The sequence below is a fragment of the Lutra lutra genome, chromosome 2 (assembly GCF_902655055.1).
Source record: "Lutra lutra chromosome 2, mLutLut1.2, whole genome shotgun sequence".
NCBI lineage: Eukaryota > Metazoa > Chordata > Mammalia > Carnivora > Mustelidae > Lutra > Lutra lutra.
Window position 1 is genome coordinate 59,166,050 of NC_062279.1, and position 72,089 is coordinate 59,238,138.

A 72,089-nucleotide genomic window follows, 5' to 3' on the forward strand; every position below is an offset into this window, starting at 1 on the left:
TAATATTGGACTTTGTCAACCTTTGGAAGATGTGTATTAATGAGTGAACTGGTATTTTCCAAAAGACCACTGCCTGAAGTTACAAAAACATGTGCCAGTGAATTGGAAATGTGAGAGACTTTAATGGATTTTAAAACATATAAACAAGTTCACTGACAAAATTTCAGATCTTAACTTTGCTTTGAGAAACTACACTTGTTGAATTTTTTTTGTCATGTTAACAAGAATATCCACAACTATCTGAAAAGACTATTAAAATATCCCTTTCGTTTCCAATGAAATATCTGTTTGAGGTCAGAATATTTTTCATATAGTTTAACTAAAACAACATATTGCAACAGATTGAATGCAGAAACAAATATGAAAATTCAGCTGTCTTCCAGCCAGACTTACACAGATTTGTAAACATGGAAATAACAGTGCCACTGTTCTCACAAATTGTATTTGTTGTAGAAGCTATAATCATATTTCATAAAATTGTAATAATCAGTTTATTCTTTTTAAATGAATTAATGAATATTTTAAAATTTTCTCAATCTCAATTCCTGGTAAGGTAACTATAACTCACATAAACAACAACAAAAAAAATTGGAGCCATGAATCAATTTGAAGACTATGAAGAGGCTCTGAGACCAGAAAGTTTGAGAACCAGTTGGTCTAGGCTGTGTAAATTTGATGAATCTGGTTTGCCACAGTTGGGAGAAGATCCGAGAGTTTTGATTCAAAGTTCTAACTAGTAATAGGGTATTTCTTTGCTTATAATTTTCCTAAATGTGTAAACTTGTATCTGTAGATGCCAATTTGGGGGCACCAAAGTATATCATGACCTTTCAGGATCTTGACTCAAGAGACATAGGTCTTACTTTCAGAAGCACTTGTTGGTTACTGGGTAAATCAGACCCCGTTACAACTGTGTAGTAATTTAGCCGGTGCTCAGTCATTTGCTCGTTTCATAACCAGGGATTTTGTTAATTTCCCTCGTGGGCTTCTGAACCAAAGGACCTGAAATGAAATACATTTGCAGGCTGAAGATGGTTCCTTCTGATGAGCTAGAATCGGAGCCGAATTTGTTATGTAAAATTGGATTGAAACATTTAATCCCTGTCTCTAATTGTTTTACCAGAAGGGAAATCCTTGTTGCTATGCAAGTGTTTTTAAAAATCAGATGGCGATTTCTGAATTTAGATCTGACCCCCTATCTTGGTTTGACGATCTGTCAAGTTTTCATGAAATCTACTCACTCCAAATCCAGAGGCATTAAGAAATTTCCGAAACACAACATCCCTAGGCGCCTACTGACGTGCTTTTCTGTAGCGTTTCACTTGCGGAGTGCAGTTTGCAAAGAAGTATTTTCAGATTTTTCTGTCACTTGATAGCCCCCAAAGGGAAGCATAATGTACCTTCAGAGGGCTGGAAAAAAGCGGTCATCCTTGCCCTGCTATGCAGCGGTAGCCAAGGCGACTGATGGAACGTAGGAGGGTGGATTCCTCACTGGAAACAGCAAATAGAAGGACTTCTGACTGTGGAGCTCTCAGGGGCTCCTTAAGGGCGGGGCTGTTTTGACTTTAAGTCTCCTGCTTGCTTCATAGTTTCCCTTTCTTTTTTTTTTTTTTTTTAATTTTTTAAAAAAATTTTATTTATTTATTTGACAGAGAGAGATCACAAGTAGGCAGAGAGGGGGGGGGAAGCAGGCACCCTGCTGAGCAGAGAGCCCGATGCAGGACGCGATCCCAGGACCCTGAGATCATGACCTGAGCCGAAGGCAGAGGCTTAACCCACTGAGCCACCCAGGCGCCCTAGTTTCCCTTTCTTAATTGCATTAGTTCTATTCTTGGAGCTGCTGAAGCTTTCCTGAAAGTGTGGGTGATGGGGTTCACTGGGCTTACCCTGAGTCCAGAGAGGCACCTGTGTTCTCAAACTCACATCTCCAGCAGAAGTAGACTATAGAATCCTCCTGTTTTTCAGGTTCCCAAGTGACAGATAGGCCATTCCTGGAGGTTTTGAACTGATGAATGGGGAACAAGGGTGTGTGTGTGTGTGTGTGTGTGTGTGTGTGTGTGTGTGACTTACCCATGCTATTCTTTCAGATTGTACGTTCTGTCCCCTCACTTTGTGCCATAGCAACAGTGCCTCTGTGTTGAAGGTTGAATCATCCGGATCTTGCCCTAGGTCATGATGTGTTAGGGAAAGTATTACAGTAGTAGTTAGGTTCTACTCCCATTTTAGCCCTAATGGCTGTGTCTTTGGGCAGCTCATACAACCTCCCTGAGTATACTGTCCTCATCTATAAATGAGCGAATTGACTTATATTACTAAAATCTCTTCTGGATTGAGTATTCACAAGACCATCTCCCATTTACAGTCAGGCAGGTCCTCAAGAGAACAAATAAGCACAAACAATTACTTTCATGATTTCCTCCAACAACCTTAGTCCTGGTATGTTTTCCTATGAGGAAGGAAAAGCAATCACCCCCATAAGCTCTGACACTAGCATCTAAGTAGACAAAATATTGGAGTAAATGTGGAGAGCTGCAGGTAGCAGATTTGCCAGGGTAGAATAATAGTAGTATGTGGAGGGCTTTCTGTGAACCACAAACTTTTCTAAGTGCTTTACATGACTAACTCACTTAAGTCTTTGAGGTAGATACTATCTCTCATCCTCCTTTTACAGAGAAGAAAAAAGGGGCACAGAGAGGTTAAGTAATTTGTCAAGATCACAAAGTGAGCAAGAAACAGAGCTAAGATCAAAAGCAAGCAATCTAACTTCAGGATCTGACCCTTAACCACTACCACCCCAATCTCTTGTTTCTTATCTATCTTTCCAAGTCACTGTTGCTTTGGCTTCATTTTCAGGATCTCTTTCTATGCCTTGCCCTTGTACATGAGTACTCTGTTTGAATATCTGCCCAAGATTATTTCTCTGCTCTCCCCACACCACAGCCCATGGGTGATGAGTATTGTTCTGCTCACACATGCAACTGACATCTCATGTAATGTTCAGACCTTTTGTGATTTGGGATGGAGAATGAGCCATTGACCTTCTGGTAGGGAAATGGAAGAGAGGATCTTTAAGATTATCCATGCAGAAGAGAACAAGGAGTAAAGAATGGAAAAGAGTGAAGAAGTCCTATGTAAACTATGTGATTCTATCAGAAGAAACAAACATAATTATTGGTATCCCAGAAGAGGGAGGGGGAAGAGAGCAGAAGCTTATTTAAAGAAATAATGGCCGTGAACTTCCCAAGACTGGGGAGAGATTTGGAAAGTCAAGTTCATAAAGCTCATAGTCCTCAAACATATTTTCTCAAAGCAATCTTCTCCAAGGTGCATAACACTAAAACTTTCTAAATAAAAAATGAAAAAGCAACAAGAAGAAAGAAGCTTGTCACAACTCTACCACCACACTAGCTGCACATTCTTTGTTGGATGGAATGGGGCTATATATGATATAAAGTGATTTTTTTTGTATTTGTTTTGTTTTGTTTGGTGATGAAAAAATATGACTCCAAATCTTAACAAAAGAATTAACTGTCATTCCAAGAAGCTAATAAATTAATACTTTCACACTCAAGTAGCTTCTGGTTCTTACTATCTCATCAAATAATTCACTGGTTTAACTTCTTTTTTATTCAAGATGCCTTTTTAAGAAAATGTTAATTCCAGGGGCGCCTGGGTGGCTCAGTGGGTTAAGCCTCTGCCTTCGGCTCAGGTCATGATCTCAGGGGTCCTGGGATCGAGCCCCGCATCGGGCTCTCTGCTCAGCGGGGAGCCTGTTTCCTCCTCTCTCTTTGCCTGCCTCTCTGCCTACTTGTGATCTCTGTCTGTCAAATAAATAAATAAAATCTTTAAAAAAAAAAAAAAGAAAATGTTAATTCCAGTATAGTTAACATACCGTGTTATATTCATTTCAGGTGTACAATATAGTGATTCAGCATTTTCCTACAACGCCCGGGGCTCATCACAAGTGCACTCCTTAGTCCCATTACCTATTTCACCAATCCTCCACCCACCTCCCCTCTGGTAACCATAACTTTGCTCTCTAGAGTTAAGAGTCTGTTTCTTGGTTTGCCTTTCTCACTCCCTCCCCCCACCCCCACCCCCAATTTGCTCATTTGTTTTGTTTCTTAAGTTCCACATATAAGTGAAATCATATGGTATTTGTCTTTCTCTGGATGACTTATTTCACTTAGCATTATTCTTGTAACTCAAACCATGTCATGTGAATGGTAAAATAGCATTCTTTTTTATGGATGAATAATATGTGTCTACACACACACACACACACACACACATACACACACACAACATACACACATGTTCTCTATGCATTCATCAGTTGATGGACACTTAGGCTGCTTCCATAATTTGGCTATTGTAAATCATGCTGCTATAAACATAAGGGGTGCACATATCCCTTTGAATTAGTGTTTCTGTATTTTTTTGATAAATGGACAGTACTTTGATTACTGGATTATATGGTAGTTCTAAATTTTTGAGGACCTTCCATATATTTTTCCACAGTGGCTGCACCAGTTTGCATTCCCACCAACAGTGCATGAGGGTTCCTCTTTCTCTGCATCCTCACCAACATTTGTTTCTTATGTTGTTGATTTTAGCCATTCTGAGGTGTGAGGTGATGGTTCATTGTAGTTTTGACTTGCAATTCTCTGATGATGAGTGATATCGAGCATCTTTTCATGTGTCTATTTTTTTTTAAGATTTTATTTATTTGAGAGAGAGAGAGAGCACTCACATGAGAAAGAGCATGAGACGGGTGAGGGACAGAGGGAGAAGCAAACTCCCTGCTGAGTAGAGAGCCTGATGTGGGGCTCGATACCACAACCCTGGGATCATGACCTGAGCCTAAGGCAGAGGCTTTAACCCACTGAGCCACCCAGGCGCCCTAGACCTTATTCTGTTTTGAGTTTATTTTTGTGTATGGTATTAGAAAGTGACCCAGTTTCATTTTTTTTTCTTTCTTTCTCTCTTTCTTTTCTTTTTTTTGTGCATGTAGCTGACCAGTTTTCTCAACACCTTTTGTTGAAGAGACTGTCTTTTTCCCATTGGAATTCTTTCCTGCTTTGTCAAAGATTAATTAACCATTAAATGTGGGTTTATTTCTGGGTTTTCTTTTCTGTTCCATTGAATTATATGTCTGTTTTTGTTCTAGTACCATACTGTTTAGATTATTACAGCTTTGTCATATAACTTGAAGTCTGGAATTGTGATACTTCCAGTTTTGTTTTTGTTTTTAAAGATTTTTTATTTATTTATTTGACAGAGAGAGATCACAAGTAGGCAGAGAGGCAGGCAGAGAGAGAGAGAGGGAAGCAGGCTCCCTGCTGAGCAGAGAGCCCGACGTGGGACTCGATCCCAGGACCCTGAGATCATGACCTGAGCCGAAGGCAGTGGCTTAACCCACTGAGCCACCCAGGCGCCCCCAGTTTTGTTTTTGTTTTACAAGATTGCTTTGGCTACTTGAGGTCTTTTTTGGTTCCATACAAAATTTAGGATAGTTTCTTCTAGTTCTGTGAAAAATGCTGTTGGAATTTTGATAAGGATTGCATTAAATGTGTAGATCATTTTGGAAAGTATAGACATTCTAATAATATTTGTTTTTTCTACCCATGAGCATGGAACGTCTTTCCATCTCATTGTCTTTAATTTATTTCACCATTGTTTTTTAGTTTTCAGAATACAGGTTTTTCACCTCTTTAGTTAGGTTTATTCTTAGAAATCTTATTATTTTGGGTGCAATTGTAAATGGAATTGATTTCTTAATTTCTCTTTGCTGCTTCATCATTAGAATATAGAAATGCAACAGATTTCTGCACATTGATTTTGTATCCTGAGATTTTATTGAATTCATTTATCAGTTGTAGTCATTTTTTGTGGTCTTTTGTGTTTTCTATATATAATATCATGTCATCTGAAAATAGTGAAAATTTTACTTCTTTCTAAGGCTTTCAACATGACTTTTAATTATGTAAATACTGATGGTGTTGAGCTGAAATCCTTCCTTCTGATCTTACATGATTATTCTTGCCTCTAGGCTTAGAGTTGTCAGTCCATCTTCTCTTAGACTAGTCTTTACTGAAGAACGGTGCAAGTGCTATATCACAGACATTCTTATAAGTTGTAAAAAATAATTTCCTATCCAGATTATGTGTTTGAAAACACCCCATTTTAAAGATTAAAATAATTGGCTATTTGTCAACGAAAGCAGCTTCAGCAAAATTACATTTGAGATTGTTTGCAATGACACAATGCCAATGCATTTTGAGAGAAACAAGTAGGATGATTTATGGTTCCTTTGGAAAGAGAAGTTTCTTTTTTTTAAAGATTTGCTTATTTTAGAGAGAACAAGGGAAAGAGAGAATTTCTAACAGACTCCCCTCTGAGTGAAGAGCCCAACATGGGGCTCAATTCCAAGACCCTGTGTTCATGACCTGAGCTGAAATCACACTTAACCAAATGAGCCACCCAGGCATCCCAAGAAGTGTCTTTTATTTTCCTGATTTTCAACTCTTGTAGATTAGAGAAAAGACAGCAGAGAAGACTTGAGAATTAGGCTGCAGGAGTACCTGTGGGCAAGAGCATTGGAAATCTTCAACATGCTTCTTTAGGCACATCCTTCTGCATCATTCTTTTCCAGTGGTTCTCAATGGGGTGGGAGAAGCAGTATGTTTCTTTCTTCTCATGAGGAGGGAATTTAGATATTTCTCTGGGCTTTGCAGTTTGTCACAATGACGGAAGATGTGCTACAAGCTCTTAGAGCTGGGGTGGGTGGTTGAGAAGGCAGTTCAGTAATGCCCCAAGAAATCTTTTTCTCTTTTAAGCTTTATTGTCATAGAATCCACAAACCATACAATTTACCCATTTAAGGTATACAAATTCAGCAACATGGCAGGATACAAAAATCAATGCACAGAAATCAGTTGCATTTCTATGTACTAACAATGTGACTGAAGAAAGAGAAATTAAGGAATCAGTCCCATTTACAATTGCACCAAAACCCATAAGATACCTAGGAATAAACCTAACCAAAGAGGTAAAAAGATCTATACTCAAGAAACTACAGAACACTGATGAAAGAAATTGAGGAAGAGACAAAGAGATGGAAAAACATTCCATGCTCATGGATTGGAAGTATAAACATTGTTTTTTTTTTTATTTTTTTTTTTTAATTTTTTTTTTTAAGATTTTATTTATTTATTTGACAGAGAGAGATCACAAGTAGACGGAGAGGCAGGCAGAGAGAGAGAGAGGGAAGCAGGCTCCCCGCTGAGCAGAGAGCCCGATGCGGGCCTCGATCCCAGGACCCTGAGATCATGACCCGAGCCGAAGGCAGCGGCTTAACCCACTGAGCCACCCAGGCGCCCGTGGAAGTATAAACATTGTTAAAAATGTTTATGCCACCTAGAGCAATCTACACATTCAATGCAATCCCTGTCAAAAGACCACTGACAATTTTCACAGAGCTGGAACAAATAATCCTAAAATTTGTATGTAACCAGAAAAGACCCCAAATCGCCAGGGGAATGTTGAAAAAGAAAACCAGGGGCGCCTGGGTGGCTCAGTGGGTTAAAGCCTCTGCCTTCGGCTCGGGTCATGGTCCCAGGGTCCTGGGATCGAGCCCCACGTCGGGGCTCTCTGCTCAGCAGGGAGCCTGCTTCCTCCTCTCTCTCTCTGCCTGCCTCTCTGCCTACTTGTGATCTGCTCAGCGGGGAGCCTGCTTCCTCTTCTCTCTGCCTGCTTCTCTGCCTACTTGTGATCTCTGTCAAAAAAGTAAATAAAATCTTAAAAAAAAAAAGGAAAAAGAAAACCAAATCTAGGGGCATCACAAAGCCTGATTTAAGCTATATTACAAAGCTGTGATCGTCAGGACAGCATGGTACTGACATAAAAACAGACCTATAGACCGAAGGAACAAAATAGAGAGCCCAGAAATGGACTCTCAACTCTATGGTCAATTAATCTTCACAAAGCAGGTAGGAATGTCCAATGGAAAAAAGACAGTTTCTTCAATAAATGGTCCTAGGAAAGTTGGATAGCCACATACAGAAGCATGAAACTGGACCATTCTTTTATATCACACACAAAGATAAACTCAAAGTGGATGAAAGATCTAAATATGAGACAGAAACCCATCAAAATCCTAGAGGGGAAGACAGACCAGTAACCTCTTTGACCTTGGTCATAGAACCTCTTGTAAGACACGTCTCTAAAGGCAAGGGAAACGAAAGCAAAAATGAACTACTGGGACTTCATCAAGATAAAAAGCTTCTGCACAGCAAAGAAAACAGTCAATAAAACTGAAAGGCAACCTACAGTTAGAACAGCTAAAATTAACAAGACAGGAAACAACAAATATTGGTGAGGATGTGGAGAAATGGGAACCCTCTTACACTGTTGGTGGGAATGCAAGCTAGTACAGTCCCTCTGGAAAAGAGTATGGAGGTTACACAAGAAGTTAAAAATAGAGCTACCCTATGACCCAGCAATTGCACTACTAGGTATTTACTGCAAAGATACAGATGTAGTGAAAGGAAAGGGTATATGCACCCCAATGTTCATAGCAGCAATGTCCATAATAGTCAAACTGTGGAAGGAGCTGAGATGTCCTTCAACAGATGAGTGGATAAAGATGTGGTTCGTATATACAATGGAATATTACTCAGCCATCAGAAAGGATGGATACCTACAATTTATGTCAATGTGGATGGAACTGGAGGGGATTATACTAGGTGAAATAAGTCTGCCAGAGAAAGACAATTATCATATGGTTTCACTCATCTGTGGAATATAAGAAATAGCACAGAGGATCATAGAGGAAGGGAGGCAAAACTGAATGGGAAGAAATCAAAGAGGGAGACAAACCATGAGAGACTCTTGACTCCGGAAAACAAACTGAGGGTTGTGAAAGGGGAGGTGAGTGGGGGGATGGGCATTAAGGAGGATACGTTATGTGATGTTACATGCAATGATGAATCACTGAGCACTACACCTGAAACTAATGATATAGTATATGTTGGCCAATTGAATTTAAGTAAAAAATATTTTTATATGTAATATACAAATTCACAGAACTGTGTGACCATTACCACAGTCAATTTTAGAGTATTTTTGTCAGCACAGAAAGAATCTCTATACTCATTATTGTTCAATTCCCATCCCGCTCCCAGCTCTAGGAAACCACAAATCTACTTTCTGTCTCTACAGATTTGCTTTTTATGTATATTTCATATAAACGGAGTCATACAATATATAGTCCTTTGTGCTTCGCTTCTTTCCCTTAGCATTATGTGTTCAAAATTCATCCATGTTGTAGGCTGTCTCAGAATGTCATTTCTTTTTATTGCAGGGTAACATTTCATTCTAGTATATACTGCATTTTTTTTAATGCATTCTTCGGCTAATGGACTTTTGTGTAATTTCTACTTTTTAGCTATCATGAGATTATGTCTGCTATGAACATTTGTGTACAAGTGTTTGTGTGGACACATAGTTTTGTTTCTCTAGAGCAAATACCTAGGGGTAGAATTGCTGGGTCATATTGTAACTCTATATTTGATTTTTTGAGGGACTGCCCAAGTGTTTTCTAAAGTGTGTCGACCATTTTACATGTCTTCTAGCAGTGCATGAGGGTTCTGATTTCTCCACACACTAGTCAAAGCTTGTTATCATCTGTCTTTTTAATTACAGCCATACTAGAAGACATAAAGTTGTATCTCATTGTGGTTTTGATTTGCATTTCCCTGATGGCTAATGATGGCATCTTATCGTTTTAGCCATTTGTATGTATTCTTTGGAGGAAGGTTTATTTAGGCCCATTGCTCATTTTCATTTTTTAAAAATTTTTTAAAAGATTTCATTTATCTGACAGACAGAAAGCACAACCAGGGGGAGCAGAAGAGGGAGAAGAAGACTCCCTGCTGAGCAGGGAGCCTGACACAGGATTCCATCCCTGGACCCTGAACTGAAGGTAGATGCTTAGTGGACTGAGCCACTGAGGAGCCCCTGCATTGCTCATTTTTAATTGGCTTATTTATCTTTTAATTCTTGAATTTAAGGCATCTTTATGTATTCAAGATACATGCCCCTTGTTAGATATGACTTACAAAATCTTTCTTCCATTCTGTGGTTGTTTTTTCACTTTCTAGAGTATCCTTTAAAGCACACATGTTTTTAATTTTGGTGATGTGAAGGCTGTCTTTGCACAATAAATTCCCCCACAATCATGCCAATAGCATGAACACTGACAAAGGTCGCAGTAAAAAGCTTTTGGTTTATGTTGACCAAACCAACAATCTTTTTTTTTTTTTTAAAGATTTTATTTATTTATTTGACAGAGAGAAATCACAAGTAAGCAGAGAGGCAGGCAGAGAGAGAGGAGGAAGCAGGCTCCCCGCTGAGCAGAAAGCCCGAAGTGGGGCTCGAACCCAGGACCTGGGATCATGACCTGAGCTGAAGGCAGCGGCTTAACCCACTGAGCCACCCAGGCGCCCCCCAAACCAACAATCTTGATGCTTACTGGAATCTTTAAACTCACAAAAGCCTATTTTGCTCTTTCCTCTTCTAAAATCTCACTAATACCCTGTATAAGATTTTTCTACTTAAAGATTTTTATATTCCTCAGCAGTGAATAGATTTAAGTGAACTTCTTTTCCCCTTGTCATATTTCATTTCTTACTAAACCTCAAACTTGGGATCAATCAGATTGATGTTTAGTTGGTAAGTCCCACATAGTGATCATATTGTAACATTTTCAGAACATGTGGTATGCTTGGCTTAAAGTCCATAGACATGGGCGCCTGGGTGGCTCAGTGGGTTAAGCCGCTGCCTTTGGCTCAGGTCATGATCTCAGGGTCCTGGGATCGAGTCCCACATCGGGCTCTCTGCTCAGCAAGAAGCCTGCTTCCCTCTCTCTCTCTCTCTCTGCCTTCCTCTCCGTCTACTTGTGATCTCTCTCTGTCAAATAAATAAATAAAATCTTAAAAAAAAAAAGTCCATAGACATAACAAAACATGGTATTTTATGTGAATTGAATAACAAGACATGCAACATTGCTATGCATTGCCCCTGTTACTACCTGGAGCGGGTATTAAAACTGAGGTCTGAGCAGGGGAGGAGGAAAGACAGTGGGAGGAGAAAATAGAAAGTAAAAGAGAAGAGGTGGATGAAGGTGGAGAAGAAAAGGCAAGAGATGGAAGGAAGAAGAAATGGTAGAACTGGAAGAAACAGAGAAAGAGGCAAGAGAGAAAGATCTCTCAGGCATGGTTGCCTTTTTAGTCTTTGCCCACTCCCTCCCTTCCCACTATTGCGGAAGGCTCAGCAGCATCCTGTGTAGCTCTTTCCCAGCACTTACCACCCAGCGTGATAGAGCGAGGAGACCCGTCTTCTCCTTTCAGTGGGTATCAGAAGGCATAAAGCATTGGGTTTCACATTGTCTGCAATCCTAATACGTCCGGTGTGTGAGTGCAGAAGACCTGAGTTAGTTGGCGACTCCAAGCATTACTTGGAGCTGTGCTCAGGGAGGAATCAGAATCCTATGTGAGGTGATGCTGTTCCAAGAGGAAGCTGACCTGACCCCCAGAACCCCTCCTCATCCCAGTGTGCATTTGTTTTTCCCCTGTGATATATGCACTTAAAGTCGGAAGGATTACAGTGGACTTTTAAAAAGTTGTAAGTTTATGTGTCTGTTTAAAGGGAAAGTAGGAGATACGAAGGTGGGTGAAATAGATTACCATTTACAATTTTCTTGTATGTAATGCAATCATAGTATGATTGAGTGCATTTGTGCCATAAGTTAATGCTCTCTGGTCAGCACCATAAACAAATGAAAAATTAAAAAGGAAGGAATGAGAGGAGCATGTTGCTCCTTAATACCTTTACCTTACCTATGTCATGAGTTCTGAATTCAGTAGTTTAACAATCATTTGTTAAATTTGACAATATTGAGTGAGTACCACTAACCCAGGCTACTTGACACTGTGCGCGGGTTTGTAATTATCCCGTGAGGCTTTCAAAAGCCTTTCTTTAGACACTTCTTATTGTGAAATGATGATGTCAAAATAGAGTCAGCAACCATAATCCCCCAGGAACAGATTCCTGGGAAAGATGCTGACGTCTCCGTTTAAAAGACAGTAAGAATGTGGGAAGTCCATCCATGGAAACATTCCCACAAGAAATTAGTCACTGGGTATACATTTCTTATTCTGTTATTTGTCCTAATACTTCCCATCAATAAAAAAAAATTGTAACTGCTTTTGGTTCTCATTGCTGCTTTCACATCTCCTTTGCTCCAGTGGAGTCTATTTTAGCTGAAGCTGGGCAAGGCGTAAGCATGTATGCCCAAGCAAGGCAGCCTGGAAGACTAGTGAAGTGACAGCCTAGATGACTTCCAGTAGAGCTTAATTACTTCCATTTATGCATTCACTGCGTACACAGCACAGTCACCTTTAGACATGAACTTGTTGACAACAATGTGTCTAAGTTCTCTTCCATTTCGGCAGTGAGAAGCGCTTATTATCCCTTGCAGGATGCTCTTTTACTGTTGGCTCATGTCCTTGCTTCATTGCTCTATTGATTGTAAAACTGTTGATCAGTGTTCGGAATCACAGCTCCATTCAACAGAGCTGCTTGGAAATCAATCAAGAGCATTTTCCCAATTTAATTACACCTGCCCTTGTCTGGAGTATAATAAGGGTGGTGAGTTACTTTCTGATTTCCTTAAGTAAAGGATGTTTTACCAAAGTGATGCCTGTATCATGGTTTGATACACATGTATACAAATCTTTACAGTCAGCAGGCAATGCTTCCATTATTATTGCAGTTATTTATTTTGCTTACTTAAGCCCAAGTGGAGGGTGAAGTGCATTAGCAGCTCATAATAATCAGGATCCTTAAATTTAAGTCCTCTTGTCATTTCCCAGCATGTGGGAAACGCAGGCTTTGGAGCTTGGGTAGGTTTAGATTAAGAGAATGGGTCCACGTTGATGGGCAGGGCTCCCTCTTAGTTCCTCTATTTCTTCATTAGTAAAAACCTTTGAATTGTTAAAAGAATATAGTGTGATTGTATATTCAAGATATGTCATGCTAATAGATGCACAAAATATGCTACTTCTCTTTCATGTTTTCATAGGATAATTATTTGAAACTCTAAATTTTCCTCCCATCTCTTGAGCAAACAAGGGCAAAGCTAGTAATTTATGTGCCCTGGTTAGTTTAATGTGTAGTCCATAATCTGTAGCTTTCATCTTAATCCCAGAGTCTTTTCCTGTCCTCTTATAATCTGTTACAGTAAAATCGCCTCATATGCACATTTAACTCATGAGAACTTGATTGCACACATGTGGATTGGGAGAATCCTACTGGTGATTGTCATGGTACTGCCCCTCTAAGAATAAATTATCCCAACAATATAAAATGGGAGATGTAATCTACTCTTCATTAGTAGATCTTACTTTGTATTTGCTTTTTTAAATATCATGTGATTTTAGTGCTTAAGTATACATTTTAAAATATGATACAACCTCTAAATACAAACCAAATACTTCAGTGGCTAACCAAAGAAATAGTTCTAACGTTGGAGGAAAAATTGACCTTTTTGTACCTATGGAGAATTGGAATGTCGGCCTCCTGTGTGGCTTGAAATATGAGTATGCTTACTCTACTTCGCAGGCTGCTTAAGAGTTTTCAGGGATATATTTTACAAGGGACCAACCTACATGCCATCTTTTGCCTTGGACTTCAGAACCTAATCATCTAGAGGAGGTACAGTTATACCAAGCTCCTCTTATTCTCTACATTCAATTATATTCATAACTTTATCAGTTAACAAATATTTATAGAATCTTAAAAGTCTTTTGGAGAAACATGAATCTATTGGCTGATGCTAACTTTTTAGAAAAGATTTATTTATTTGTTTATTTATTTATTTATTTATTTTAGAGAGAGCGAGCGAGCATATGTTGGAGGGAAGGGGAGAGGGAGAGAGAGAGAATATTCAAGCAGACTCCCCACTTAACATGGAGCCCATTATGGGACTCAGTCTCATAATCCATGAGATCATGACCTGAGCCAAAACCAAGAGTCAGATGTTAACTGACTGGGCCACACAGGAGCCACTGCTGATACTTTTTAATGCTCTTTCTAACCTTATTCATCACAACAAAACTAGTTTTTTGGTGTGTTACAAAGTTGTGTACATAAAATCAGGAAGCTATAAAATGCCTGAGCTGGAGGAAACTTAGCCCTTTTCTCAGTCCCATAGTATAGTGATCTGCCCAGCATCCCACAGCAAAGTAGAGGCAGAGCCATAGCTCTTTTTTGTTAGAAGATCAAAGATCTCTAGTAAAGTAAAGATATACTGAAAGTGAAACACATTCAGCCATTGAAACATTAGCTTTTCAAATTGAACTAATCTAACTACCCAAGAGAGAGCTTCTCATGAAGGAGGCACTGGGACAAAAAAAACCTCTGACAAGGGCAGAAAAATATAGAAAACAAAATGATCAGAGGGACAGGTCCAAGTGAAGGGTCACACTAAGGGGTCTGGGGATTTTGGGGAGGGTGAGGAGTGGGCAGGGAGCCAGGAATCTCCTCCAAAATGCAAAGACACTGAATTTTCAGGCCTCCCTAGGTTGAAGATATGCCCTAGAAGAATGGGCAATATGGAAATAGATCAGCCCTCAAAAAAACTGCAAACAGCTTTGAACCCTCTCAATCCTTGATGCAATTAAGGTGATCTTCTCTCACCCTACCTGCCTGCTAGAAGAAAAGTAAAGCCTCACTGAAGTGAGATACTATCATCCATAGCCTCTACAGTTTTTTGTACATAATGCCAGCACTCAAAAAAAAAAAAAAAAATTCCAAGCATGTCAAGACAGGAAGAAGAAAGACAACAGATTTATAAGCCCACAGATAATCTGGATATTAGAATGATCAGATATTGATCACTATAATGATCATAATTGATACATTCAAATAAAAGATGGACAAAACGGAAAATTTCTCCAGAGAAATGGAACCTATAAAAGAGTTCAGGATTGAATAACACTGTGACTGGGGTTACCTGGGTGGCATAGCCGGTTAAGCATCAGACTCTTGGTTTCAGCTCAGATTGTGATCTCAGGGTCTCGAGGTCAAGCCACAAGGGACTCCAGGCTTAGAGATTCTCTCTCTCCCTGTCCCTCTTTCTTCCTGGTTGTGCTCTCCCTCTCTTTCTCAAATAACTAAATAAATCTTTAAAAAAGAAAAAAAGAGAAAAATATTATGACTAGAAGTAGAAAGTCAGTAGTGGGTTTAAAAGCAGTCTAGACACATCTGAAAAGAGACCAAGAGAGATGAAAGCTAGATCAGTAGAAAATACACTGATATCAATATCTGATCATTCTTGAGAGAAGCAAAAGGATGGCAAAGTAGATAAAGGAGATGAAGAGGGACAAACTATCAAGTGTAAAATAAATCAGTCACAAAGATGAAAAGCAGAGCACAGGAAATACAGTCAATAATATGGAAAGAACACTGTAAGGTGACAGATGGTGGTCACATTTGCCATGGTGAGCACCAAGTAATGAATGGAATTGTTGAATCACCATGTTGTACACCTGAAACTAGAATAATATGGTATGTTAATTATACTTCAATTAAAAAGGCAACAGAACATCCTGCTCACCGGTACACCAGGGGTTGGAAAAACCACGCTAGGCAAAGAACTTGCATCAAGATCAGGACTGAAATACATTAATGTGGGTGATTTAGCTCGGGAAGTCTGATCAACGGATATCATGGAGTCTGGCAAGATGGCTTCTCCCAAGAGCATGCCGAAAGATGCACAGATGATGGCACAAATCCTGAAGGATATGGGGATTACAGAATATGAGCCAAGAGTTATAAATCAGATGTTGGAGTTTGCCTTCTGATATGTGACCACAATTCTAGATGATGCAAAAATTTATTCCAGCCATGCTAAGAAAGCTACTGTTGATGCAGATGATGTGAGATTGGCCATCCAGTGTCGTGCTGATCAGTCTTTTACCTCTCCTCCCCCAAGAGATTTTTTATTAGATATTGCAAGGCAAAGAAATCAAACTCCTTTGCCATTAATCAAGCCATATTCAGGCCCCAGGTTGCCACCTGATAGATACTGCTTGACCGCTCCAAACTATAGACTTAAGTCTTTACAAAAAAAGGCATCTACCTCTGCGGGAAGAATAACAGTTCCACGGTTAAGTGTTGGTTCAGTTACTAGCAGACCAAGTACTCCCACTCTTGGCACACCAACCCCACAGACCATGTCTGTGTCAACTAAAGTAGGGACTCCAATGTCCCTCACAGGGCAAAGGTTTACAGTACAGATGCCCACTTCACAGTCCCCAACTGTAAAAGCATCAATTCCTGCAACATCCGCAGTTCAGAATGTTCTGATTAATCCATCATTAATTGGGTCCAAAAACATTCTTATTACCACTAACATGGTGTCATCACAAAATACTGCCAATGAATCATCAAATGCAATGAAAAGAAAATGAGAAGATGATGATGATGACGATGATGACGATGATGACTATGATAATTTGTAATCCAGCCTTGATGCTTGTAACATGTATACTTGGTCTTGAATCCATTGTACTATATTAAACATGCATGCTGGGTATTTTCAAGTTCTGTTGTAGAAAACTTAAATGCTATTTAATGAGTAAATATGGTTATCCTTTCCGATTGAGATGTTGGGTTTTCTTTAATAGGATTAGTAATGGTTATTCATCAGCCTTTAAGTGTAAAAAATAAAACTGTTTTCATCAAAAAAAAAAAGGCAACAAAATATAGGGGGGATAGAAGGCGTATAAGAGATGTATGGGACATGGAGAAAACCTAAAGATGTAATGTATAACCAGATGGAGAGAGAGAGTAGGGCAGAAGCAATATGTGATGTTTTATTAGCTGAGATGTTCCCAAAGTTGATGAAGACTTAAATCACAGATTTAATGAGTGCAACAAAGACTCAACAAGGTGTGAGCAGAAGAAATCCACACCTAGGTTCAAACAGTAAAACTGAAGTCCAAAGACAGAGAAAAGTCTTAAAAGGTGTCAGAGAGAATTGATATGTAAACTTCAAAGGAGCTGGGACTTTTCAACACAAACAGTTCAGGTCAGAAGACAATGAAATAACATCTACAAGTGCTGAGAGGAAACACTGCCCATGTGGAATTACATATGCAGTATAAATGCTCTTTAAAAATGAAGGGAAAATAGAGAAGAGATTTCCGATGAGCAAAATCTAAAATAATTTGTCCTTAGAAGAACTGCACTGATAGAAAATTATAAATGAACATTTACTGTGTAGTACAATGAAAATAATGCCTTGGGGATTTAAATATATGAAAAAGGAAAACATGAGATCCATAACACAAAAGTTGAGATGATAGTAGAGTATTAGTCAAGGTTATCCAAAGAAACAGAAGGGTCACAGGAGGGCAGGATACAGAAAATTAACCATCACATGGAGTCAAAGAGTTCTAAGATCCTTTAATTGAGAGAAGCAATAAGACTATGAATTATATGAGTTTCTACTAGGCATGTACATTGTTATCTCTTGTATAAACAGGAAAAGAATTCACAATAAGTTAATGGAGAGAAAAAAGAATTATAAAAGTAATTAATTAATGCCAAAAGATAAGACAAAAAAAGAACAAAGAAAATATAGGAACTAAGTAAGATGGTGGCTTTTACTTCAAATATTTATTAAGTTTAACAGACAAAAACTCTAGTAATAGATCAAAGATTGTAAACTGGTTAAAAAGAAAAACAAAAACCAATGTTGCTTGTAAGAAATGCTCCTTACATACAAGGACATGGGAAGCAAGGAAAGTCAAGGTATTAATAAGAATGATTCAATGGGTTATGGACTCTAAGCAGAACAGAGAAGAGATGAACAGGAAAAGGCCTACAAATAGGGAGGTAATAGATCACCTATGTTCTACTTTGGCTCCTTGTTTAAAATCACCTGGAGGACTGTGGACTGTGAGAAACAAACTGAGGGTTCTGGAGGGGAGGTGGGCGGGGGTGAGCCTGTTGGTGGGTATTAAGGAAGGTACGTCTTGCATGGACCACTGGGTGTGGTACATAAACAATGAATTTTGGAACACTGAAAAAAATAAAAAAAAATTACCTGGAGGAGTTTTTTTTTCATTAAACTTTTCCTTTTGAGATAATTATAGATTCACATGCAGTTGTAAAGAATAATACAAACAGGTCCAGCTTGCAAAACTCTAGTTAATATCATAGCTAGGATACAGGCATTGATGCAGCAAAATACAGAACATTTTCATCACCTTGAGGACCCCTTATGGCAAACATTACTCTGTTCTCCATTTCTATAATTTTGTCATTTCAATAATGCTGCATAAATAGAATCAAATGGTCTGCAATCTTTTGTGATTGTCTTTCACTCGGCATAATTCCTGGAAAGTCATCTGGTTGGTTGCATATATCAGTAGTTTGCTCCTTTTCATTGCTAAGTTGTAGTCTATCAATGCACCACAGTTTAACTATTCATCCACTGAAGGACTTCTGGGTTGTTTCCAGTTTTGGACTATTATGATTGAAGCAACATTAGATGTTCATAGAAAGATTTTTATTTGAACCTAAGTTTTCCTTTCTCTCCGGAAAATGTCCAGGAGCATGATCACTTGGTTAAATGGTAGTGGCATGTTTAATATTTAAAGAAACCGCCAAACTGTGTACAGAGTTGCTATACAATTTTATATTCCCATGGGTAATGTTTCTTAACAGATTCTCCACATCCTTGGAACGAATTATTATGGTAAAGTGACTGGCCAGCTCAAGGGGGACGTCTGGCTCCATCCCAGCCACATGGCCTATGACTGCTCCTTAAAAGTACCAGGAGGCCATTATAAAAATAACAGCCAGAGAGGCCAATGGTTGATTACCTACTACTACCTACTACCTAGTATCTACTACTACTACCTACTGCCTACCTACTACGTTGTAGGCAGAGTTCTAAGCATTTATATGTAACAGCTCATTAAATCCTTTAAAAAATACGGGTGTTGTTACTCCATTTGACAGATAAAACACCTGAAATGCCCAGCTTAAATCACTTGCCTAAAGTCATATAGCTGGTAAGTGGACAGCCAAAATTCCAAGTCAGCCTGCCCATCTCCAGAGCCTGTGTTCTTCTCACCTCAGTGTGCTTCTCCCGAAGGCAGGGAAGGTGTCCAGGCAGGCAAAATGAAAAGACTCTGTAGGATGACTTTTTCCTGGCTGGGGATTTTCATCCTTCCCCAGGGCCAGCTATTTTCTGTCTTCCCACCAAACCTCTTCCTTTCAAACATTTCTCCAATCCCCCTTCTGCCAGGATTTCACATAATTTCCCTCCATGATTCCAGGAACACTGTCGCCCTGGGTTGGACTCCCTGAACTGTGATGGGAAAGAAGATGCTGACACAAGACAGGTTTTTCCTCTCACTGACTCACTGTTAGGGACTAAAAGAAGACGAAGAACAGCAACAACACACACCCCAGAGTGGAAGGCCAGCTCTCCAGTCTCTAGATTAATATAGCTTCCAGGGTCTCAGTGAGGACGGATTTTCTCTTCCACAGGGGAAGCACCTGTCTTGGGGTTGACCACTACTCACCCCCTGAGTGTGCTGGTTTAGGACGGGAGGGAAAGTTGCTGTTTTCTGCTTGACTTTCAGATGACCCAGGCAAAGCCCACTGTCAACAACTCAGGAAAACCTGGTGCAAGCTTTCTCTCTCACCCCACCAACGTTGCTTAGCATGGCAACCAGCACAACGTAATTCCAAAAATAGTGTTGAGCATTTATCAGGAATTGTCTGGGGCCAACTGTTGAAATTCCCAGAAAGCAATATGGATATGCCTCTTCACAGAAGCTTAACAAAATTTCCTTCCAGGAGCTCTATTATTGGGGTAGGGAGGAGAGCAGGAAAGGGTCCAGAATGACCTTAGCCTTCTCAGAGCATCCTTGCTGAGGGACTGTAGGTAGGAGGAGGCCATATGGGGAGGAAGATGATGAACAGACAAGGGAGAACAGAGAGAATGGTAAAGGGGAACATTCGAGACTCATCGTAACCCAACTAATTCTGATTTCCTGTTCTCTCTTTTCTCTGCCATAAGCTCATCATTGATTACCATGTTTTCTGAGCTGAAGATTTCACTGTAAAGTCCAACCTGTGGTCTAACAATGAAACAGAATCATTTTGCTTGGGGCTTTTTGGGAAATAGGGGGCATATGGTTGTGTTCTTGTGACCTTCCTGTTCAAGCTTTCTCCACTGTCTTTTGATGAGGGAGGAAGGATGTGTAAATTATTTATGTTTTTCACTACAAATATGGATGTGGCATCAGCTAAAATACGCCCACTGGAAAGAAAGAGGCTTTTCACAACTCAAGGTATAGGCTGAAATAGGCATTTCATTATTTCATCACAGTTTCATCTAGGGGTTCTGAAGCGTCTGACACATTATTTCACTACTGAAATGCATGCTCATGGACTCCAGTCCTATCTTAAATGATTTTAGCCAACATTCACCCAATAGTCCCCTTTTATACTCTTGGCAGAATTTTCTTTTTAAGGGAAAAAACCAAAAACAAAACCATCAAAAAACCAAAGAAACATTTGACTCTGCAAAAAGACAATGGGAGGGTACATTGATTTTTTTACCCCCTGCAATCAAGGCAAATGCATCCCTGTCCTGAATATAAGCCATTTAAAACACGTGATGCATCTGGGCTGAAAATTAGAAATGCCTGATGTAAACAGACAGTAATCTTTAAAAAAATATGTACATATATATATTCATTTTTAATCAAAGTAACACATGTACATATTTTTAAGTCAAAAGGATTATAATATTTATAACGACAAATAGCTACCTCCTAATGGTTCCCTTTCTACTTGCCAAATTTCTACTTCCTAGAAGCAACCCCTAGGTAAATTCTTTTCATCCTGCAGTTTACTTTGATTATTCTAAACAGATACTGAAATTGCTGCTTCTTGACTTTCTGGTTTTCTATGTTATCAATATTACCTGGTGACTTCTTACCATGGAAGGCAAACATTGTGCATTCTTACTTCAGATTTCACACACATACCCTCCCAGAATTTAAATCCTTTTTTGGTTAGATTCTTACTGATGTAAATAAATATTGTTCTCTGATGAGACAAGCAGTTTTTCATGTTTGCTTTTCTGTGTCATCTTTTTATTTCCCAGAGTAAATTTCCTTGGATATTTCTTTTCATTGGCTTCCTTGGGATTTCTTGCTGTTTGCACATTTTCTGCTAACAAAGCAAAACACCCTTCAATCCAATTTTCCAGTTTCTATCCCACCCCTGCCGCCTTGTTCTCTTTTTTCCCTGACGACATCCCTCCCAGAGCCCTCTGCACAGATTCCTAACCTAGGAATCCCCATTGTCCCTCCCTGCAACGGATCCCTTATTTTCTGTGCCCTTTGGTTTAACATTTAAGGTGATGCCAGCTGCTATAAGCAACATACTTCAAGTTATTAGCTTGACATGAAAGAGGCTTGTTTCACCTAACAGCCAAATGCAGCTGTTTAGTGGCTTTTCCGCTAAAGAGGGACACACTTTCCTGCGTCTTGTGATTCTGCTGTCCTTGTGATACCATGTGGTTTGATTCTGGTCTGTAGGCAGAGAAAAGAGGGTCATCTGTGGGAGGTTTAATTCCAGTGGCCAGAACCCAGGCAGGTACATGCCCAGCCCTGATGACAGGCGAGGCTAGGAAAGGCAGTCTCTGTGCTCACGAAAGAGAGGGACCTGTGAGGAAGCAATAAAACTTGAAGAGATAGTGGCTGAGGATTTTCTGGAGTTGAAGAAAGAGATGAATCTTCAGACTGAAAGCATTCTAAATTTTGAATCCTACAGGAATGAAAAGGAATCCACACCTAGACTCATGAAAGTGAAAACAAAGGTGGCCTTTATTAGTTTTGTTACCCACAATTTCCCTTTTCTTTTTCCATACTTGATACTACTCAATTTGGGTCATGAGTCAGTAATATATCTTCAGGGTTGTTTTTTTTTTCCTCATTTAAGAGGGGTATAGATTATATGGCGTGAGGTCTGAAAATGGCGGCTGCTTTCAAGCAGATATGGCAGCTTGGTTGACTGTACCTTTTTTGTTCCCAAATCTGTAGACCAGCGGTTCTCTACAGGGGATGAGTGCCCTTTGCCAACCCGGGGACATTGGAGAATGTTTGGAGACACTTTGGGTTGTCACGCTGAGGATGTTACTGATGTCTTGTAGGTGGAGGCCAAGGATGAGCCCATTGGTCCCAAATGTCAGTAGTGCTGAGGTTGAGAAGCACTGCCAACCTCACTACTGTCCTTGTCTTATGACAATGAAGCAGTGTGGAGATGTCTGAGGTCAATCTGATATACTTTTTTTTAATTTGTGGGGTGTTGATAGGAGTTCATGAGAATTTTTAAAAATGTATACTTGAAATGTAACAGAATTTCATTAGACAAAGTCTAAGCAGTTTTTTCACTTCACAGATTCAAGTTTTTCTTTGGCATAGAGGAGTGTTCCGTGGTTACTTTCCACCACTGATGAAGAGTATTCCAGACCTGTAAACTGGTCTGAGCCCCTATCATTTGCTCACAGCCCACTTCCATCCCTGTTGCTCTCACACTGCATGGGACACCCCATCCTGCTTGCCTCCAGATCTGAACTTCAGTTCTTGTAACAAATATTTAGCAAGTGCCTACTCGAGGCAGATACTGTTCTAGACTCGGGAGATGCAGCAGTGGGTGAAAGAGGAAAATCAGAATTCTTTGCTTTCATGGAGCTTGTATTCTTTGGTGGTTGGAAAATGTGCCTGAATTGTGTGACTGCCATTTTCTGAGCCAACCTCTGAAGCTGGACCATTTCCCACAGCTCCTGCCACATTTGATTCAGACTTTTTTCATCTCCCTGCTAGTCCTGAGAGGCTGAGGTCTCTGCCAGCCCTGCCAAAGTAAATAATAAGTCAAAACCAATTCAGATAGAAAGAGGGGCATTATCAGAAATTATATTTCTAAAGCTGGGCTGGGGCTGAGTGGATTAAGACTGTGGTTAGAGTTGTAGTGTAGACAAGTCCTATACCATCTCTCCAATAGGAGTAGGCTTGTTGGCTTCTTGTTCAATGTCTTATACAGCGATGCTAAGCTCCCCAGAGTGCTGTAGTTCCACAGTTTAGGACACAGTATGTGGTTTCTGGTTGCAGTCTACTTAGCTCAGGACACATAGTCAGGCAGCATGGAGGGCTTGGCACAGTTCCTCATTCTCTGTTTTGTGGGGCCAGCAACATCATATTCCAGGCACTCTGTCCTCTTCTCCCCACGTATCCATGGCCACACACAAGCTTGTCCTTCTAGGAAAGAGGCGACAGCAGTTCTAATAAGCCTAGAGGACATATCTAAACATATTTATTCTACTACAATACCTATATAGCAAATGCAACATATTTATATTTCGATGACTGACTTTCAGAATTTTCATGGTCTGAGCTTATCTTCCACATGAGTTTCTCCTCTGTGTACACCAGTGCAATCAAGTTATCAATGAATACTCCACCTATCTCAGCTGGGCCTCACTTCTCCCCATTCCTCAACCACACTCTTATGGGAGGAAGGTGATCTTTATCAAATAAATTACTATCTCTTAATAAGTCACATGGCAAAGCAAAAGCACTTTGAATGGTGCTTGGCCAAGGCCTTGTGATTTTTAGAAATCCCCAAACCTACCTTTGCTTTATAGATCACATATTGATTCTTTATGAAGTACAAGGCCAAAGTTTGAATTGGGCACAATGAACTGTAACTCCATGCTTTCAGAGGAAAAATTCAGAAATAAGAGGAGCAAAATTATACCTTGGTGATGTCATTTGTCCATAAGGCTCCAAAAGATTCATTTTAACCTTAGTGTGAGGATGGTTTGTGATAGGAACAGGTGCAGTTATTAGCATAACAAGGGAAAATAGGAGCAAACTTGGGTTGAAGACCCAAGATTTTAATCACACTTTCCTTATTTCCAGTGCTGGGACCAGATCTTATGGATTCTTCTTCACCCCTCTCTTACCACCCTGCCCCCACAACCTAGTAGGAGCCTTTCCAGGGAAGAATCCTGGAGTAGTAGTATACGATACAAGAAGGGACAAAAAGTAAGTATTTCATTTATATTTTTTGTAAATGTAAATTTCTATAAATAAAAGTGAGATTTGTGGGATGCCTGGGTGGCTCAGTGGGTTAAAGCCTCTGCCTTCGGCTCAGGTTATGATCCCAGGGTCCTGGGATCAAGTCCCGCATCGGGCTCTTTGCTCAGCGGGGAGCCTGCTTCCCCCTCTCTCTCTGCCTGCCTCTTTGCCTACCTGTGATCTCTGTCTGTCAAATAAATAAATAAAATCTTTTTTAAAAAAGTGAGATTTGTGTATAATTGATTTTTTATCATCCAGTTTTGGCATAGGATTATGTTATAAATCAGTTCATAAAATTAGTTGGGTAGATGCTCATTTTTTCTTGTGTCTGAAACAGTTTAATAAGAGGTGGATTATTAATCTGCTCCTTGAAGGTTTGGAAAAAATAATTTATAAACCCATGAAGGCCTGATGTCTTGTGGGTGGATGGTGTGGGGGAACACTTGAGCACTGATTGAGCTTCCCATCACTGTTGATTTACTTGTGTTTTCTATCCATCGACTAAGTCAATTTAAAAATTTTGTATTTCAAAACAATCCATTCCATCTAAACTTTAAAATTACCTAATATAAATGTATTCTCAGTATCTGTAACGGATTCCTTTTTCATTCTTAACACAGTTTCTTTATCTTTTATTTTGTTTTCCTTGACTTGTTTATTTATTTTATTTTATTTTTTTTACTGGCTTTTCGTTCAGGTTAATGTCCTGCAGAGTGAATCCCCTGTAGACTTCTCTCAGACCAGTGGATCCCTAACTGGGTGTTTACTTGTCAACACCAGAATGTGAGGTGAATTTCACAGCCTTGCTAGAAGACATGGATTCAGGAATAAGCTTCCCCAAGAAAGCTTGCAGAAGTCAAGGTTAAGCAGCAGGAAAAAAGGCAGGGATTTCCCTTACCCCCCATCTTCTCTTGCCCACAGAGAGGCCTATGGGTGAACTACTTTTGGCCTGCAGTAAGGGTCTTCCTCTTTAGTGCACAACCTCTCCAACTCTGGCCACCCCTTTCATCGGGTGAGAGAGGTGAAGCAGCTCGTCAGTGGGTAACAACCAGGATGCTGAATGCCAGACTCTAGATCTGGGGGTAGCTCTGTCAGCAATGTTAGTAAGCTGCCTGGCACTTGAAAACCTCCTTATTGACTCCTCTTCCGCTGAGCCACTGGAAAGCTGTTAGTACCCAAGGAAAATGAGTTGAGGTTTATCTCTTCAAACAGAAGAAAACAAAGACAGACCCATCTGGTTTCAGCTAGTTGATGCTCGGACAGTTCTGGTCACGCCATCTGCCTTACCTCTGTTTCTGCTAGAAATGCATTACAATCAACCCTTGGATTTGGATTATGTTAATGTTGCCTTGCACTGGGTCAGATCTGCTATATGTATTTCAAGGTGATGTAGGTGATCACAAAAATTCGTGGTTGTTTCTTTGATGGTTTGTCCCTCTTATTACTATGTAGTGTCTCCCTTTATCACTTTTAGGAGTCTTGAGGGAATTAAAAAAAAAAATCAACCTTTTATTTTTCAATAGTTTAGGTTTATGGAAAAATTGGGAAAGCAGTAAAAAATTCCCATATATATATATACCCTAATATATTTTTTATATTTTATTGTATAGATATAATATATATACCATATATATATAATATTCATATAAAATATATATTATATAAAATATTTGTATAAAATAAACAAAATATTTATATAAAATATAATATATTTATATATCATATAAATATATATTTACATTATATATTTATATATTATATAGTTATATATAATTACATATATTAAAATAAAATATATTAAATTATATATATAATTTTTATATATTTATAAATATATATTTATATAATATATAAGTATATAAAATATATATTGTATATATAAAATATATATTTTCCCTACTAATTTTTTTTTTATTTCTTTTCAGCATAACAGAATTCATTGTTTTTGTACCATACCCAGTGCTCCATGCAATACATGCCCTCCTTAATACCCACCAGCTGGCTCCCCCAACCTCCCACCCCCCCACCCCTTCAAAACCCTCAGATTGTTTTTCAGAGTCCATAGTCTCTCATGCTTCACCTCCCCTTCCAATTTCCCTCGACTCCCTTCTCTTCTTCATCTCCCTATGTCCTCCATGTTATTCTTTATGCTCCACAAATAAGTGAAACCATATGATAATTGACTCTCTGCTAGACTTCTTTCACTCAGCATAATCTCTTCCAGTCCCGTCCACGTTGCTACAAAAGTTGGGTATTCATCCTTTCTGATGGAGGCATAATACTCCATAGTGTATATGGACCACATCTTCCTTATCCATTCATCCGTTGAAGGGCATCTTGGTTCTTTCCATAGTTTGGCGGCCGTGGCCATTGCTGCTATAAACATTGGGGTACAGATGGCCCTTCTTTTCACTACATCTGTATCTTTGGGGTAAATACCCAGTAGTGCAATGGCAGGGTCATAGAGAAGCTCTATTTTTAATTTCTTGAGAATCTCCACACTGTTCTCCAAAGTGGCTGCATTCCCACCAACAGTGTAAGAGAGTTCCCCTTTCTCCACATCCTCTCCAACACATGTTGTTTCCTGTCTTGCTAATTTTGGCCATTCTAACTGGTGTAAGGTGGTATCTCAATGTGGTTTTAATTTGAATCTCCCTGATGGCTAGTGATGATGAACATTTTTTCATGTGTCTCGTAGCCATTTGTATGTCTTCATTGGAGAAGTGTCTGTTCATGTCTTCTGCCTATTTTTTGATATGATTATCTGTTTTGTGTGTGTTGAGTTTGAGGAGTTCTTTATAGATCCTGGGTATCAACCTTTTGTCTGTACTGTCATTTGCAAATATCTTCTCCCATTCCGTGGGTTGCCTCTTTGTTTTGTTGACTGTTTCCTTTGCTGTGCAGAAGCTTTTGATCTTGATGAAGTCCCAAAAGTTCATTTTCGCTTTTGTTTCCTTTGCCTTTGGAGACATATCTTGAAAGAAGTTGCTGTGGCTGATGTCGAAGAGGTTACTGACTATATTCTCCTCTAGGACTCTGATGGATTCCTGTCTCACGTTGAGGTCTTTTATCCATTTCGAGTTTATCTTTGTATGGTGTAAAAGAATGGTCGATTTTCATTCTTCTACATATAGCTGTCCAGTTTTCCCAGCACCATTTATTGAAGAGACTGTCTTTTTTCCACTGTATATTTTTTCCTGTTTTGTCGAAGATTATTTAACCATAGAGTTGAGGGTCCATATCTGGGCTCTCTACTCTGTTTCACTGGTCTATGTGTCTGTTTTTATGCCAGTACCATGCTGTCTTGGTGATCGCAGCTTTGTTTTAAAGCTTGAAATCAGGTAACGTGATGCCGCCAGTTTTATTTTTGTTTTCTTTCATACTTTCATACTTTGGATTATTAAGCAATACTATTTTATGTTGCTCAAATTGTTCCACCTTTGACGAATGCGAGCCCTTTCTGTGCATTCCTGTCTCTTTGATACACCTCTGTCAATGTAGTTTTTGTTTGTTTGTCAGTTCTTTATCTTCTGCCACTACAAGATGCTCCAGGATTATCATGTGTATTTTTTCCCCCAGCCCTTGAGTCAGTCATTTCTCCAGGGAGCCCTGGTTCCTTTTGTCAGAGAATATTAGAACCCCAAATTTGGGCACCATACTGGGTGTCATTCCTTCTGGGCCCCGTCAGCTGACAGAGCAAGAAAATGTATGTGGGTACATTGGCCATGCACAAATACACACCTATAAATATTTCTGTATGTAACTTTCTATATATACATTAAGCTAAATGTGAGTTCATACTGATGTCCCCAACTTACTTCATGATCACACAGATCATTCCAACCCTCTCTCCTAGCTGATCCTTAACCTTTCATTCCAACACTGAGTAAGCTGGCTCTCACTATCTGTCATCTATTTATTTCAATATTCAATTCCTGTGTGTGTGTGTGTGTGTGTGTGTGTGTGTGTGTGTATAGCAGTGTCATAAGTATTAACCCATACTTCCATGGGAAACTACTTTATCAGACACTACAATGTTTATGTGCAGTTTCTTTTGCCTTTAGTCTCATGGACTCCACTCATTTTCAATAATTCTTAGATCAATACTTTTTCCGTCACCTCATTCAGTGAGACTGTTTCATATATTTGTAATATTGTTTTGTCACATTCTGCATTCCTTCCTTCCTTCCTTCCTTCCTATTAGTGTTTTAAAAGTCAACTTTATTGAGCTGTAATTTATGTACAATAAACTATATCAATTTAAATGGATGGAACTGGAGGGGATTATGCTAAATGAAGTAAGTCAAACAGAAAGACAAATATGTTTTCATTCATATGTGGAACACAAGCAATAGCACAGAGGACCATAAGGGAAGGGAGGGAAATATGAAGGGGGAGAAATCAGAGAGGGTGATGAAACATGAGAGACTATGGACCCCAAGAAATAAACTGAGGGTTTCAGAGGGGAGGGGGTTTAGGGAAGGGGGTGACAACGTGATGGGTATTATGGGGGGCGCATGTTGTGATGAGCATTGGGTGTTATATATAACTAATAAATCATTGAACACTACATCAAAAACTAATGATGTACTAAACAGTGGCTAACTAAACATAAATAAACAAATAAATGTAATTCAGTGGGCATTGACAAACACACACATCCTGGAAACTCCTGCTAGAATTAAGACAGAATATTCCTATCACCCTCAAAACTTCCCCAGACCCCTTTGTCATCTATTCTCTGTCTACTCCTGTCCCCAAGCAACTACTGATATACTTTTGATACTAAATGTCAGATGACATTTTTTTTCACAGATTATTATAGTGGTTTACTTATATCCTAGAATTAAAGTCTATTTCTTATTAAAGAATCTTTGTCTTTATTTCTATCTTATTTGTTCTCCTTCCTGAAAGTAATTTGTTACTTTTTAACTGTCCTTTTGACTCTTGATGTAATTTCTTTTTGTTCTTACCAGCTCACTGAGGGTGACATTTTTTGAATGATTTTGAGATACATTAATGGTTTTATGTATATCAATAGTATGTTCCTTTTTAAATTAAAAAAAGTGACTAGTATTCCACTGTATAGATATATCACAAATTATTTAATCTTTCACCTGTTGAGGAATATTTGGTTTGTTTCAAATTTTCAGTTATCTTGAATGACTAGAACTGTTATGAACACTATAAGCATTTTTTGTGAATATAATATTTCTTTTTTGGGGGGTAAGTAATTTGAAGTAGAGTGTCTGGGTCATACAGTTAGTGTAGGTTTAACTTTAAGAGAGTGACAAACACTTTTCCAAATTGGCTGTATTTTCATTTCCACCAGTAGTGTATGAATGTTGTTACATTTTCTTCTCTCACTCTGACTTGCATCCCTCCTACAAGGATTGTTGGGATTACTTTGGACCTACCAGCACAATCCTGGATATTCTATCCATCTCAAGATATTAACTTAATCACATCTGAGAAATCTCTTTTGGCATGGAAGATAACATTCAGGGGTCCCATGGATGAGGATGTGAACATCTTCCAGGGGCCATTTTTCAGCCTACCAGAGACCCCTGCTTCTCAAGCACAGCGGTCTAAAGGAATTTGTGGTCATGTTTCATTACCCATACCAGCATTTCAAGAGCAATTTCTAATTTCACAGGGACGGATGTAGCAGGGACACAGTGTACAAATGTGCAGCATAGCAGGGGATCAGATCTGAGAGGTTAATTGGGTGATCCCGTCACCTAGAGCATTTATGGCCAATAGGAGATGCTGGTTTTTACTTAAAGTAAGACAGGGAGAAGTTAAAGGACTCACTGGCTATTGTGCCAAGAGTAGACTAAGGCAGGACAAGGTTGGATGTGGGAGATGAGTTAGGAAGTGTTTGCAATAATCCAGGCAAGTAGGAAAGTGGAAGCTGTGGTGGTGGTTTGTAGTTGTAAGTTCCTGGTTTTAATTTAAAGGTAGAGTCAAAAGTTTACTGGTGGGTGGAATATGGGATGTGAGAGAAAGAAAGAAAGTAAGGATGACTTTTTTTTTTTTTTTTATTCAGAGCCATTATATGGATGCAGTTAAAATTTATGAGATGAGTTTATAACCCTCTGGTAGGTTAAAGGGGGCAAATTAGACTTAGTTTTCACATGTTGAGTTGAGATATCTATTAGATAATTTATAGAAAGGTTGAAGAAACAGTTGGATACACAAAAGAGTTTAGAGAAGAAGTCTGGCCTGAGGGATATAAATTTTGGAGTTGTCAGCATATTGGTGGTACTTCAAGTCATAAGAGTGGACAAAATAATCAAAATAGTGTGTATACAGAGATGATGACCGAGGACTGTTCCTAGAGTTCTCCAGCATTGAGAGATCAGGGGCATGAGAAGTCCCCAGAAATACAAACTGAAAATTCACGATTTCTGAGGTAGTAGGAAAATCAAGAGAGTGTGTTGCCTTGGACCAAGTGAAGAAAGTGTTTCAAAGGGTTGGAAGTGATGCGCTCTGTCAAGTAAGGTGTAGATTGAGTCCTGATCAGTGAATGTAGCAAGGTCATCTGTGAACTTGATAACAACAATTTTGATAGAGTTGGGTCAGGTGCAAAAATACATTAGAAAAGTTTAAAAAATGGCAAGAGGAGTATTGGAGATAGTAACCACTTTCAAGGTGTTAAGCTCCAAGGGAAGAAGATAAATAGGGTGATACTAAAAGGGTGAAGGGAGGGACACCTGGGTGGCTCCATCGGTTAAGTGGCTGCCTTGGGCTAAAGTCATGATCCCAGGGTTCTGGGATTGAGTCCTTCACTGGGCTCCTTGCTCTGCTGGGAACTTGCTTTTACCTTTGCCTGCCATTCCTCCTGTTGTGCACTCTCTCTTTCTCTGTCAAATAGATAAATAAAATCTTAAAAAAAAAAGATGAAGGGAGGTCAAAAAGTGTAGTTTTTAAGATAGGAGAAGAAACCATGTTTGGAGTAGATCTAGGGAAGTATTCAATGTAGAGGGAGATATAATGGTGAAGAAGGGAGAACAACTGCTGGAGAGATGTCCTTAAGTAGACAAAAGGGATGGTCCTCAGCTGATCTTAGCTAGGAGTTAGGTCCTGGGTCCATAGGGTTTGGTTCTAGTTAGGAGTAGATAGTATATTAACATTTAACAATTTTTTCTTTATTCAAGTATAATTAAAATACAGTATTATATTAGTTTCAGATGTACGATATAGTGATTCAAGGACTCCGTGTGTTCCTTAGTGCTCATCAAGGTAAGTGTGCCCTTAATCCCCTTTTCTATTTCTCCCAACCCTTCATCCACCTCCCAGCTGACAGTCAGAGAAAGACAAATACCATATGATTTCACTCATAATGTGGAATTTAAGAAACAAAACAAATAAAGGAGCGAAGGGGAGTAAAAAAAAAAGAGACAAATGACACAACAGACTTTTAAATAGAGAAAACAAGCTGGTGATTGCCAGAGGGGAGGTGAGAACAGGAACATTTTGATCCCATCAGTTCAGAAAAGCCAGTAACAAATTAAGAAAAGCCATAACATTAAGGTGATCCTATGCTCACAGGAAGTTCAACCCCTTACTTCAGTAAAAGAAAAAAAGGTTCCTAGAACCTAGTTTAGACTTAACCCATGATTTTTTATGGCTCCATATTCTCCATGATTTCATTTTTAAATTTTTAATGGCTTCCATAAAAGAGTTTATGGAAGAACTGATTTGAGAAACACTAATTAGCATGATTAGAAGATTGGCTTCTTGGGGGCGCCTGGGTGGCTCAGTGGGTTGGGCAGCTGCCTTCGGCTCAGGCCGTGATCTCAGGGTCCTGGGATCGAGTCCCGCATCGGGCTCTCTGCTCAGCAAGAAGCCTGCTTCCTTCTCTCTCTCTCTCTGCCTGCCTCTCCGTCTACTTGTGATCTCTCTCTGTCAAATAAATAAATAAAATCTTTAAAAAAAAATTTAGAAGATTGGCTTCTTATCCCCAAGAACTTTACTAGAAAGATGAATGAAGAAAGCTCCATATTGTCCCCAATCTGTCACTGAGAGAATGCAATTTCTCCCCCTAAACCTTGTGAACTACATTTCACTGAGAAAAAGTCTCTTTTCAGTAAAACTCCCTGGAAAAATAATCAAATGGATCCTAGAAAGAAAGCTATAAAGATGGTTTTACTATAAATGCCCAAGCACATCTGAATTTCTATAAAGAACTAAACATTCTCAGGGATTGCTTGGGTTCAGCAAAGAAAAGCATATAATTCCATCACTTTTTATCCCCATGAGATAATCTCTTATTAGAACTAAATGCAGTGATAGGACAGACATTTCTTAGAGTTAAGTAGGAACTTTCAAGGGATCACCATTCCCTTCTGGCTATGAACCTTTACTGAGATCTCAGAGTTTTCTCTCTCCCCTTGATTCCATTTCTAAAAATGTTGAGTCTTATAAAAAGTCAAGGTAAACTCTGAGAACCTAAGTTCACCAACTCAGGATGCCATAGGAGAGGCTTATCCTCTTAGTAGGTAGAGTCAGAGGACTATAGATGGAAATACATGGAAAAGATCTTCCTTCTTTCCTGAAAGATGACTTCTTTCTCCTCACTCAGTCTTTATCTCTTATCCCCTGCTGGTTCACTTGGGTAGTAAGAGGCCCTGGAGTTTCTTTCTTGTAGCCCTTTGACAGCTTTGTCAAAGGACACCTTTGGGAGGCCAACCCAGTGCCTGGTACAGCCCAGGGGACAGGTAACATAGAACAGGCACTTGGCCTGGTTCTGTTGGAGGCTGGTGGGACTTGGAATGCCTCTTTCTTTAAGTCTTGCTTTGCTAATTGAGTGTAATCTTGTAGATGTGTGGACCTGGGAGAAGTAGAGGAAACCTACTGCAACCTTGAATGAAAGACATAAAAGAAGCTTCTAAGTCACAAACATGGTCCAACCCAGTTCACAAGGTAAGGAGACCTGCAATTTTTAGGAACCTATAGTGAACACTTCTTATCTGCCAAGCTCCTACTCTCTTCTAGAAACAATACTCTTATTCTTCTGGGAACTCTCTCTCCTTTCTTCTCCATCCCTTGCTTCTCCCTCCCTCAAACTATCCAGTGGGGTGGCCTCATTCTTACATGACTCCGCATATGAATCTTATGAATCTGCCACCTGCCCACTGTTGATTCAGCCAAAGAGGAACATCTGACTTTTGCTGGCTCAATCATATTTCTTCCCCAGAATTTTGTCTTGTGACAACATCTGTTCCTCTCTAGTTCTAACAACAGAAATCCAAGCAGCCATCCTCATTTCCTCCCTTTCCCTCACCCTACACATAATTCATCAGCAAGGTCTAGCAGGACCATCTCTAAAAGCTATTGTTTTTCCCACCAAGTCATCACCTTGGTCAAGCTACCATCATCTCTCACCTGCATGATGGTGCCTTGACCCTTCCTAACTGACTTCCCTACCTTTACTCTTGCCCTGCTGAAATAGAGCCTCTCTGCACAGTAGCCAGAGTGATACTCTAAAGATGACATATTTTTATGCCATTTTCTGCTTAAACCTCAAAGGACATGGATGTTCATAACAGCACTGTGCACAATATCCAGAAGGTATAAACAACTCACATTTCATTCGAGAATGAATGGATAAACCAAAAGTGGTATGTCCATATAATTATTATTCAGCCATAAAAATGAATGAAGGACTAATATGTGGTATAACTTAGGTGAACTTTGAAAGCATTTTGCTAAGTAAAAGAAGCCAGACACAAAGGCTTGTATTATATCATTCCATTTATATGAAATATCCAGAATAGGTAAAGTCATAAAGACAGGAAGCAAAGTGGTGGCTTCCAGGGGCTGGAGGCAGGTGAGAATAGGGAGTGATTGATTAGCAGGTGTGGAGTTTTCTTTTGGGCTGATAAAAATATTTTTGTACTAGATAGAGGTGGTGGTTGCATTGTGAATGTATTAGAGACTTTTAAATGATGACTTTTAAGTTATGTAAATTTTGCCTCAATTAAAAAAATTTAATATGAAAAAAAAAAAAAACCCCTCAGTGGCTCCCTATTGCATTTAGAGTAAAAACCAAATTTCTGGGAGCCCACAGTGGCCGTCTGTCTATCCATCTCCCTGTTCACATGTTCTAGGCATGCCAGACAACTTGCTGTTCCTCTTTTCTGCCTTAGGAATTTGCTCTTGCTCATACTTTGCTAGGAATCTGTCCTTCAAGCCTCAACTGGCATGGGACCCCATCAAAGATGCTCTCCCTGATCTATCTGTAATAGGTACCATCCTACCCAGTTTCTCTGTGTTACATGATTTTATTCATTTCCTTTATGGCATTTATCACCTCCTATAGTTATCTATTTTCTTCTTTGTTGAAAATTTGTCTCTTTGATGAGGGTGTATGATCTCAAAGACAGAAATTTCTCTACCTTGTTCAATTAATCTCCTATTCCTATGCACAGTGCTTGGCTTAGAGTAGGTTTTCAGTGTGATTTGCTGTAGCCCTGTTGGTCTGCTGTGAGAAAGGATTAAAACCATGTGCCAGACAAAGCGAAGACAAGAAGAAAACACCAGCACCCTAGTTCCCATTGAAGCTGAGGCCTTATAATCTTGTCCTTCCTGGGGGTGGGGCTCCCTCTCGGATTCTGGGAGCCAGTGTGTTCCATTTTTCCCACTGCCACTGCCAAAGATAAGTAAAGCCAGATACTAGTTAAAGCCACTACAAACTGATCTCACTCTATAACTGCCACAGTAGGGGAGGGGATGAGTCCACTCTGATTTGTACAGAGGAGACTGGGCCTTTTAGGGAGGAGAAGTGAGTTGTGGGGATGGCTTGAGCAGTCAGGAAAGTGAAGAGTCACAAAAGCTGGGTGAGATAGTTGGTCAGTTGTGATCAGGTCATGTGTTCTGCTGATGCACTGATGGAAGTTAGACTTCCACTTTCCCATAGACACTGGGAGGCAAGAGGCCCTATCTGTTCTGATTATTACATTTTGAGGGAATGGTTTTCAGATCCTTGGAAAAGACATTCCTACACTGTAGGGGATACATACATATCTCAAAGGAGCAGAGGAAGGATTTATAGTTGTAAGCTTTTAAAATAAATACTCTAAGAAAGGGAAGAGGTCAGAATCCTATCACCAGGTGTTGGCTGGAACGAACAGTTAATTCTTTTGGCATACTTGAACTTCTCCTGACCTGACTCGAGGGGTGGGGGAAGCCAGGTCTTGCCAGGGATGAGGCCTTAGGGAGAATCGATCAAGTCCTTTAGTGTAGGGGTTTGGAAGGAGTTGTTCATGTGGAGAGTTTTTGCAATTCTTACCACTTCAACTGGACTTACGTCACTGGAAACCTAGAGTTCCAATTTATGTAATTTAACATTTCTAGATGCACTAAATTGTGCCCTTACCAGGCTGGTCCTCCCTTTGCATGTCATCCAACAGAATGCTAAGGGTGGTGAGGACCACTGGGGTTGATGGGTTCATGGACTGGAGCAGATCATGACTTAATTTGCTGCTGGTCTAGGCCAAAACAGTCAATGAAAGGGAAAGTGTGAGAGGCTCAACCCGGTTCACAGCTACACATGTTTATATCTACCAAGACCACACCTCATTCCTGTTTGTTACTCAGCGTTCCTCCTTGGTGGGGAACAAGCTATCCCTCTCTGAACTATGACATGATTAACAGTCTCTATCCTTTGCTATGCCCCTGAAGTCTCTTGTTAACATTAGATGGTTATAAAGTGTTCCCCTGGGAGGATCAGCAGTAGGACATACTGTAAAACTGGCTGATGAAAATAGAGTACAATCATAAAACCCAACTTTTTTGTCAGTAAGTGAATCTAGATAGGGATTATCTCTCAAATGAAATATTTATCATTTTTTTTTTAAATTTCATAGAGTCTGCCTGAGATAAAAACAACAATGTCCCTGCAAGCTAAAACAGAGTGTGTGTCTGACTTGAGAGTAATTATCACCATCTGCAAAAGCATTTTGAAGTCTCACATGCCATGCATTGTGCCAAGAGCTTTATCAGTTAAGTATATAATGCAACCATTTAGGGCTATAATCCTAAGCGTTTTTAGAGATGGGTCTTTTTGAAAATTTGACAGAAGCTGTAGACCTTCTTCACTGTTTATGCTCATAGATACTAAATTTTGTATATAATTTCAGAGTTCTTTTGTTTTTTTCTTTTTTTAAAGTGAGCTCTACATTCAACTTGGGGCTTGAACTCATGACCCTGAGACCAAGAGTCACTTTCTCTAGTGACTAAGCCAGCTAGGCACCTCCTAGATATTATTTCAAAGAATGCATAGATTCTGTGCAGCTTAGGTTCAGAAACTCTACTTTGGAAACTTAGGATCATAGTACAGTGAACATTCCCAGGTACTCCCTGGCCATCTGTCCCTTAAAATACAGTGCACCTGGCTCTCTGACTGAGAGAGGAATGGCTAGTCCATGGCTCCTCTCTAACAGGGCTTTCCGTTTTAGTGAAGAAGCAAACACATGCTGAAGAGCCAAATATGGCAGAATTGGTAAATTCCACAAAAGAAATATTGAAAATGTTTCAATGTTACATGGTAAATCTTACTTTTCAAAATATTTAGAGAAATATTCTAAATTTTATAGAATTTTTGTACTTTTTAAAAATTTTGTAAATTTAGAGCAGCAGAATGTGGGAAAAGGTTGCCAAATTTGGAATATATTTTGAGAGTGGAGTCTTGAGGATTTGCCACCATTCATGTGAATATGGGACAAATACCAGAAATCTACAGTAATTAAAAGAAATGTGATGATAGCATATAGTAAAAAGGAAGTTCAGTGCACTGAGCATATAGTCCTCAAACTGAGCCACATGTGTGAGAGTTTTGCAAATTGTAAACAAGGAACTAATCAGTGAAGAAGGTAGTTTAGTTAAAAATGGTTCTGAGAAAGCTCACTTACAATTTGAAAAACAGAATGAGACCATCCATCATCTCATGCACACCAAGATATATTGCAGAGAGATCAAATAATTCAACATTCAACATAAAAACATGAAACCATAAGGAACTGATGGAAAATACAAAAATATATGTCAGTTCTTGGAAGATTGGGAGGGAGGGGCTTATTATTATTATTATTATTTTAAGATTTTATTTATTTATTTGACAGAGAGATCACAAGTAGGAAGGCAGAGAAAGAGAGAGAGAGAGGGTGGGAAGCAGGCTCCCTGCCGAGCAGAGAGCTTGATGTGGGGCTCGATCCCAGGACCCTGAGATCATGACCTGAGCCGAAGGCAGAGGCTTAACCCACTGAGCCACCCAGACGCCCCCCGGAAAGGAGGGGCTTATTAAGTGGAAAAGCAAAGTCAGAACCATGGAGCAAGGATTGATAGTTTGATCACATGGAAATGGGAAGTTTTTGTATACCAAAAAACAAAACAAAACAAAACAAAAAACTTGAGAGCAAAACGATAGACAAAATCTATTTACTGCATGTGATGAAGGATTGTTATGGTTGGTATACAAAAGAATTCTTTATCTATTTAGGAAAAGACAATTGCTCAATGTAAAAATTGGTTAAAGGTCAGTGTACCAGGAAGCTTTCAGATGTAAAAATATGCAACTGGCTTAAATTCAAGCTGGCTTAAACTGCAAGGTAGTTGACTGACTCATACATCTGCAAGTCCAGAGGGATGGTGAACTTTAGGGTTGGTTGATCTAAGACCCAAAACCAGAGGATCCAGATTCTTTCCATCACTCTCTATCAACTTGTCAGTTCCCATGCTAACTGGTTTGCAGATGTTCAGAACAGCTGCTGATTACCATTGTAGACACATTCATGCCATGTGGCTCTTCCTTCTCTATATACATTTTGAAATTATGTGGCATTTTAGACATATAAATATTGTATACAATGCATATGTGGATCATGAAGCATAATTAAAAAGAAACAACCATGATGCCACTTCCCGAGGCAAGAACTATAACTTTACCAAATGTCTTGAAGTTTTCAGTGTGCTCCTCCCCAGTGCCCCTGCCTTCCTCCTCTTTCTGAGGAATATATTGCCTTAATATGTGTTTTATCATTTTCAGTTTATTTTTTATTTTTTCATTTTTAATTTTTATTGTATTTATTTTTATTTTTCCTTACTATTTTTACTTTTATTTTTACCTTTACTGCATATTCATATATTGCTAAATAAGTAAATCAGATTTGTTTGTTCTCAAATGTTATAAAAATGATATTATACTGTGAGTGGTCCTCAGAGACTTGCTATTTTCACTTAACATTATATACTTATAATTCTCTGTCATAAAATATGCAGTATTTCCTTCACTTACACTTATATATAAATTTTATGGTGTGATTTTACAAAAGCTGATTTATCTATTTGGTTTGCTTTGGTTTGTTCTGTTTTACTGTAACTAGGAACAATGCTGTGATCGCTCTTATATAAATCCCCTTTTGTATGTGTGCAAGAAGAGTGTCTCTAATTTGCCCAGGGACGGAATTGTTGGGTAATGTGTTACACAGATCCAGCTTCACGGGATAATGCCTAAGTGTTCTGCAAACTGATGGTACTTGCCCATGGCCTCACACCAGAGTATGAGCAACTCTGTTGCTCAGTGATACTTGATATTGTCAGACTTCTAAGTGTTTTCTAGGCTGAAGGGTGGGAAAGATGTATTGTCATCTTACTATCTATTTTCCTGATGGCTAAATATTGAGAATATTTTCATGTATTTATTGACTGTTTGTGTTTCTGGTTTCCTGTTCTTACTTGTTCATCTCTTATCTATTGTCCCCATTTTGTGTTGTTTATCTTTCTTTTCCTGATTTATAGAACTTCCTATTAAATTCTGGATATAAATACTTTGCTCTGTTTGTGACATGTGTCTTTTTCTAGCATGAGATTTGTCAGTTGATCCTTATTAAAAGTAAGGAAGTTTCTGCCCTAAAAGCTATCGGGGAACCTCTTCTTAACTCTCATGGGCTTCAAATGGCTTATGGCCGATTGTGCCTAAACCAGTCACTGGCAAGAGGGATGATGGGGTTATCATGACTGGGTCAGCTTAATAAGGGCCACCAAGGAGATGAGTGAGGAGGAGATTTGTGAACATAACCATAATTTTGTTATAAAGGAGGAAACACATGGAGATGGAGTCTGTGTATTTTTCTTTCCCCATAAACCTTTTAGCTACCATACTTTTCCTAGACTCTTCTTACAGCAAACTCTACAAAAAAGTTGCCTATACTCAGTGGCTGCAGTTTCCCAATAGGGCCTCTTGATCTGAGGTTTTCACCTACCACTACCCTACCAACATCGCTCTTGTCACTGTTATCAATGACCTCGCTTTGCTAAATCCAATGGTCAGTCCTCAGTCTTCATCTCACTTTACCTTCTAGCAGTTTTTGACCCAGTTGATCTCATTCTTTTCCTTGACATCAGTCTTCTTCTCTTGGCTCCCAGCAACACTCCCCTGGTTTTCGCTCTACCTTAATGAGGCTGCTGGTGTTATTCACTCTTATGTAAATCATCACAAAAAAACTTTAGTGGCATAAAAAGAAACTAGTTATCTTGCTCATGCACCTGCAGTCTGTGGGGACAGCTTATCCCCGCTTTACTGAGCATCATCCAAGGAAACTTGAAGACTGGGGCTTGGAGCTGGACTCATCTGAAAGCTTGCTCGTGCTCATGTCTGGAGACTGCCCTGGGAAAATTCAAAGAGCCAGATCTCCTGGACATCTCTCTATCTCTGTGTGCTATCAGTATGGGGTCTCTTCAATTTGGCAGCTTCTGGGTGGCTGGACTGATTTTGCACCTTGGTTCAGGGCTCCCAAGGTGAGTTTCTAGAGAAAAGCCAAGCAGAAGCTTTATCAACTTTTCTAAGTTAGCTTCAGAAGTCACATGTGGTCATTGCTAAGGAGGACTGCCTTCTTGTTGAAGTTTTAGCTAGGTTCTTTGGAGCCCTCTTCTTGACTATGCCTTGACCTTGGTCTGCTAAACCCAGTTTAAGCAATGAATCCTGCTGATTTAGTTTAGCAAGAATCCCTCCACACTTGGTAACTGATTAAATTCCCGGATTCCCTACCCTTGGTATCAAAGTCCTGGGCTGCCTTTAGCCAGAATCCTGTTAAGCCAGTTAATCTGTTTTTTGTTTTGTTTTGTTTTCTTTTCTTTTCTTTTCTTTTTTTCCTGTTAAGCCAGTTTAGCATGGATCTCCCTATCCTCAATAACTAATCAACATCCTCCTGTTAATATTCCTTCCCCTGACTCCTTTGCTTCCTTTAGCTATAAATCCCCAACTGCCTTTGCCCAACTGTATTTAGAGTTGAGATCAATCTCTCTTTTTTTTTATTACAATAGTATACAATAAAGTTTTCCTAGCCATTTTAAACAAGTATCTTGTACAAAATTTTTCTTTTACACTGCCATCACATTCTGATCATTAGAAAGGAGCCATGAAATCTGGGCAAGCACACTTTTAATGGAAGGAATGTTAATGAATTTGGGACATGTTTTAAACTATCACAGAGGTTACTTTTCAGAAAATTTTGCTGGTTCCCTCTAATCTCCATGCTCATTAAACATTAAAATGTCCCAGTCCTGGGGTGTCTTTTTTCTATCTACTCTTATCTCTGTAATAATTTCATCCAGGCTCTGCCTTACTCATTATTTTTAAAAATTGAGATATAACTTACCCACCATAAAATTTATCATTTTTGAATTTTTAAAAATTTAATTTAATTATTTAATTTTTTTCAACAGGATAAGTTTACTTTTCAATCCCCATCACCTATTTCAGCCATCTTGCCCACCCACTGCCCCTCTGGTAACCATCAGTTTGTTGGATATATATGTATTTTTGATTGTTTATCTTCATGATGAATTGACACCTTTTCATTATTTAATGACCTCCTTTGTCCCTTCCTTGTTTTTTAGATTTTATTTATTTATTTGTGTGGGGAGAACACGGAAGGAGAGTGAGAGGGAGAAGCAGATTCCTCACTGAGGAGAGAGCCCGACTCGGGCTCCCAGGACCCTGGGATCATGAACTGAGCCAAAGGCAGATGCTCAACCAACTGAGCCACCCAGGCACCCTCTTTGTCCTTTCATGTTTTTCATTTAAAGTATTTTTTCTGATATAAGTATAGCTATCCCTGTTTTCTTTTGGGTTCCTCTGGCATCCCTTCATCCCTTCACTTTGAGCCTCTGTGTCTCCTTAAAGTAAGTCTCTTGTAGACAGCATATTATTGGGGCTTGTTTTTTATTCATTCAGCCAATCAGTGTTTTTTGATTGAAGAATTAATCCACTTACATTTAAAGTAATTATTGATAGTTAAGGACATTCCTAATGCCTTCTTATTACCATCTTCTGGCTGACTGTTTTACAGTTCCATGGTTCTGTCCTTCCTCTCTTGATGTCTTCCTTTGTGAATTGATAGGTATACTCCAATCCCCCCCCCCCTTTTTTTAATCTCCTGTAGGTTTTTGCTTTGTGGTTACCATGAGGCTTAAATAAGATGTCTTACAGATATAACAGTGTATTTTGAGCTGATAACAGCTGAACTTTGAATACATACAAAATCTCTACATTTTACTCCCTTCACCACATTTTATGTTTTTGATGTCATAATTTACCACTTTTACATTGTTTACCCATTAACAAATTATTATAGATTTACTTTTTTAAAATACTTTTGTTCTTTCTCCTTTATATTAGAGTTAGATGATTAACACATCACCATATTACAGTATTAGAGTAGTCAGAATTTGACTATATACTTATCTTTATCAGTGTGTTTTATATATTCATATATTTTCCTATGACTAGTATCATTTCATTTTAGTTTTAAGAACTTCTTTCTGAATTTGTTGTAAGATAGGTGTAGCAGTGATGAACATCTTCAGCTTTTGTTTGGGAAAAACTTTATGTTTCGATAATTTCTGAAGGAAAACTTCACTGGTAAAGTATTCTTGGTGGATGGTTTTTCTTTCAGAATCTGAATGTGTCTTCCCACTCTCTTCTGACCTGCAAGATTCCTGCTAAGAAATCTCCTTATAGTTTTATGGAGCTTCCCTTGTATGTGAGGATTTTTTTTCCTGGCTGCTTTTTAAAATTGTTTGTCTTTAATTTTTGACAGTTTTAATATAATTTTTCTTGGAAAAGATTAATTTGAGTTGAAATTTTCAGGAGGAAGCTATGAACTCCAGGAACTTGGGTTTCGGAAGTTCTCAGACATTATTATTTCTTTAAATAAGCTTACTGTCCCTTCTTCCTTCTCTTTTCCTTCTGTGACTTCAATAATGTGTAGACTGTTTCTCTTAATGGCATCCTGTGATTCACATAGGCTTTCTGCATTCTTTCTTTCTTTATTTTTTTCCTTTGTTCTTCTTTGACTATATGTTGCTACTTTCCAGGTTTTTTTCTTCTGCTTAATCCAATATGTTATTTATGTTCTCTACTGCATTTTTCATTCTATGCATTGTATTCTTCAGTTCCAGAATTTATATTTTGTTCTTGTTTTTTGTTTGTTTTCACAATTTATAGCTCTCTGATAAACCTCTCATTTTTCACATATTGTTTTCCTGATTTCATGGAATTATCTTTCTGAGTTTTCTTTTAGCTTACTGAGTTTCCTTGAAAACAGGTATTTTGGATTCTATAATGTGTAAATGCCAAGTCTTCATTTCTTTGAGATTGGTTACTGGAAAATTACTGTGTTCCTTTGGTGGTGTCATATTTCCTTGATTTTTTATGTTCCTTTAAGACTTATGTTACCATCTTTGCCTTTGAATAAGCATTTATGTCCTCTAGAGTTTATTAACTTGCTTTGGGAGAGAAGTGTCTTTGTTAGCTCTATTAGGGATTCTGAGGCTTCTGAGATTTTCTATAGATAAACCTGCTTCACACTCCTTGTTCCCTCTTAATGGGGAAGTTCTTAAATTTTTTGCATGGATAAACTGTTTTTTTTTAATTTAATTTTTTTCAGTGTTCCGAAAATCATGGTTTATGCACCACACTCAGTGCTCCATGCAATACATGCCTCTATAATACCCACCACCAGGCTCACCCAACACCCCACCCCCTCCGCTCCAAAACCCTCAGTTTGTTTCTCAGAGTCCACAGTCTCTCATGGTTTGTCTCCCCCTCCGATTTCCCCCAGCTCACTTCTCCTCTCCATCTCCTCATATCTTCTGTGTTATCCTTATGCTACACAAATAAGTGAAACTATATAATTGACTCTCTCTGCTTGACTTATTTCACTCAGCATAACCTCTTCCAGTCCCGTTCATGTTGACACAAAAGTTGGGTATTCATCCTTTCTGATGGAGGCATCATACTCCATTGTATATATGAACCATATCTTCTTCATCCATTTGTTTGTTGAAGGGCATCTTGGTTCTTTCCACAGTTTGGTGACTATGGCCATTTCTGCTGTGAACACTGGGGTTCAGATGGCCCTTCTTTTCACTACATCTGTATCTTTGGGGTAAATACCCAGTAGTGCAATTGCAGGGCCATAGGGAAGCTCTATTTTTAATTTCTTAAGGAATTGCCACACTGTTTTCCAAAGTGGCTGCACCAACTTGAATTCCCACCAATAGTGTAAGAGGGTTTCCCTTTCTCCACATCCTTTCCAACACTTGTTGTTTACTGTCTTGTTGATTTTGGCCGTTCTAACTGGTGTAAGGTGGTATCTCAGTGTGGGTTTTTGTTTTTTTTAAGATTTTATTTATTTATTTGACAGACAGAGAGATCACAAGTAGGCAGAGAGAAGGTGGAGAGAAAAAGGAGGAAGTGGGCTCCCTGCTGAGCAGAGAGCCCCATGCGGGGCTCGATCCCAGGACACTGGGATCATGACCTGAGCTGAAGGCAGAGGCTTTAACCCACTGAGCCACCCAGGAGCCCCTCTCGGTGTGGTTTTGATTTGAATCTCTCTGATGGCTAATGATGATGAACATTTTCTCATATGTCTGTTAGCCATTTGTATGTCTACTTTGGAGAAGTGTCTGTTCGTGTCTTCTGCTCATTTTATGACATGATTATCTGTTTTGTGTGTGTTGAGTTTGAGGAGTTCTTTATAGATCTTGGATATCATCCCTTTGTCTATAGTGTCATTTGCAAATATCTTCTCCCATTCCATGGGTTGCCGCTGTGTTTTGTTGACTGTTTCCTTTGCTGTGCAGAAGCTTTTGATCTTGATGAAATCCCAAAAGTTCATTTTCACCTTTGTTTCCTTTGACTTTGGAGACATATCTTGAAAGAAGTTGCTGTGGCTGATGTCGAAGGGGTTACTGCCTATGTTCTTCTCTATGATTTTGATAGATTCCTGCCTCAGGTTGAGGTCTTTTATCCATTTCAAGTTTATCTTTGTGTATGGTGTAAGAGGATCGAGTTTCATTCTTCTATACATAGCTGTCCAATTTTCCCAGCACCATTTATTGAAGAGACTGTCTTTTTTCCACTGTATATTTTTTCCTGCTTTGTCAAAGATTGTTTGACCATAGAATTGAAGGTCCATATCTGGGCTCTCTACTGTTTCACTGGTCTATGTGTCTGTTTTTGTGCTAATACCATGCTGTCTTGGTGATCACAGCTTTGTAGTAAAGCTTGAAATCAGGCAACATGATGTCCCCAGTTTTGCTTTTCTTTTTCAACATTTCCTTAGCAATTTGGGGGCTCTTCTGGTTCCATACAAATTTTAAGATTGTTTGTTCCAGCTCTTTGAAAAATACCAGTGGGATTTTGATTGGGATGGCATTGAAAGTATAGATTGCTCTAGGCAGTATAGACATTTTAACAATGTTTATTCTTCTGATCCATGAGCATGGAATGCTCTTCCATCTTTTTGTGTTTTCTTCAATTTCTTTAATGAGTGTTCTCTAGTTCCTCGAGTACAGATCCTTTACCTCTTTGGTTAGGTTTATTCCCAGGTATCTTATGGTTCTTGGTGCTATAGTAAATGGAATCAATTCTCTAATTTCCCTTTCTGTATCTTCACTGTTAGTGTGTAAGAAAGTAACTGATTTCTGTACATTAATTTTGTATCCTGCCACATTACTGAATTGCTGTATGAGTTCTAGTAGTTTGCGGGTGGAGTATTTTGGGTTTTCCATATAAAGTATCATTTCATCTACGAAGAGAGAGAGTTTGACTTCTTCATTGCCAATTTGCATACCTTTTATTTCTTTTTGTTGTCTGATTGCTGTTGCTAGGACTTCTAGTACTATGTTGAACAACAGTGGCGAGTGTAGAGATCCTTGTCATGTTCCTGATCTCAAGGGGAAGGTTGTCAGCTTTTCCCCATTGAGGATGATATTAGCTGTGGGTTTTTCAAAGGTAGATTTGATGAGGTTGAGGAATGTTCCCTCTATCCCTGTACTTTGGAGCGTTTTAATCAGGAATGGATGCTGTATCTTGTCAAATGTTTTTTCTGCATCAATTAAGAAGACCATGTGGTTCTTCTCTTTTCTCTTATTGATTTGTTCTATCACATTGATTGATTTGTGAATGTTGAACCACCCCTGCATTCCATGGATCATGGTGGATCCCATGGATCATGGTCATGGTGGATAATCTTTTTAATGTACTGTTGGATCCTCTTAGCTAGGATCTTGTTGAGAATCTTAGCATCCGTATTCATCAGGGATATTGGTCTGAAATTCTACTTTTTAGTGGGGTCTTTGCTTGGTTTGGGGATCAGGGTAATGCTGGCTTCATAAAAAGAGTCTGGAAGTTTTCCTTATGTTTCTATGTTTTGAAAAAGCTTCAGGAGAATAGGTATGATTTCTTCTTTGAAAATTTTGTAGAATTCCCCAGGGAACCTGTTAGGTCCTGGGCTCTTGTTTTTTGGGAGGTTTTTGATCATTGCTTCAATCTCATTACTAGATATTGTTCTATTCAGGTTGCCAATAAACAAAAATAGTTTATCAGTGGCTGCAGTGGTATTTGTAAAATTTTACTTCTTAAATGGGGTCTATATACATGTATATTTGTTCTATTATTTTCTGTATCTGAATGTATCTGAATGCCTGAAATTTTAAAGGGGAATGGAAGGTACAGGCTTCCAGTTATGGAATGAATAGGTCGTGAGGATGAAGGATACAGCATAGGGAATATATTCAATGGTATTATAATAGCATTGTGTGGTGATAGATAGTAACTACACAAATAGTAAGCACAACATAACATAGAGTTATTGGATCACTTTGTTGTACATCTGAAACTATATATGAAATAAAGGAAATCAAACATTTTTTTTCCCTGCATGGAAAGTCATGTTAAGTGTTGACAATAAGTCCTTTTCTTTCACTAGGGTGAAAGAACACTAGGGTGTTTGTGGGTCATATGGGGGAACCACAGGTAAGACATCCCTAGCAGCTTATTCTGATGGAATCCATGAAGTGGTTAGTCAGTACTGTGTCCATTGAATATATTCCATTCTAAGCTCTGGCTACTGTTCTCCCTGCCTCTCATCACTTCCCAGTGGAGCAGTTTACAACCTGGTATTCTGGATGGAATGATAATGAAGTGGGCCTCTTTGCAGCATCCTGCACATGTAGGGAACCCAGGCACTCATCACAGGCTCTCACTTTCTCCCATGGGAAAAATCACTGGGCCAGAGGTCTCTCTGAAACTGGACTATGCTATCTTGGGTGAGAGGTGATGAAGTTGAAGTGAAGCTGTTCTTCTTTACCCTCTTTGTGCATCCAGTCTTGGATTTTTTTTTTTCCTTCAGTGGTGTGCTGGAACTTCCCTGCTGGACTCCTGAACTTCCACAAAGGTTTCTTGTCAGTGGGTGACTGTCAGTATGTGTTCTATGGGGAAGATTGCTGAAAACTCCTCTACCCCATTTTGATGACATTGCTCCTCAACTGATTTTTCTCAGAATTGCAAAACACCTTTCCCAAGAAATGCTGGGGAGGAATTAATGAATAGTTGTGCTGGTCTTTTCATGATTATATGCACTAATTTCTCTCAGATATGTACTTAGGAGTGGAATGGCTGTAGAACCCCAAAGATATTTGAAGTGGTTGAATTAATTTAGACTCCCATTAACCATACAAAGGAATTCCGTTATCTTACATTCTCAAAAAACACTAAGTATTGTTTGTCTTTTAAATTTCACTTATTCTGATAAGTATATTCTGGTATCTCATTATAGTTGTAGACTTATAGTAGTGAAACTTAAAGACGATGTAAATGACTAAAATGTGCTCTCCATAGAAAAACACCTAGCAATTATTCTGCCCTTAAAAATCTAGATAAGATTAGCTCAAATCTCCATTCCATCCCATATTTTACTGAATCTGTGATGTCTTTCTCAACATTACTGTGGATTTCCAGGTAACCTATGCTCCATGGTTACCTTGGCTCTGAGTGCTTGCCTCTTCTAAATGTTTATTCTCAGTTCTCTATTTTGGTGCAATTTCTCATTAACTTTACCATTGACCCCACATGGAACTTAGCCCTTTTCCTTGCTGTCCACACAAAATCATTCAAACAGCCCTTGTGGATCTAATATGGGGAGATTAAAGGAGCTGCATCACAAAACACAAATTAGTTAAAATTGGAATTTTAACATTCTTGCTTTTAAAAGTCTTTTGGCTACTCTATCATGTGATTTGGTTCTCTTTTCTCTCTCTCTCTCTCTCTCTCTCTCTCTCTTTCTAAATATTTTCTGCCTTTTTTCTCCCCTTGGGAACAAGGAAACAAATTTTCTTTCATTGTGTGCATGTGTGTTTGTGTGAAGTCAACTCTTTAGTCTATTCCGGTAAGTAAGCTCATTTCTAAACTTCCTTTTGGGAATCCAAAAGCTTGGCTAAAGCTTAGAATTTCCACTTGTAAGAGCCTGATTAGGCTCTAAGACAAACTGCCATTCTCTTTTGCAGGCTCTTGTCTCAAAACAGAATAGTGGCTCCATTCTTTTGGTTCAGTAGGCATTAAAATAGAAAACTGGAAAAGTATTAACAAAATACTAATAGCATTTATTTCTGAAGGATGATTACTCCAGAGTTTTAATTTTTTTTCAATTTTACTTTCTATAGTTTCCAAATTTTCTTTTTTAAAAGATTTTATTTTTTTATTTGACAGAGAGAGACACAGCGAGAGGGAACACAAACAGGGGAAGTGGGAGAGGAAGAAGTAGGCTTCTTGCCGAGCCGGGATCCCCATGCAGGGCTTGATTCCAGGACACTGGGATCAGGACCTGAGCTGAAGGTGGATGCTTAATGACTGAGCCACCCAGGCACCCCTATACTTTCCAGATTTTCTAAGTAAACATGTCATGTCATAATCTCTTACAGATCAGTTACTTTCAGGAAACTTGTTCCTTTGGGGAGAAGAAATATATCAGTAGAACGTAAGTAGTATACAGGTTAAAGCCTTGGCAATCAAAACTAGATTTAAATTCTGCCTCCATTCCTTACAAATTTGGACTTCTTAGGCATCTTTCCTCACTTCAATGGAGGATATTGTCAGTATTGAATCAGATAATGTATATTAAGTGCTTACCATAATGCCTGCTATATATTGGGTTAAGTCTTAGGATTTGAAATAAGTAGTTATGGTGGTGTTGAAGTGGTGATGTGCTGGCATGTGGTGTTCGGTAGTGCAATGTATGAAATGATTTGTTTCCAGTTATAAGAAAAGTGTTAAAGCTTACAAATATTTTAGTTAAGTATACATTTAAATTCAATTAATTTATTTAAAATGTATATATAGTTACTCTATGGTAATCCTTATAGTCTCATCAACTTTCCACATTTTATTTCAGAATACTGTTGTAAGTGGAAGAAAAAAAAGTGGAGTTACACTGAAAAATTCCAGATGAGTACATTGTCCGTGTTGCATCTCACCTAATTTTTACTTGTACACTAATGGTTGAAATGATTATGAGTGATTAAATTGTCATGATGTGTGATTATATAATTATTTCATTTTTTTCTTGATTTTTTTATTCCCTTGAATAACTTTTAGTAAGAAAGAAAAGAGGTATTAAGAAGTTTCAAGTAGTGTACCTAAATAGCATATGGGAGAAGAAGGCAATAAACATCTTTGTTAGGAGCATAAAACAAAGAAATGAAAAATAATGATCAAATGACTTTGTATTGCATTTCTATGTTAATAATACACTAAATTTGATTTTACTGTGTCCATAAAAGGCAAAGTATGTGCTCTTATTTACTTTATTTTTGCCCAAATTGTCTTTGGGTTTCTTCAAAGACTTTAAGGTGTCATTACAGTACCCAAAATGTGTGTTTGAAGAAAAAGAAATCAATGAAAATTGCTACTTTTAACTAGGTTTCCCCCAGGCTGTTCTATTCAAGATATGAAATTACATAATCCACAAGACCTTATTTTGTAGTATTCAGATCTTTAAACAACTTCTCTTTCTTTTATTTTCTGCTCACATTTGTTTCTTTCCACTTCTCTTCCTTGACTTTGTTCTTTCAAATAATAAGAATTATTTTACTATGGAACTCAGTTAGGAGTTTTCAATTATTGAGAAAGCAAGCTAATTAGCTGTAATATTTTTTTAAAAATCTTTTTCTTGAAGAAGGAAATAAAGGATGGGAAAGGAGATAGTCTTGTAGGAATTCTCCGCAGGAGTTCTGAAGCAAGGTACCATTATTGAAAATACCATTTTTGGTGGATCTGCCAGATAATTAGTAATTGATGTGATAGGCATTTCATTTTGGTTGCTTTTATGTGAGAGAGATTGCAAAAGACAACAACATGTATTAAGAAGTTAGAAAACCCAATGTACTTTATAGCACATCACATATTGTTATAGCAAATATAATTTAATGTTAAGATGATGTTTTTGATGAACAGAAACTTATTATTAGAATAGTTCTAAAGCCTCAAGCAAATCAGCCTCCTGTGTTCCCAGCAGGGTCACAATCATCTTCCCATTAATTAGGAATCAGAGATGAAGGCAAGGAACTGATGAGCAATAGGAAATGATTAGCATCGTATGCCAATGGCAAATAATTCTGCTATATCAGTCAGTGGATCTTCATCCATGCTCATGTGAAGTGGTGCTTTGGTATAACATTTGTCATGGATGAATTAAATTATATATATGCAAAATTGGACAGTAAAAAGATGTTTCTCCCCCAGAGTTCATGTTCTTACGACCTTTTTTCAGTCCATTGGTCCTCAGCACAGCAGATATTGATGGCTCATTTCCATAGTACCAAGGCCAAGTGACAAGCATAGGAACAGTGACTCTTTCTAGTTCTGTTCATTAACCCACTAGTGTAGACTAAATGTGCAGCCCTCATGAATGAGATTAGTGGTCTTATAAAATATGAGACCCTAAAGAGCTACCCTTGCCCTTCCACCAGATGAGGACACAGTGAGAAGATGACCATTCATGAACCAGGAAAAGGGCCCTCACTAATCACCAGATCTGCCAGCGACTTCATCTCAGACTTCCGGATCTCTGATTCCAAAACTGAGAAATAATTATCTGTTGTTTAAGCCATCCCAGCCTATGATATCATTTTCATAGCAGCCCAAACAGAATAAGACACTTAACAATTATTTGGACCCCTCGATGGCTTTGACTTCAGTAAAGAGTCATACTTCCTATCAAAGATATCCCCTAAAGTTGAAAAAAAAAAAAGATTGCATTTGTTATTCTGTTATTAAGGGAGAAAGTAGGCAGATGGGTTTATGCTTCTATATTGGCTACACTTCTATATTGGCTACACTATCTTCTTTCCCAGCCTAGTTAATAATTTCTTGTAGAATGATGCACTATGTTTTGTTGAAGATAGAAGCCAGATTTTGACACTTGCTCTGACTCCTGCCTCTTACATGACTGTGACTGAGTAAATTTTAGGACTTCATTCTTTTAATCTTTTTAATGGGGAGATATGGGGAGATTGGTTCCATCATTCTTTCATTCAATAAAAATAAATTATCAGTCATATTACTACATGTTAGTTTCCAAACTTTTCACCACATGAGATTCTTTCTTAATATATATTTTTTGGATCTTATTATTTTGAAAGATTTGATATACCAAATGGACACTGCATTGTGTATTAAATAATATGGACTTTTTTCTATTTAAAATATATATTTTTTTTCTATGAAAGTGTTTAAAATGAGACATTTAGATGGGAATCACAACTTTTGATTAGCTTGAGATAATGATTCTAGCCTAAACAAGCAAACCTTACTGTTAGAATTAGCTTTTAGTCATATCATCAATAACTGTGCTGTTTCCATTAAGTTTTATACTTTTTTCTTTTGGAAGGATAGTTGATATACGATATATAATATTATATACAATATATACAATATTATATTAGCTTCAGGTGTACAACATAGTGATTCAACAGTTATATACATTATATATTATGTACATTATGAAATGCTCACCATGATACACATATAGTTATCATCTGTCATCATACAATCTTATTACAATATTATTGACAGTATTTCTTGCGATGTACTTTTCATCTCTGTAGCTTTTTTATTTTATGACTAGAAATTTGTACCTTCTAATTCCCTTCACCTGTTTTGTTTTTGTTTGTTTTTAAGTTTAATGTAATTTTAAATTCCAGTATAGTTAATATACAGTGTTATATTAGTTTCAGGTGCACAATACAGTGATTCAACGCTTCCATACAACACACAGTGCCTATCATGAAAAGTGTACTTCTTAATCCCCATCACCTATTTTACCCATCCCCCACCCACCTCTCCTCTGGTAACCATCACTTTGTTCTCTAGAGTTAAGGGTCTGTTTCTTGGTTTGTTTCTCTGTCTCTCTCTCTCTTTTTTTTTTCTCTTTTCTGCTTAGTTTCATTTCTTAAATTCCACATATGATTACAATCGTATGGTATTTGTCTTTCTCTGGCTGACTTACTCACTTTGCATAAACTCTCTCTCTATATATATATATAGATAGATATCTACATATCTATATATACCACTTTTTCTTTACCTATTCATCAGTCAATGGACATGGGCTGCTTCTATAATTTAGCTATTGTAAATAATGCTACTATAAATATACATGGGAGCTTATATACCTTTGAATTAGTATTTTTATATTTTTTGGCTAAATACTCAGTAGTGTGATTACTGGATCATAAGGTAAGTTCTATTTTTAATTTTTTGAGGAACCTCCATACTGTTTTCCACAGTAGCTGCACAAGTTTGCATTCCTACCAACAGTGCGCAAAGATTCCTTTTTCTCCACATCCTCACCAATACTCATTATTTCTTGTGTTTTTGATTTTAGCCATTTTGACAAGTATGAGGTGATAGTGTGTTGTAGTTTTGATTTGGATTTCCCTGATGATGAGCATATTTTCATGTAGCTGTTGGCCATCTGAATGTCTTCTTTGGAGATATGTCTGTTCATGTCTTCTGTTCATTTTAAATTAGATTATTTGTTTTTGGGGTGTTGAGTTGTATGAATTCTTTATATATTTTGGATACTAACCCTTTTTCATATAGGTCATTTGCAAATATTTCTCCCATTCAGTAGGTTGCCTTTTGGTTTTGTTGCTTGTCTCCTTTACTGTGCAGAAGCTTTTTATTTTGATGTGGTCCCATTAGCTTATTTTTGCTTTTATTTCCCGTGCCTCAGAAGACATGTTCAGAAGAATGTTGTTGCAGCCAATGCCAGAGACATTACTGTCTATGTTCCATCCTAGGATTTTTTTTTTTTTTAATTTCATCCTAGGATTTTTATGTTTTTACGTCTCACATTTAGGTCTTTAATCCATTTAGAGTTTATTTGTGTATGGTGGAAGAAAGTGGTCCACTTTTTTCTTTCTTTCTTTCTTTTTTTTTTTTTTTGCATGTAGCTGTCCATATTTCTCAATGCCATATGCTGAATAGATTATCTTTTTCCCATTGTATATTCATCCCTCCTTTCTCAAAGATTAATTGACCATATAATTATGGGTTTATTTCTGGGTTTTCCATTGATCTATGTGTCTGTTTTTATGCTACTACCATACAGTTTTTTTTTTGTTTGTTTTTTTTTATGTAGAAAAGCAATTTATTCCATTATAAGCACTTACACAGTTAGTCATGGAGAGTAACAGGCCTGCTGGTGAAACAGGTCACCCAAAATAGAGATGGTACCAAACTAGTGGTCAAGGACTAACTCCTAAAAAAAAAAAAAAAAACCAAAAAAAAAAACAACTCTTATCCAGGATTAATTTAATTTTAAAAACAAATACAAGCTATCAATGCACTCTTCTCAACTCAACTGGACAGTCTACCTGTGGTATGACTGTCAGGTAAAAACATACATCTTTACAACTTGGTGGTCCCAAGTTTTTTAAAAAAACCATTTCACAGAAAGGAAAGAAATATGAAAACAGCTCAAGAAATACACTAACAAGCAAAAATATATGGGGAAAGAGGAACACATAGTTTTGACTTAACTGAAGAAACTGAGAGGAGACTGGTCTACATAGGGAAATGTGCATCCTGGAAAGTCAGGTGTGAAAACTTTAGAATAGGAATTTATATGACTTGAATCTCCCCCATTTCCTGAATAAAAACGACATCTTGTGGTATTTATACTTCATGGCTCAGACACCTACCTCACTTGGCTCTATCCTTCCTCACTTTAGCCTTTACTTAAAAGGAGTCTGTAAAACTTGGGGATATAGCCTAAGAAGAAAAATAACCACACCCAATATTCCCCTTTCTGTGGCTACTTTAGACCTTTGTTACTAGAAAATTCCTAAAGAAAATTTAAATATAAGTCTGTGGCTTTACTGAATCAAGTCCCCCAGTTAATATTTAGAAAACACCCTCTGTTTGGGCTAGTAACACCGTTGATGGTACCTATCATAGAGGGATAGCCAAACAAAGTCTGTGTCTCAAAACCAGTGTTAAATCAATCTCAGGGTTGAGAGGGAAAAAAAGGGGAGTCTAAAATCACAAGAAGTGCAGACATATCTAGGACCCTTGTCCTTCTGGATCCACGCTTCCTTCAGGATCTTCATCATTGTAAATGTTCTCTGCCATTTGCCACACTTGCATGATATTGTCTTCTGATACAGAACAAATCACCCAAGGTTCATTGGGATTCCAGGAGAAATCAGATATCTTGGCAGTGTGACCACCATGAATAAACAACAATTCTGGTGGCCCATCTTCTGCATCTTCCGGGGATTGTTCCTCTCCAATTTTACTTAAATCCCAAACATTCAGTCTGCGATCAGTACCACTGGAAGCCAAAATGGTCTCATTGTGAGGCGACCACTGAACCTGGAATATTTCATCCTTATGTGATTCAAAGGAATGCAACTTAAGTTTCAGATTTCTCAGATCCCACAAGGCAACAGTCTTGTCGGCTGATCCTGTGGCCAGAATGAACTCACTGTAAGGATTGAAAGATAGGCAGTTCACTTCAGCAGTGTGAGCATCAACTGAGTGGCTTGGTTTGGAAGTATTGTTTGAACGAGTATCCCAGATCATAAGTTTTTGATCATCAGCAACTGACCCAAACAGAGACTCATGGAGCAGATGCCAGGAAACATCTTCTACTACTGCTGTATGCCCTGTAAAGATGGTCTTCGCATCCACAACTTTTCCTTCCTTTGGAACAGCACTGATGTCCCAGAGGCAGATGGTGTGGTCGTCTGAAGCACTAAGTAAGTGCCCACTGAGATTTGGGTTCCAAGAAAGTCCATAGCCTTCCTTCTGATGTCCACGGAGACGCAAGTCTGGGTTGCACTCTCCAGAAGGGTCTGGTTTGGAAGGATGTTTTGTATAGTCAAAAACAAGAACATCACTGGATGGAGTCTTTGTTGCAATGATGCAAGGGTTCTGGGGCATATAACGTGCCCGGTTTACTTCTCCTTCATGGTTGATCTTGATTTCTATTTCAATTTTTCCACTAACTGAGCCAAAACCTCCAAATTCTCCTTTCTCACTGTCGTAGTGTGAAGCATCAAACTGAGCATCATCGTTAGGGAGCTGCACACTGGCTATCACAAGATGGTTCTGTTCATCGGACGTGTGTGTTCCCAGAACAAGTCGATGAATGCTGAAGTCTTTCCCTTCTGGTCTGGTTACATCTGGAAGCCACTGCGCAGTTAGGCTAGGCCACTCCAGGACATGGGTCATCACCAAATCGTAAAGAAAAGGGGTGTTCTTCTTCCATATTTTGTACTCTTCGTTGATCACACGTTCTTCTACTGTGTCATCAAAGGCTGCTTCCTTGTCGGCCATGGCGGGCAGGCAAGCCGGGGGGATCCCGGGGTCGAGCGTTGCGGGAGGGGCGGGGAGGCTACCCTACCATACAGTTTTAATCACTACCACTTTGTAATATAGCTTGAAGTCTGGAATTGTGATACCTCCATCTTTGTTTTTCTTTTTCAAGATTATTTTGGCTACCTGAGGTCATTTGTGGTTCCACACAAATTTTAGGATAGTTTGTTCTAGATCTATGAAAAATGCTGTTGATATTTTGATAGGGATTGCAGTAAATCTATAGATTGCTTTGAATAGTATAGACATTTTAACAATACTTTTTCTTCCAACCTATGAGCATGGAATGTCTTTCCATTTCTTTGTGTTATCTTGAATTTCTTTTTTCAGTGTTTTACAGTTCTCAGAGTAAGTGTCTTTCACCCTTTTGGTTTAATTTATTCTTAGATATTTTATTGTTTTTGGTACAATTGTAAATGAGATTATTTTCTCCATTTTACTTTATGCTGCTTCATTATTAGTGTACAAAAATGCAGTAGATTTCCATACATTGCTTTTGTATCCTGTAACTTTACTGGATTTATTTATCAGTTCTAATAGTTTTTTGGTAGAGTCCTTAGGTTTTCTATATTTAGTATCATGTCATCTGCAAATAGTGAGTTTTACATCTTCTTTACCAATTTAGTTGTCTTTATTTCTTTTTTTTCCCATTAGATTAAAAAAACATTAAAATAATTCCAAGCTTTTAATCAGTTTGTTTATAAGTGTTATCTACATAACATATCTACATATGGGCACCTTGTCATATGTCTTCTTCTATTTTTAATTCATAGTTCCTGAGCTCTAGAAAAACAGTTCTGATACAAAGAAAGGGACAGAGGTAGCTTTAGTTGTAAGATCAATGCAATTAACATTTCCAGGTAGTTCCATTGCCACAGGTCTATCCATTATGTTTTAAAAAAAATATTTAAATGGTTCAAAGTTACCTACTACTACCCGTGAAAGTTGCTCAGGAATCCAGAAACTCCAAGGTCAGATGGGGGAGATGATCTTTGTTCTAAATTGTTATGACCTAATAATTCAAAGGAGAGATAAACAAAATAATATCATCAAGCACTGTGATTTTGGCTTTGAGTGTGTTAGCAGATGCTTAGCAAAGCAGGAGATCATTTCACATCCATTTGTTAGATGCTTGTGGAAAATGATTTATCTATCCAGGAAATAAAATACCCTTAAAGTTTTCTCAGTGAGCTGTGTCCTTATTAGTTCATGGGCCAAATAGTTTGAGGGATCACTAGTTAAGTCACTGGGCTGAGATGGGAAAACTTGCAGTTGAACACAGTATAGAAGGTCAAGAAAAATAATGTTCTCAAAACATGTTTGAACGTCTGATTCAACTTAATTAAGAGTTCTTTGTCCTTCACATCTGACCCCACTCTTTCCCTAAGCCTCCAAAGATGAAAGTTTGCATTCATGTCTATTAGATGACCTCTGGAAATAAGTAACCTTTGGCTGGCAATTTGAAAATATTCATAATGGGCATGATGTGAGTGAGAAATAATCAAGGAACCGAAAAGTAATTTCTTTACTTAGTGTTCAAGTGAATTTAAAAGCATTTTCAAAATACCTTTTATAGGCCAGGATTTATGTGATATAATAATTTATCTGTTGTTTCCCTACTGCCCTTAAGATGCTTCCAGTGAAATGGAAATTTTATAACTTACAGACATAGAATCAACAGTCATGAAATTATTATAGATTTTTTTAAAAAGGTAGGATAGTAGACTAACATTTTCTACTGAAGATTATTGCTGCTCAGCTTCTGACATAGATACTAAAGCCAGACATTTTTAGGAGGGGAGGAATTGGTAATGATAGTGTTACTTAAGAGGCTTCCTAAGAGTGACAGGTAGGTCAGCCCTGCAAACAGGATAGAATTAGGTTATAAGGGCTCAAGAGCATTTAGGCAGGAGAAGTAGCAAAAGAAAGTGATCTAAAAACCTATCATAAAATATCCTTTTCAGAGTTAATTTTTCAGGTTAAAACAACCAGATCTCTTTCCTAAACACCCTGACCTTCATCGTTGAAATCTAGCTGTTAAGAAAGGAATCAATAAGGCCCACTGCATTTTCTTTGTAGTACAGTTTAATTGTGTATTTAAAGAAAATGAATCATGAAGGCTTTATTTTTAGCACAGGGCAATTTCAAAAGCTTTAAGATTCTATTATTGTTGGAAAGGCTTGTCACATTTCATTTTATTAGAATGAATTGCTAAAACAGCGCTGTGTGAAAATCACAATGAACTTTGAGGCAGGGTATAGTTAATAGTAATTGAAACCATTATTTAATAATAGAAACTAATATTTATCAGATAATTGCCAGGCATTATGCCAAAAGTTTCACACACAAAATACCATTAATCTCACAAGGCCCTATGAAATGGTACTGGTTTCATAATTTTACACAAGATAAATTAATGTTAAGAGAAGATAAGTGATTTGCCCAAGGCCACATCATTAATGAATAGCAATGCCAGAACTAGCACTTATCAATACTCTTAAGCACATTCCTATGCATACACAGTTCCTTGATATTGCTCTTATCAAGCTTAAAGGTGATAGCCCTATGTATATACGAGGCAAGCTTCAGAATGTTCACTGTGCAATCTGGGGGAGTTTATTTTCCTCCTCTCACAATAAATCCCCAATTACCTCATGAATGCACTTGGAAAATGGCAAATTTAAGTTTCTAGTTAACCCATGATTACAAAGAAAGCTTTCCTTTTAAACTTCACAGTGAACAGGACCAACTCAAGTCTTTGATTACTGATGAGCTGGCAGTTTCTCAATTCAATAGGGCAAATATTAATCAAGCCCTAATGGATATGCCAGGCTGCTTCAAGCATTCTGAAAATCAAAGCTGACTGTACTCCTTGCAAGGTGACAAGTGTAGGACTGAGATCTCCAACAAGCCAATTAAGGAATTTGAGTTTTGATGGGACCAGATCCTGGAATGGCCCTTTCTGTCATTTTTGCAATGGGATCCATCCTCTTAGAAGTCTCCTTTCTCCACTTGAACACCATCTCTCCTCTATTTAGGAGGTCACAGAAATTAAAGTAAGATCTTCCTAACAAAATACTGAAGGCTTGGTATTGCTTTAAACTAAGATCACCTGAAAACACAGATCATCTTATATCATTATTTTCCTTAAAGACCTTTGATGGCTCCTTATTCCCTAGACTAGCAAAATGAGGCCAAAATCCTTAGCATGACAGCTCGAAGGCCCTTCAGTCAGGGCCTCAAGCTGCATTTTTAGTCTCACTGATGATCGATTCAGCCTCTAGTAAAGGTCAGGGGTGGGACTGAAAGTTCTAAACCTCTAATCCCACAGTTGGTTCCCCTGGCAACCAGCCCACAACCTTAGGGATTTACAAAAGTCACCTCATTAACATATACTCAGTTGTGGTTGAAAGGGGGATTCCATGGATAATAAGACACTCATTTCAGGAACTAAGGACAAGAGACCAAATATCATAAGAAAAGATGCTCCCCTTGGGCACCTGGGTGGCTCACTGGGTTAAGCCTCTGCCTTTGGCTCAGGTCATGGTCTCAGGGTCCTGGGATAGAGTCCTGCATTGGGCTCTCTGCTCAGCAGGAAGCCTGCTTTCCTTTCTCTTTCTCTCTCTGCCTACTTGTGATCTCTCTCTGTCAAAAAAAAAAAAAAAAAAAAAAAAAAAAGAAAGAAAGAAAGAAAGAACAAAAGAAAACAAAGATGCTCCCCTTGCTCTTATCACCCAGGAAATTACAAGAGTTTGGGAGCTTTGAGCCAGGAACCATGGCAGAAGACCAAAATATACATTTATTATAAATCATCACATTACAGGCTACCTTGTAAATATCATTTCCTTTGTTTATATGACGTAAAAAAGTTGCCATGCATCTACTTAAATATCATTTGTAAATCTAAGGAGTTAAATTTATGAGACTACTTCTCTTAAATATCACAATGCCACTTAAAGGCTTAGTAAAATACTTGTACCTTCCAGTTAAATTAATCACTGTTAAAACCACAGGCCCAAAGCAGAATCACTTGCCCTCAGCACAGCAAACCAAGACCTACTTGTAATTTCAACCTCAGTGGAATTTTAAGGCAATCTATGTAGAATTTTTCTTGTCAGTAGTCTGTCACATGGGTCCTCTTCATCCTTCCCCCAATTCTCCCCAATCCCTACTTCCAAGGAAGATGAGATAATCTGCAGTTAAGATGCCTGCTCCTTCTCTTGAAAGATTGCCTGAAACAATCCTTTCTTTTCTTTTGCTAATAACTTCTTGAGGCACCTTCTTTCTTATAGAAACCTTCCATTTTGTACACCTCCATCCTAGATGGAATGCTGCCTGATTCATTAATCTCTTAACCAAGCCAATTAGATCTTCAAATTAACTGGGTTGAATATGGTTTCTTTTTAAATTATTAATGTAGAATGTATTGTTTGTTTCAAGGGTACGGGTCTATGATTCAACAGTCTTACACAATACACAGAGCTCACCACAACTCATAGCCTCCCCAATGTCCATGGGTTGAATATGTTTTTTTTAAACATTACTCAGTGTGGTAGGCAGGATAATAGCCTCCCAAAGATGTCCCCTGTTCTAATCCCTTGAACAGTGAACACATGATTTTACATTTGCAGATGTCATTGAGATTGTGGACGTGAAATGGGAAAATCATCTTGGTGGGTAGACCCAATCTAATCACTTGATTCCCTGCAGACAAAAATCTCCAGCGGGAATCAGAGATGCAGCAGAAACGAGAAGGTTGGAGAGGTGAGGCTGAAGTCAGAGAGATTAGTAGTTGGAGGCTCCACCCACCACGGCTAGCTTGAAGGGGGAAGGTAACCATAACCACGGAAGGTAGGCAGCCTCTTGAAGTTGAGACAACTCACACCCAGCAAGGCAGTAGTGCACTAGCCTCACAACAGCAGGCAACTGAATTCTGATGACAGCCTGAAAGAGCCTGATGCATGTTTTTCCACAGAGTCTCCAGCAAGGAACACAGAAATACAAACCTGCTGACATTTTGGTTTTAGCCTGGTGAGACCAATGCATCAGTCTTCTGACCCGTATTTAAGCCATCCAATTTGTTGTAATTTGTGGACACAGCATTAGAAAACTAACAGAGTCAGGACACTTTTAAAATTAAATCCAAATTAATAAGCCAAATTCATGTCTATGTTATATTATAAATTACTATAAAATAAAACCGTAATTCTAAGACTTTGATTTATTTCATCATCTCAGTAGTTGATTCTAAATCTTTCTGAGTTTAGGATGCTTGTGCACTGAGCACTAAGGACATTTTGCTGATGAGAGCTATTTGGGATCAATTTCCCAATTATATTTGGAGTAACCTTCCCAGCTGGATGAAGTTGCGTATCAGAGATTCTGATCCATTCATAGCTATAAAGTTATAAACCCTTAGAACATTTTCCCTGTGGCCCAGGTGTCTAGTCTGAACTCCTTTTATTCTTCTGAGTCCATCCCTTGTAAATAAGATTGGTTTCACAACTGGTGTCCTCAAAATTCAAGATAAGCTATGCCTAATTAACCTTTATCTCTCAATCAGAGTTGATGAAATTCCAAACAGCCAGCCATTTACTTCACTGCTAGGTTTCATTCAACCAATCTATATCCTGCTTCTTTCTGAGTTCTTTATATTCTTCTCTTTTATAGGACCACAGCACTTATATTTAAATGACACCTAGGGGTGCCTGGGTGGATCAGTGGGTTAAGTGTCTGACTCTTTTATTTTTTTTATTTTTATTTTTATTTACTTATTTATTTTTAATTTCTTTTCAGCGTAACAGCATTCATTGTTTTTGCACCACACCCAGTGCTCCATCCAATCCATGCCCTTTCTAATACCCACCACCTGGTTCCCCCAACCTCCCACCCCCCACTCCTTCAAAACCCTCAGATTGTTTTTCAGAGTCCATAGTCTCTCATGGTTCACCTCCCCTTCCAATTTCCCTTAACTCCCTTCTCCTCTCCATCTCCCCATGTCCTCCATGTTATTTGTTATGCTCCACAAATAAGTGAAACCATATGATAATTGACTCTCTCTGCTTGACTTATTTCACTCAGCATAATCTCTTCCAGTCCCATCCATGTTGCTACAAAAGTTGGGTATTCATCCTTTTTGATGGAGGCATAATACTCCATAGTGTATATGGACCACATCTTCCTTATCCATTCGTCCGTTGATGGGCATCTTGGTTCTTTCCACAGTTTGGTGACCGTGGCCATTGCTGCTATAAACATTGGGGTACAGATGGCCCTTCTTTGGGATAAATACCCAGTAGTGCGATGGCACAGTCATAGGGAAGCTCTATTTTTAATTTCTTTTTTTTTTTTAAGATTTTATTTATTTATTTGACAGACAGAGATCACAAGCAGGCAGAGAGAGAGAGAAGGGGAAGCAGGCTCCACGCTGCGCAGAGAGCCTGACGCGGGGCTTGATCCCAGGACCCTGGGATCATGACCTGAGCCGAAGGCAGAGGCTTTAACCCACTGAGCCACCCAGGCGCCCATCTATTTTTAATTTCTTGAGGAATCTCCACACTGTTCTCCAAAGTGGCTGTACAGACAAAAGGTTGATATCCAGGCTCTATAAAGTGTCTGACTCTTGATTTCAAATCAGGTCATGGTCTTGGGGTCCTGGGTTCCTGGTGTCTTGGAGTTGAACTCTGTGTTGGGTTTCCGTGCTCAGCAGAGTCTGTTTGAGGATTCTCTCTCTCCCTCTGTTATATTCTGAGCAGCGAGTTATACAGATGGACACCGTATTCAGTAGGCCAAATTGAGGGGTCTTTATTAAAAAGCCGGCAGCTGCGAGCAGGCTCATGCACTCCAAAATCTCGCAACCCCGAATGAACTCAGGGGTAGGCTTGTAAAGGCATAAACCACATCTTGGTGCCAGTTTCTAAGAATTGCCAAGTGCAGTACAGAAGCAAAAAAGCTGGGTCAAGCAGATATCTAGGGTAGGGTACATTTCCTGGGGTTGTTATATCTGGAATATTTTGCGTTTTTTTCTGCTAAGATTGTTATAACATGGGTGCAATAACATGACTGTTACGAAATGGATGCATTTACAAAAATGGCGTGACTTATGCTAAGTCCGTCTCTTGGGTGTCTCACCTCTCCCTCTGCCCCTACCCCTGCTCATGTTCTCTCTTTCTCTAAAATAAATAAATAAATCTTTAAAAATAATAAATGACATCTAGCTGAATTTCGGATGTCTGTCAAGGCTGTGGTACTCTTGTAGGAGTAGAGTCATATTGGTGATATAAATCAGCACATTTACACATTGGCACTGATTTCTAGCCTTCAATAATTATTATAGTTTGTGACTTAAAAAAAAATCATGCACACTGATGCCTAGAAGAAAAGTTGATATCTCACAAAAAATAGATTTCACAAGAAGCAAAAGAGTAAATTGTCTTATTTTCTTTTCTTTTTTTTTTATTTGACAGAGAGAGAGATCACAAGTAGGCAGAGAGGCAGGCAGAGAGAGAGGAAGGGAAGCAGGCTCCCTGCTGAGCAGATAGCCCGATGTGGGGCTCGATCCCAGGACTCCGGGATCATGACCTGAGCTGAAGGCAGAGGCTTTAACCCACTGAGCCACCCAGGCGCCCCTAGTCTTATTTTCTTAGTAGAAGAAACATTTTACATTTTGAAACATGCACATAAATATTAACTCATCCAGAGCATTCAAGTTTTCATTTCAAAAGAAAATAAACTTGGGGTCTTTCCAGAAAAAATAGTACTTGCTTTCAGAAAGAATTAATCAGGCCCTTGTTGAAATAGCACTGCCCAGTGCTGTAGCAAATACAATAGAAATAAAAGAAAAGGTCACAGCACACAGATAACTTAAACCTAGAAAATTATATAAGAGAAACATGCTGAAAACTACCAGAGCCTATGTGAAAATTTTAGAAATGATTGTAGAACCTACATCTAGATATGAAACGAAGGACAAAGAAGTGAGAATCTGTGCCAAAGATGATTCTATTAAGGAAAAGTGGGACGTCTTAGAGATTTATGAAGGATTTAATACAGATGAAATGACATAGAAAGGAAGGACATTCTATAGTTTTCTAGAAAAAAAATGTACATTTAGTAATGATATTTTGTATTTTAAGATCTATTATTATTTTTATCAACCAGATGTCTTGAAAAAAATGTAATGTTTTTTCAGAATAGTTATGATCCATCCGGCTCACATCTTTAATCTTGTTGTCAAAATGTCAATACTTATAAGAGGATAAATTATGAGCATATGCTAATTTGATTAATAAATACATGAAGTACACAGGTGCACACAGTGAAAAACATAAACACGTCTGCAAGGACAAGACAAGAAGAATAAAAAGGATGAGTTTGATAGCTATTACATGAAATTGTTGTTTTGCTAGGAATTTACTGTCAGGAGCCTAACATTTGGAAGAAAGAACATTTAGGGGAGTAGAAAAAAAGTCCTTAAAATCACAGAATATAGAAAGGGATACCTAGAACAGCCATAAGCAATCCTATCTTTCAAAAAATTGGATAACAATTTTTAGAAATCTAAGATCAATTCTGATGTGATTTTTAAAAAGTTTTTTTTGGTTTCTTTTTAGAGAGAAAGAGGTGGGGAGAGGCAGAGGAAGAGGGAGAATCTCAAGCAAACTCCTTATTGACATGGAGCCTGATGTGGGGCTCCATCCCAGGACCTTGAGATCATGACCTGAGCTGAAATCAAGAATGGGACACTTAAGTAGTTGAGCCCCCCAGGCACTCTTCTGATATGCTTTTAAAAATGGTTTGAATTAGGGGCTCCTGGGTGGCTCAGTGTGTTAAGCCTCTGCCTTCGGCTCAGGTCATGATCTCGGGGTCCTGGGATAGAGCCTCGCATTGGGCTCTCTGCTCAGTGGGGAGTCTGCTTCCCCCTCTCTGCCAGCCTCTTTGCCTACTTGTGATCTCTCTCTCTCTGTCAGATAAGTAAATAAAATCTTTTAAAAAATTTTTAAAAAATGGTTTAAATTCCATAAGTGACTCTTAATCTCACAAAACAAACTGAGGGTTGATGGGGGGAGGGGGTTGGGAGAGGGGGGTGGGGTTATGGATGTTGGGGAGGGTATGTGCTATGGTGAGTGCTGTGAAGTGTGTAAACCTGGCGATTCGCAGACCTGTACCCCTGGGGATAAAAATATATAAAAAAAATATGGTTTAAATTATTAAATTTGAATACAAAATTGTAAGCAAATTGGTCATTAGTCAATTTGGTCATTACGCATGTTACATTTAATGGATGTGCTACCACTCCAGACAGGGACATGAGACGTGTGAGCTTCAGAAGAGAAGCAATGGGGACAGAAAGGAAACCAGTCCTGCTGTAAAATAACACATCTGACTCTGGGATTCCAAGATGGGGGAAGGAAGGGGACATGTATGTGTGTGTGTGTTTTAGAATCAACTGATGCCCCTAATGGGGTGAACACTTTATCAATCCTTTCAGACAGAGGAATCTTTCTTATTAAAATACAACCTCTTTGCATGGCACCTGTCACTGGATCTTTTGGAGCTCATTCTCCAAGTTCAGTCTTCAATCTAAGGTGTAGTTCATTGATAGCCAGTTGGCTGTAGGGATAATTAATAGTCATGGAAGCCTTATGTATCATCTTCCTTTCCTGGCCTAGGTTTTTAGTTCTCATCTCTTCAGACAATTCTCTGATGACTCAAAAAATGAGACTCATTATCAATTGAGAACATATCAGTAACTGCATTGTGCAGAAGTCAGCTATGTCTGATGTACCTGGGAAAGTGACAGGGTAATTCCAATACCCTTGCCCCCCATCCACCCCCCAAAGGCTCTAGAATAGCGATGGTTAACAGAGTCAGCTGGCAGTAAGTAATCTTGGGCAACCTGTTTAACCTTTATTTTACTTCAGCTTTCACATCTGGAACATACAATGATAGAAATAGTACCTACATCATAGGCTTGTTGAAGAAAGAGATAATATATGAGAAAGTGAAAAATGACTCTGGCAGCTGGCAGCCAGGCTGTGATGTTCCCAGTGGAACATAAACTTGCTCAAAGAAGATAAGAATGCTCAGACAGAGCTGCTCTAGGACCACGGTGGAAACAAGCTGAGACAAGGCCATTTCACAACCACAAAATGCCTAAACAGTCCCCTTTTCAAACTTATGCAGTGACTAAACTTCATTGTTATTTGAGCTGAAAGTGTACTCAAAAATATTATTTTGCGGGGCGCCTGGGTGGCTCAGTGGGTTAAGCCGCTGCCTTCGGCTCAGGTCATGATCCCAGGTCCTGGGTTCGAGCCCCACATCGGGCTTTCTGCTCAGCAGGGAGCCTGCTTCCTCCTCTCTCTCTGCCTGCCTCTCTGCTTACTTGTGATTTCTCTCTGTCAAATAAATAAATAAAATCTTTAAAAAAAAATATTATTTTGCCTTGGCTCAGAGCTTCATAAAGTACCATGAGATGTGTGTTACTACTACTTCTTCGCTAATGACAACTTCCTCTAATCCTCTTGCCTTGAAGACAATGATTAAGATGCCCCACCACCAAATTGTCCCCATTTCTAGATAAAATCTGTTCTAGAATTGACCCTTGCTGTTTTAAACCCTCTTGAGGATCACCCAGAATAGACCCAATTCTACAAGAACCGCCCCCCCCACCAACTCCCTTCTTCTGAGAATGTCTCACAAGTTCCCTGGGATACCTTTTCCCTTGTTGCAGCCAGCTAAACAAAACTAACTTTTCCCCAATGACTGAAGTGTGCATTTTGTGCAGTGCCTTTTGGCCACTCAGTGTCTGCTTTGTTTCTAATAACACATTTAATTTGGCAGACTCCTATTGTCAGCTATCCAGACCCTCTATCTCATTAGGTTTTCACAATCCCCCAGCAGAGTTATTTGGAGAATGTCCATGGTAAGCCAAAGAGACTTCTGGTTCTAAACGCTGCCTGGCTATCTGCCTCCATGCAGCCTTTCCCACTCCTCATCGAGAGCCCACAAAGTCACAGAAAAGCCCTCTACGAGCAGACTGGCAACTCAATTCCAAAATCTTGGAAGAAGTGATGCGAATTACAAAGCATATGGATCAGAGCTGAGAATAACCCACGATGCTTTAACTCACAGCACACCCAGAACTGGCTCACAATTAGACAAGTGCAAGATTAGAGAAGACAGTGTGTACCTCCCCAAGAAATGTTCCCTGGCTCAGAGACCCAGGTTCGGACCAGTCAGATAACAGAGAAGGCATTCTTCTCTCTGCCATGTGTGCTTCTGTGGGAGTTAACCTAGAGTTTTGTTCCTCATCTCCACTGGTGCCCAAGTTACCATCTTTCTATATGAAGGCAGAGATGAAAAATCCCAGAAACCATTGGGGAGGAATGGGGGAGCAGACAAGGAGCTAGAGAGAAGGCAAGAGAAACTGGATGTCACACCCACCACAGCCCAAGTATGGAGTGAGAAAGAATCTTAGTAGCAGTGCATTCTGCCATTTTCTAGTTTTCATGTGTTTAAAACAGCAAGGGTCAATTCTAGAACAGATTTTATCTAGAAATGGGGACTGTGTTATAGCCACAGTGTATGAGAAAATCCACTTGGGCACAGGCAGAAAATGCTAGACCTTCTATATCTACTTAGTTTCTCTGGGAGAATTTTAAAAGAAACTAAGCTAGTTAATAACATGCCTATATTGGTCCATTAACTGTAACAAATGTACAATGTTAGTAATGGGGGAAACTACATGTGGAGTATATGAGAATTTGCAGAATTCTTTGCATCATCTGTTCAATTTTTCTATCAATCTGAAACTTTCATAGGAATAAAATCTATTAAAATACTTGGAAATAAAGAAAGGAAAGATTTGTTTATACCTAATGTACAAGGACCGTTGTGCACCCACTTGTGTTGTCAGATGGCTAGAGTCACCTCCCATAAACAAGGGGAGAGTGGGGAGCTCTGCAGCGTGGAAGGCTGATGGAGGTACTTGCTCGAGGTCATTTATTTCCAGCATTTGGCAACGTACTGTGGTTTTTGCATATTTAATTAAGTGGATATGTGGATTATGACATTTGGTTTTATGTAAACCAATCTTCCCAAAATATTTCTGCAAAGAAAATGCAGACTATATATAATACTAGTAATGTTAGCATAAGGAAATAACAAAACGGCAGGACTCACTCTTCTCTTCTTCCCAGTGGGGGCTCTGCTTTTTTTTTCCAGTCCCAGTAGTAAAAACAGCGAGTCTTAAGAAGACTACTCAAAATATTACTAATGATAAACTTCATTCATTCTTATCTACACCATTTTAAATGATGAATTTTTCCCTATTTGTTATTTTGCCTTGATTGCTAACTAATTAATATGAAGCTATCATCATTACTAAGACATTTAAAAACTTTTTCTTAACCCCAGATATGAAAACAAACCTCTACAATTTTCTCAGAGATGTTTAAAGTCATGTAGCACTCCAGGGCTCCTGGGTGGCTCAGTCAGTTAAGCTTCTGACTCTTGATTTTGGCTCAGGTTATGATCTCAGGGTCAAGATCTCAGGGTCATGATATCGAGCCCTGAGTCAGGCTCATGCTCAGTGCACAGTCTGCTTAAGTTTCTCTCTCTCCCTCTCCTGATGCCCTGCCCCACCCCAACATGTACCCTCTTTAAATGATTGAATGAATGAATAAGTAAGTAGGTAAGTAAGTTATGCAATATTCCATCAGGGGCATCACAGCATTTTATCACACATACTTCTAGGTATGTAGCACCCTGTTTTGACAAATACTGCTGTTAACAAATGAAGACAAAAAGTCAGATGCCATTATTTTTCCTGCAGTACAAAGAATAGCTAAAATATTAACCAGAAAATCAGTGGCAAAAAAAAAAATCAGTGACAAGCTAAAATGCCTTTATTTGACAGTAAACACTGGTTTAAAACACATGAAGGGATATTACCAAAGAATGGACAACAGAAGTGTTCATTTCTGGAGTTTGCCGTGTTATGTTGTCATAAATTATTAACTTTTCTAGATTCTGTTTAAATAATGAAATACATGAAGAATTATTTCTAGTGAGTCCCTGAGGAAGGATAGTCTGAAGATGTATTTTCAGGACTAAATCACTTTTAATAAATGTAATGTTTTATGGTGAAGTTATACAAGTGTTACCATCGATGGAATGGCTCCCGGAAATGTGGTAAAGAAATAATTCTGGGGCAAAGATGGCATCTCCCTTGTAAATTCACTCACTGTGTCGCTGACAGGCAAGCTCCTGAGGCAAATAAGTTTATTCTAACAGACCACAAAGGGCAGCAGCAGTCTTCAATGTCCCTGCTTTAATACAGACAATTGTAAAAATATAAAAGAGAGTGCTTTTTTTAAAAAAAGATTTTATTTATTTATTTGACAGAGACCACAAGTAGGCAGAGAGGCAGGTGGCGGCGGGGTGGTGGGCATGGGGGAGAACAGGCTCCCCGCTGAGCAGAGAGCCTGATGCGGGGCTCCATCCCAGGACCTCGGGATCATGACCTAAGCTAAAGTCAGAGGTTTAACCCACTGAGCCACCCAGGCGCCCAAAAGAGAGCACTTTTAAGGAAATGGGGTGTGATGGCAAACATTTCCTGAACTGCAGGGCTATCGACCATTTCTTAAGTACACAGAAGAGTAACTGTACACAAAAATGAGCCACTTGTTTTTCTGTTCCAAAACATGCTTGCTGATCCTTCCGTGTTCCTATTTAGTAGATCTTTCTGGGGGGAATGGATGACCTGTCCCAAAAGCAAAGTGGACACTTGGAAAATATGGAGATAGAACTAGTTTCTCTCTAACAGAAGCTAGTGATGTGGAGAGAACATTTTGAAAGCAGATATTAAATCGTTATACCTGGGGGTGCCTGGGTGGCTCAGTCAGTTGAACATCGGACTCATGATTTTAGCTCAGGTCATGATCTCAGGATAATGAGATTGAGCACCTAGTTGGGCTCAGCGTTGGGCATGAAGTCTCCTTAAGATTCACTCTCTCCCGGGGTGCCTGGGTGGCTCAGTGGGTTAAGTTGTAACTTTGTAAGTTACAACTTTGGCTCCAGTTGTAATCTCAGGGTCCTGGGATCAAGCCCCGCATTGAGCTCCACATCGGACTCTCTGCTTAGCAGGGAGCCTACTTCCCTTCTCTCTCTCTGCCTGCCTCTCTACTTGTGATCTCTCTGTCAAATAAATAAATATAATCTTTAAGTTAAAAAAAAAAAGGTTCTCTCTCTCCCTCTGCTCCTTCCCACCACCTGCTCGCAGGCACACATGCTCTCTCTCAAAAAAATTATTATGTCTGGGTGGTAGCATTTCTCTTCTCTCTCCCACATTTTTTCAAGCTTTTAATTATTTAAATTTTATTTGATAAATATTTATTATAATAAATAATAAATATAAATTATAATATTTAACATATTATTTAATAAATATTTATTTATGTATCTATCTATCATATATTACCTTACAGAAGTACAAAATTAGGTTAGTTTTTAAAATATACCTGGCACATAGCTGGCACCCTATAAGGAGATCTTCCAAATGTAAAAAGAAAGGAAAACCAGAAAGGCAAACCAGAGGTTTCCTCTGACAGCTGGAATAAAATAAAACTGCAGGAAGAAATGCCTAATCAAGAACGTCCATTTTTCCTTGAGTTGGTTATAAGTGAACTGGACTCTTTAAGTGGTGGTTATTTCCTTGGTAATCCTGGACTCCCTATTTGTGAGAGGACAAATTTGAAATAATTCCTCAGCCATTGGCTCTGAGGCTGCCTCTCCCTTTGCTCCTTCTGGGAGCTTCAGTGGTGAACTACTTGGGAGGAGCTAGAACCATATGGAGTAAATTTCCTCACAGGAGGACATTGATTCCAAGGTCATCTCCGGAGTTCCCAGCCAGATAGAACTTGTGTTCTGCTGTCCCTAAAATGTTGAACTGTTTGGAAGTGTGTGGCAAACACAATGTACTGCCAGTTTCTTGAGTCCAGAGGAAGCCCAGGGGCAGGAGACGGCCTGTGTCAGTGCCCACCCATTTGTGCGTTTGGAGTCCTGAGGCAGCCTTGTCCTCTAGAGTCAAGAATCCTGACAGGATCTCAGTAAGATGCGGGACATTTCCTACTAGTCATCTCCCCACTTTTAAGTCAGGTCTGTTCAGGCAAAGGAGTTATTGAATTTCTGGAGATGTTAGATTTCTCACTTTTCGATCTGAAAGAACTCATGACCAATTTCTTCAGAAGAGTTTGAATCCCCACTCTGCCACTTATTAATGGCCCTGAGCATCCACACACTCATGTGTAAAATACATAATAAATCCACTTCTAAAGCTGATGCAAAAAGAAATAAGAAGACATATGAAGCTCAGAGCACAGCTGGCCTAAGTACTTAATACTTAAGTACTAAGTACTTAATACGGGTTGACTATTATTGTTGTTGTTTTTATTAGTATTTTTTATTAGCATGACCTCTGGACTCTGGCCTTACTTACCTCTCTCTTTGTACCAGCCTTTCTCTCCTGGGAAGACATACGTGATCTGAATCCCAGATCTATACTTGGGAACTGGAATTGTTCTTTGTTAATTCCAGTGGTGTTTAAAGCTGTTTGTGGTGGTTAATTTTATGTGCCACAAAAATATCTGGGCCGTGATGCTTGGTTAAACATTATTTCTGGGTACGTCTGTGGGGGTGTTGCAGGAAGAGGTCAGCACTGGGTACAGTAGACTGAGGACAGCAGATTGCTGCCCTCCTCAAGGCAGGTTGGCCTCAGCCAGTCCACTGAGGGCCTGAACAGAACAAAAAGGCAGATGAAGGGAGAATTTGCTCTCTCTGCCTGAGTGAGCTTGAACCGCAATCTTTTGCCCTTGGACATAAACTTACAGCATTGGTTCTCCTGGTTTTCAGGCCTTCAGACTTGGCCTGGGACCATGTCACCAGCTTCCTTGCATCTCCAGCTTGCACAGAGCAGATCATAAGACCTTGCAGCTTCCATAATCACATGAACCAAGTCCTTGTAACAATTTATAACACATATAAATTCTTTACATACCTCTATCTATCTGGGTATCTCCTATGGGTTCTGTTTCTCTGAAGAACCTTGACTAAAACACTGATGTGAAGGCTCAGAGGCACCACCTCAGTGATTAGGCCAATGCAGACTAGAGCAGGTATGAAGGATCATGGCACTCATGCAAGAACACCATTCAGATGCACCACCATCTTCAGGATGTAATTAGCAGTAAATAACAGACAATAACAATGCCTACACACAAGAGGCATCCCTGAGAACACAAGGCCACACAAGGGGAGGGCACAGAGATACAAAGTCGTGCTGAGTGCAGGCAGGCAGCTGCACATGTGTGAGCAGTGGTCTGGGCCCAGGCACAGAGGGGAGGATCGGACAAGTGCATTGCCATCATTGATGTTTCTTTCCTGTGCTTTCCAACACAAAGTAAACCTTCTTCCCTTACCTGGACTGTCCTTGATGCTAGGGCCCCAGCTTGGCCCTGGGGAAGAGCTGTGGTGGTTTTCCTTTTACTCTTTACCTTGTCTTTGAATGTGTAACTCCTTTGTTCTGCTTTTTGGTCCATAATGATAGGACTATTGTGATGCCT

General features: G+C 38.8%; 1 protein-coding gene and 1 pseudogene across 1 annotated transcript; one reads left to right on the forward strand and one right to left on the reverse strand.

Annotated features, from left to right (window-relative positions):
* Positions 1-15,670: 15,670 nt before the first annotated feature.
* On the forward strand, positions 15,671-16,801 carry LOC125092978 (transcription initiation factor TFIID subunit 9-like; annotated as a pseudogene).
* A 36,422-nt stretch (positions 16,802-53,223) lies between these two features.
* Positions 53,224-55,443, reverse strand: LOC125092979 (histone-binding protein RBBP4-like). Its single transcript, XM_047717525.1, has one exon. It carries the CDS (start codon positions 55,426-55,428, stop codon positions 54,151-54,153), a length of 1,278 nt encoding a protein of 425 aa, XP_047573481.1. The 5' UTR covers positions 55,429-55,443; the 3' UTR covers positions 53,224-54,150.
* Between the last annotated feature and the right edge of the window lie 16,646 nt (positions 55,444-72,089).

Coding starts and splice junctions, on each gene's coding strand:
- LOC125092979 (XM_047717525.1), bottom strand. CDS start 55,428: ATGGCCGACAAGGAAGCAGCCTTTGATGACACAGTAGAAGAACGTGTG.